Source organism: Artemia sp. Qi Xiang Cuo, chromosome 21, assembly GCF_049724085.1.
Source record: "Artemia sp. Qi Xiang Cuo chromosome 21, ASM4972408v1, whole genome shotgun sequence".
Lineage (NCBI taxonomy): Eukaryota > Metazoa > Arthropoda > Branchiopoda > Anostraca > Artemiidae > Artemia > Artemia sp. Qi Xiang Cuo.
Genome location: NC_142814.1, coordinates 2134390 through 2206478, shown reverse-complemented (window position 1 = coordinate 2206478; position 72089 = coordinate 2134390). Strand labels below are relative to the sequence as shown.

The window sequence follows — 72089 nt, the reverse complement described above, 5'->3', positions numbered from 1 at the left end:
TACCATCTATCCCTATTTCTAACAACCTGGGCGTTAAAATCTCCCAGTAATAACATCATATTTCTACCTGGGACCTTGTCTATGTATAATGTAAGTCACAATAAACAAAAAAGAAGTCATTAATATTTTTTTAACTATTCACTACAAGTTTTTGAAATTGTAACTTATCCTCTCTCCAATAGCTGAAAAGAATTTTAAAGCCTATTAAGTACATTACAAAATGGGAACGCATCCTTCCCATTTAAATAACTTTGTAAAAACAAAAAAAAACAAAAAAACTTGCAGGTGTAATTATGTAAATAATAGAAAAAATTAGTTAAGTCGTATTTCTGATTTCAACAGTCTTTCATTCATATTGGTAAGACTTGTATTTTTTTTTCCATTTTAATTAAAACAAATAAGATCCACTACTCACCACAACGGAATCTGAGCATTACCAATATTAATGCCGTCTTTTCTCTTAGACAGCAAAATGATGTGTTCTAACATTGGAAATTTGTGTCAGACGGGTAGGGCCCATGGAACTTTGGGAACCACTGTATTATATTATGTAGTGAGATACCGTAACTAAAAAAAAAAGAAAAAAAGAAAAAAATAGAGTAGAATTGGACGCCCCCAGAAACAGCCTAAGACGCAGTTACCACGCTGATCTCATAAATCTTAATGCTTCAACACAACTCGAATGGGAGGATGCTGCATGGGCTACAGAAGTGAGATATAACTAGCGTCTCTTTTTGATGCCTTAAATTCCTCTGAAAAAACAGAAGGATCTTGGGTCTAAGGGTCCAAGGTATATCTTCTAGGTTCTTTCAGATTATCCAGTAACTATAATTGACCATACTTGGGGATATTATATTTTTAATTGTCGAAGCTCTGTCCCAAGCCTTTATTTCACAGTGCCTAGGTGATTTTACCAAGTCCTACCCTAGGATTCACCATTTCATTTTTTTTTTTAAATCAGGTATTGAACTTGTTTGAACCCGGATGCTCTACTCCAGCCTAGTGGATGTGAAAAAGTAATTTGTTATTACAATACAGATGGAATCCGGATCTAGCCGTGGAATTTATGGGGAGTAAAAATATAAATTTACTTTAAAAGACTTACTGAAAGTAAAAGTCGTGCCAACTGTCTTTCAGCTTTAAAAAAAGACTTTTTAGGTAGATAGGCACTGTAGTAGATAGGATACTGTAAATAGTGGCGTGGACCTGGATTTAAATATGTCATTTGATATGAACCTTATAGAATTTATATTGAAGGTTAGTCTTTGACTGCTCAATTATTGCTAGATTTCAAATTGAAACGATTTTCAGATATTTTGTCTAAAGAGAAAAGAATTCGAAGCTACTCAGATAAGGAAGAGAAATATACAATTAGGTATAATTATAATAATTATTAGTAACACAGCCAAGGTCAAGGGTGTTTTTTCAACATTGAAAAAAGTTTGGAAGGGCAGGTATATCTGCAAACTAAGATTAGAACATTGGACGCCACGGTAATGCCAGGTAATGCCACGGACGCCACGAGAATTTGGTAATGCCAGTGGTCAAGCATGGCTTTGAAATATGGGTACTTAGAAAGTCAATGGCGATTTTTTAAGTGTTTTCCGGAGAAATTTTGTCTAAGGGCAGTGTTAATCTGGGGTGTAATTTTGTCAAAATCCTGGGGAGAGGGGCAAAGTTGGAGCAAATTTTCCCAAGCTAAGTGAAAATGACCAAATGAAAAATCAGGCATAAAGGGAAAGTTATACAAAAGAAACTGATCTGGTTATGTGGATGCTTGCATTATGTAGGTCTATCTCAGCTTTGACGAGATATTTGAAGATGCTGAATTTCAGGTCGGGGGGGGGGGGGGGGATAACTGAGGTCTTCGAGGGAGTTGCCCCTCTGACCCATAGCTAATTATGTCCCTGGTCTTAGGTACTTGTTTGACCGACCTTACATAAAAAATTAAGTTGTACGACAAATGTGGTTCATCCCACTTCCTAGGGCTGTGATAAATGGAAAGTTAAGATGGCAAGGCCATGTTTTGCAGTTGAAGAAAGATAGACTACCAAATATTGTACTTTTCTGCCATTCTTCAGAGGTAAAACAAAATTCAGGTCGTCCCGGTAGGGTGCGGGACGAGATCATAAGGAAGGATTCACAGGTAATTGGAACTTCATGAGAAGGGGTAAAGAGGGAAGCTTTGAATAGATCGAGGTGAAGTCGGAACGTACGTAGCTGTGTTGGATTTAGGTGGCTTGGTGCTGCAGCAATTTGTTAGTAATGGCAGTGGTATATATATATATATATATATATATTATATATATTTATATATATATATATATATATATATATATATATATATATATATATATATATATATATATATATATATATATATATATATATATATATATATATATATATATATATATATATATATATATATATATATATATATATATATATATATATATATATATATATATATATATATATATATATATATATATATATATATATATATATATATATATATATATATATATATATACTATCTTTATAAGTGAGAATTTTCTTATATGATGTCATGCATACCGTAAATAAGATTATCGAGTTTCCAACGCACCAACTATTTATATAATATAAAGTCTGTTGGAAGGCCCAAAAAACGAATATTTGCAAACGAATATTTGCAGTTGCAGTTACTATAAATGATGATTCTTTGGAACCCACACCTGAATTACCAAAAGTGATAAGATGTGAAAATCAACAACCTAGACCATCAATTGCCACAACACCAATACGGGCAGCTAAAGCAAAGGCCATTGCTAATTTGTCTGAAGCAATCAAAATCCAAAAACGTGTCAAAAATGAAAATGAAGAGCAAAGATATGGGCGGTTAGAAGATATGTAAAAACGACAATTAGAGCGTGTCAAAAAAGAAATGAAGAGCAAAGACACACCCGGTTAGAAGACATGTGACACCGTGCAAGTGAGCGTGTCAAAATGAAAATGAAGAGCAAAGACACGCGCGGTGTGAAAAGCGGAAGGAAAAGCGGTGGCATGTCAAAAAAGAAAATGAAGAACAAAAACGCACAGTTAGAAGACATGCGACACTGAGCATGCGAGCGAATCAAAAATAAAAATGAAGATTAAATACGCACGTGGTTAGAAGAACAGCGGCGGCGTGTCAAATAAGAAAATGTAGAGCAAAGACACACGCGGTTAGAAGGCGTGTGACACCGAGCATGTGAGCAAGTCAAAAATGAAAATGAAGAGCAAAGACACACGCGATTAGAAGACATGCGACACCGAGCATATGAGCGAGTCAAAAATGAAAGTGAAGAGCAAATACACACACGGTTAGAATAAAAGCGTCTGCGTGTCAAAAATAAAAATGAAGAGCAAAGACACACGCGGTTAGAAGAACAATGGTTTCATTTCAAAAATGAAAATGAAGTGCAAAGACGGACGTTGTTAGAAGACAAGTGACACCCAGCATGTGAGCAAGTCAGTGAAAATCAACCTGGACAGCGAGAATCAAACCGTGTCAAAATTGAAAATGATTGCATTGATGATTGGGTTCGGGATTTTCACATGGGTAAGGTCATCAAACCCTACCATACCTTTGTTGTTTTCTTATATGACGTCATGCATAGCATAAATAAGATGGTTGAGTTTCCACCGCATCAATTATTTACATAATATAATGCCTGTTGGAAGGCCAAAAAAATAAAGTTGCAGTTGCAGTTACTATAAATGATGATTCCTTGGAGCCAACACCTGAACTATCAAACGTGATAAGATGCGAAAATCGACAACCTGGACCATCAATTGCGACAAAACCAATACGGATAGCTACAGCAAAAGCCATTGCAAAATTATCTGAAGTAATCAAAATCCAAAAACGTACCAAAAATTAAAATGAAGAGCAAAGATTCGGGCGGTTAGAAGATATGCGAAAATGACAATTAGAGCGTGTCAAAAATGAAATGAAGAGCAAAGACACATACGGTTAGAAGAAAAGCGATGGCGTGTCAAAAATGAAAATGAAGAGCAAAGAAACACACAGTTAGAAGCCATGCGACACTGAACATGTGAGCGAGTCAATGATGAAAATGAAGATTGAATACACACGCGGTTATAAGAACAGCGGTGGCGTGTCAAAAATGAAAATGAAGAGCAAAGATACATGCGGTTAAAATACATGCGACACCAAACATGTGAGTGAGTCAATGATAATCAACCTAGGCAACGAGAATCATAACGTGTCAAAATTGATAATGATAGCAATGACGATAGGGTTTGGGATTTTGACATGCATAAGCTCATCAATGCATACCATATCTTTGTTTAAAAAAAAACAACAAAGGTTCGGCAATATGTATTTCATAATGACGAAAGACAAGCCGAGTGAAAACGAACCAAACGAATTGAAAATAATAGCGATGATTATTAGGGTTTTGATTTTGACATGGATAAGGTCAGGTAAAACAAACCAAACAAATTGAAAATGATAGCGATGATAATTAGGATTTGGATTTTGACATGGATAAGGTTACCTTTGAAAATCAAAAACCTGGACAAGATAAATCGTTGGAAGAAAAAGAAGTTTGTGTCCCACCCCCTGAACAATTAAAAGAAACAAAGGTTTGGCGATATGTCTTTAATAATGACAAAAGACAAGCCGAGGGAAAAGAGGAAGTTTTTGTCCCACCACCTGAACAATTAAAAAAAATAAAGGTTCGGTGATATGTCTTACATAATTACAAAAGACAAGCCGAGACAAAAATAGAAGTTTCTGTCCCACCGCCTGAAAAACTGTTCAATTGTTATTAAAATTTACCGTTATATTATTCTGATTTCACTATATAAAATTAAGTGTTGGAAAATCGTAGTTTGAAGTAAATGAATTGAACAAGGAGGACTTGTCTGTTAAATTCAGAAAAAAATCACTTTCACGATATAAGTTAAATGATTAAAACTGAACCAATTAGCATCGTTTTCAGATTATGTTTTTTTTTTATTGTTTTTACTGTTGGATTGTTAAACTGTTTTCATGTTACAAATGAAAAACAAGTGGAAAGATACCTTTCACCTTCCAATAATATTCATATTAATAAAAATATTAATAAATATTGATATTAAAATTAATTAGAATTGATTATAATTAATTGAAATTAATATTAAACTAAAATTATAATAAATAAAATTTTAATTCGCAAGATACCGTTCGTGATGCTCCTGAACATAAAACGTATCTGAAATAATAACCGATGAACATAAAACTTTTAGGGTCTGATGATTTTGAAACTTAGATCCATAAACCCCTGCGATAAATGTACCATACTTTTCAAAAAAAAGATTATTTGCACGGGCCCCCAAAAAATGGAACCCAAAGAGGATGGTTTTCTTATTGCCTTGGGCATATATTCGTAAGTAATTGGGCCAATGGAATTGAACTCTAACGCACAAGAAAAAATATAAAAAAAAGTTTCAAATGGACAAGGATGGAACCCCAAAAGTGGATCCCAAAACAGGGCAAATTAGTTTCTACCAGAAATTTGAAACTAACACACATAAGTTCCTTGACAGAGGTCACTCTAATGCACAAGAAATTGAGAAGGTCAATTTGCCCTAAAATGGGTCTAAAAAAGGGAAAAATATTGTTTCTTGAACGGCCTGAAAACTAAACCTGTAATTCCCAAAAATGAAGGGAACCCCTTCCCCCGAAGAAATACAAATGGCAATAAAACGGCTTTGAAAAGAGGCCCTTGATGTTGCCCGCAGAAGAAACTAGACGTACCAAACCGGCTTAACTCTAAAACTACTTTCTTAAATGCCCTGCGGTCAGCAATTCTTGTTGTGTAAGTGCTAAATTGTATTTATTATGTTATCTTTTTTTTTCTTTTCTTCTACTCCATCAGTTATGTGGTCCTTGGCATTAAGCCATAAAATAATAAAATTATTAGGCCATTCAATTATACATACACAAGTAAAATTAGAGGCTTTGTTCATAGATTGACTGAAATACATTAAGTTTGAGTTTCTGCTTAGTCGGGGGTATTGATTCCTGGTCGGCTCTTCTTAATTCTGGCCTAAGGTTGCTATTACATACTAAAGAAATCTTGTAGGATTTGTCAAAACTATTCGTGATTTTTGACCTTTATCAAAAAAAAAAAACGATTAACCGTTAAAAAGTGAAGGGTAGTTTGAAGTAGGGGGACCGAGGCAAGCTGCGCCTGGCACCATGGCTGGGGGGTGCCTCAGCTTGAGGGGTGCCACGGCTGGGGCTCTTGGTTATTTTTATTTATGTATGAATCAGGCGGGGGTGTCGTAATTAATTTTCCCCCGGTTGCCACCAACCCGAAGAGCGGCTCTGAAGAAATTTCTTTATATACGTAAGTCTTATAGTTCATGTGTCAAATAGTTCATTCTGAACAAACGTCAAGAGCTAGTTGTGTGCCAATAGCAACCAAAACTCTTAAAAACGAAGTTTAGAAATTTGTCCTCATTCAAAAGAATTTCCATTCATGTGGATTCTAAGTATGCAAGATTTATAATGTTTACAGGGAGCCGCTGAGAGCTATTGGTGGAGGTATAATTGCATAATTTCACAAGATGAGGAAACACCCTCCTAAATTGAAGTACCCTTAATTCAGAATTGAACCGTAGAATTCTAGATCTCCAAGAACCCCTTCACGTAATTTTCAAGTCCTTCACTACGAAAATATAAAATTTCAAAGCTATCAAACAGTGTGTGGTTACGAACTGTAAGTAAGGAGCGACCCGGCTCAATAGTAACCGGAACTGTAAAAAAACAGAATTTTATTACCAATAGAAATATCAAAAGAATTGAATGCTTATGCTGATTCCGAATATATAAGTTTCATTAAGTTTAGTCTTACCCATCAAAGGTTACGAGCCTGAGAAAATTTGCCTGTTGTTTCGAAAAATGGGGAAACTACCCCTAAAAGTCATAGAATCTTAAAGAAAATCATACTATCAGATTCAGCGTATCAGAGAACCCTACTGTAGAGGTTTCAATCTCCTATCTGCAAAAATGCGAAAATTGTGTTTTTTGCCATAAGAAAGATTACGGATGCGTGTTGGTTTTTTTTTCCCCGGGGTGATCGTATTAACCCAGTGGTCCTAGAATATCGAAAGAGGGCTCATTCGAATGAAATTAAAAGTTCTAGTGCCCTTTTTAAGTGACCAAAAAATTGGAGGGCAACTAGGCCGTACCATGGCCTTTTTTCTCAAAATTGTCCGATCAAAGTTTTGGGATAGCCATTTTGTTCAGTATAGTTGAAAGGCCGAATAAATATAACTTTGGAGATTTAACGACCCTCAAAAGCCCCTGGGGAAAGATCTTTAAGTTACAAAATTTGCCCATTGTTTACGTGCAGTATTTGCTATTGCGAAGTATGCATACATTGCTTGGGTGAGGCGAATCTTCCACAGGTGGGATTTTCCATAGCGACAATATGTCGTGGGGGTGGGAGTTTTCAGGGGGGTGAATTTTACAGGGAAAATTTTACACTGGTGAAATTTGCCAGAATTCCTATACGAGATTCTTCTAATGTCTTGCTTTCTCTTTGTCGATTCAATTTTACACGCGGATATGTTAAGGGTAATTGTTCGAGGTAAATTTCCACCAGGATTCAATTGTCTAGAGCAGTGGTTCTCAAACTTATTTAGACACTATACCCCTTTTTACCCCACAAAACATTTTAGGTACCCCTTCTCAGTTACCGGTACTAAGTGAAGTATAGCTAAAATATGAATAAAATTTTCAGTCCTAGATTTAAAGGGTTGTTTTATTTTTTTGTTGGCTGACCGTGCACCCCCTAAAAATTTTTGCGTACCCCCAAAGGATACGCGTACCACAATTTGAGAACCACTGGTGTACAGAATAAATCGGTCAAGAGGAGAGATTTTTCCGTGGAGGTGTAGACAAACTCCCTGGCATTATTTAGATAACGATCAGAAATTAAAAAAACAAGTGTTTCAACTGAAAGCAAGGAGCAATCTTAAAACTTAAAACTAACTGAAATTATTATGTATATGAAGGGGTTTGCCCCCTTGTCAATACCTCGCTCTTTATTCTAAAGTTTTTTTTAATACTTTCATAAGAGCTATTTATTCTAATTAATCCCTTTGTGATTCAGGGGTCATTTTTAAAGAATTGGTACAAAATTCGAACTGTAGCGTAAAGAGCGAGATATTGACGAGGGGGGGGCAACCCCCTCATATACGTAATGAAAATATACGAATATAAAAGTTTTTTACATAAGTTCATTCATAAGTTACGTATATTTATTGCTAATAGAATGTAAACTTCGTAAATAAAATTAAAAGTTCTAGTGCCCTTTTTAAGTAATCAAAAATATTGGAGGGCAACTAGACCCCCTCCCCCACCCCTTTTTTCTCAAAATCGTCCAATAAAAGTTTTGAGAGAGCCATTTACCTAAAAAAAGTAAATTAATATGCAAATTTCGTTTTAATTATTCATGCACGGGGAGCCAAAATTAAAATATTGCGTTAATTCAAAAATGTTCAGAAATTAAATAAAAAACAAGTTTTTTTCAACTGAAAGTAAGGAGCGACATTAAAACTTAAAACGAACAGATAATATTCTGTATATGAAAGGGACCGTCCCTTTCTCAACGCCTCACTCTTTACGCTGAAGTTTGACTCTTTGTCACAGATCTATTAAAAAAAAAAAAAAAAAATCTATTAAAAAAACTTTAGCGTAAAGAGTGAGGCGTTGAGGAGGGGACAGCCCCTTTCATATACGGAATAATTTCTGTTCGTTTTAAGTTTTAATGTCGCTCCTTACTTTCAGATAAAAAAACTTAATTTTTTTATTTAATTGTTTCAAGGGTTCTTGATTTTTCTACTCTTTTTTTCTAGCAGTCGTAGAATTACGGAAGGAAAGTCATTAAAACGAAAATTATGAGTTCTAAAGAGTCTAAATAAAACCGCTTAAGTTAAAAAAGAGGTTGAAAAGAGGTTTAGTGATTTATTGTCCCATCTCTCGCCTTTTTCTACTCCTGGGGCCCATTCCGGTCGAGCAAGCTGTTGTGCTAAACTCTCAAATTAGCAATATTAATCAAAGACAGCAAAAAAAAAAAGAAAAAAAAAAAAAAAAAAAAAAAAAAAAAAAAAAAAAAAAAAAAATATATATATATATATATATATAAAAAAATATATATATATATATATATATATATATATATATATATATATATATATATATATATATATATATATATATATATATATATATATATATATATATATATATATATATATATATATATATATATATATATATATATATATATATATATATATATATATATATATATATATATATATATATATATATATATATATATATATATATATATATATATATATATATATATATATATATATATATATATATATATATATATATATATATATATATATATATATATATATATATATATATATATATATATATATATATATATATATATATATATATATATATATATATATATATATATATGAGTTCAAAGGTAGTATGACCCGCCCAGCCCCCCCTCCAGAGGTGCAGCTGATAGTTATGGAGGATTGCGGATTTTACACAGATGGATGAAGTTTTCAAAAAAAGTTTCTTATGTAGGGCCGAATTCAGGGCCATAATATATCATAATATATCATATTATTTGATAAGGATATTTTGATCAAGGGTATTTTTGGTTTTTCAAAATAAATTTTGAGGAAACGATCCCAGCAAGTGGCAGTTTTTGAATGAAAGTGTTTATCAGTGAATGGAATTAAAAAGGTGAGAGTGGTATAGCTTGTTTGAATTTGGAATGAAAAAATAAAAATATCCGTTGAGTATTGGAAGAGGGGTCTTATGCAAGTAATAACCCCTCCGAAAAATAATATATTTTGATAGAAATAGCTCCCTGAAATAATCTCAATATGATATTAAGCATAAAACAGAAATTAAAGTTGAATATTTTTTTAGGTCAAACTAAATAATGAGATTAAAAACTTAAACGAAAAGGAATAATTCAGTTTATGAGGTTTTCCAAAAAAAGTAAAGTGTATTTTTATTGTGTATTTTTATTGATTAGTTTAATTATTTTATTAATTTAAAGTGTAGTTTTTCAATTCCGCAATTTCGATAAATTTTGAACTTAGCGTAAAAGTGGGAGCTACGGAGAGGGAAGCCCCCTCATAAAATTTCTGTTCGTTTATGAGGTTGTATGCCGTCCGCCCTTATGCTTTGCACTAAAGTTTGAATTCTTTCCACCTGTGCTTCAAAAATGAATCGTCTAAGAAAGAATCATTGTGATAGGAAGTTAATTTATTTTTTTCACATTGTTTCGAGGATGGAGGGGTTTATTTATTCGCTTGAACTTCAAACATTAAAATTTTTAGCTAAAATATTTTTTAGACATCCAGTAAATAAAAAAACGTGCAAGTACCAAATAGCCAGATTTTTGTTGTTCTCTAAATGGCTTAGTTAGGTACTAATTAAACTAAAGCAAAGGGACCTCTGAACCAGGCCCCAAGAAATCTTTATATTTTCCTCTATTTCTTGGCGCTTTTTACTTAAATTAGCCAATACATTTTTATTATCATTGCGTCCCCCCCCCAAAAAAAAGCACACGTGTCTAGTGTAACATATGGTAAGAACAAAGAAAAGTAAGGGAGCTGAGTGGCTATTTTTTTCCAAATTTTAAATGAACGTCTAATAGTTTTTTTTTTTGAAAAAGAAGTATGACAACCGGGAAGATTTAATGCAGTAAGATATAATCTGCCAACTCTCCAGTTTTCTTAGCCAGTTCTTTAAGAGGGTTGGGTTGGGGGTGTACCGTTTTGATTTTCAGTTATTGACGGGAATTTTTTTGCAGGTTACAGCCAAAATTTGCTATAAGAAAAAAAAAATGTACACCAAAACTTACCATGTGTTCACATTATATTCTTCGTAAGTGTTTCCAAAATTCATAGTAATTTAATTTACGATGGACGTGGTGAAAGAATATATTTAAAAAATAAAATTGTAAAAAAAACTTCTATTTTGAATTTCTCTATTTCTAGTCGACTTTTTATGTTTTCTTTTACTAAGATCTTTCTTTTTTGCCAACCCATGACCATAGTTAAGATATTTGAAAAGCAAAAAAAAACTTAAAAAAGACAAAAATAAACCTAAATAAGCTTAAAAAAATCTAATTGAAAATAAAGAAGGAAATAATTGCAAAGAAGATAATAGGAAGGAATAGACTGCTGTGAAAAAAATCTTTTAATAAAATGACAGAGTGGCATAAAGCTGATGCACAACTATGGTAGGGCATAAAGCTGATTCGCATAAAATGGTGTGATCGAACAAAGACACAATAAGAGTTGTGTAAAAAAAATGTACTTGTATATAAATTAAAAATCGAAAAAAAAACTGACAGCTGTTAAAAAGAAAGAGGCCCTTTGTTTTACCCAGTCCCCACCCCTAGGGTTCATCTTGGAATAAAAGCCTCAGTTTAGATGCCTTAAAAAGCTTTTGTTCTTAAATCTATTTGAATTATTTTCTATATACTGGTTTTTATTTTTTCTACAGGTTCCAAAAAAAGAGAAATGGACTTTTGAAATTAAGCGAATGAAGTTTGTATTTTGCAGGTCTAGTTGAAAGCTATCCTGTAATAACTCAGAAATTTTGATTTTTTTTCAAAAACCTTTTTGAGCTATAATTTTTATTTGAGTAGCAAAAAAGATATAATTTATTTTTACATTATAAAATATATAAACTCTACTAACTCTGAAGATAGCAGTCGGAATTTTTTTTTTTTTTCAGTAAAATTTAATTTGTGTCATCTTCAACCAAAATTTAAAATCTCTTGCAGAGATTCTTCTTACCAAAACCTTCGACACCCCTTTCTTAGACATAACTTTTTAGGTTCTGTTTCTTAGAGTAGTCTGTTTTTTTGTTGTTGTTTTTTTTTAGATATTTTACATTTTAAATTTATTTTTTAACTTGAGATTCAAATCTTTTTTTCCTGTTATGCTTAGTTGCCATTTTCAAAGCACTGACAATGCTATTTAATAAAAAGCTGCCTTTTTTAGGTAATACTCACGACAAATTCCCTCCAAGGTGTTATTTGTCAAAATTCATATACTCCAAATTGGCCAGATGGTACTGGCAATCGCGGCCATCTCTTAGAAGACTATCGTAGCATTCACATTCTCAGTCCACAGGAAGAGGAATCAGAAATGACTTTCCTTGATACCTATCAGCCAAATAGGTTATCATTTGAACCTGATATGACATATGGGACTCTGGAAGAGACTGGGCTGACTCAACAGCTTCAGAACCCTTCCCTAAGAGCTGGTGAAGCTGTTGTTCCTGATGTTGCCATTGTAGAAACTAACGGAAAAATCAGAGAGGTCAAAAGTGGACTTCGTCTGTACCAGCCTCGTTTTGGGGAAGTGCCGGTTGAATTTTACACGCCCAAGACCGTTACAGGGAATTTCCTGGCAGTTGCAGGGGATATTATGGTGCCCTTTGTTGTTGTGTTTTATGTAACTTTGTCTAGTATAGCATTTATTTATTTGTTCTGTAATGGGATTAGAAATATGGCTTATCTAAAAGGATTAAATGACATTCCATATCATAACAACAATACGCAGGTTTATCAGAATGGCTGACTTGTCTTAAATTTCATGCTTTTATTTTCAATAAAATGTTGTAAGATTTATTCTTGGAGTTCCATTTTTTTGCTTCTTTTGAAATTTTTTTGCTAAGCTATTTTTGAAAATTGGTGGCAATTGCATAAAATTTAAATCAAACATTTTTCGACCTAAAGAAGGCATTTTAGTGTCTCCATTTTATAACAAATTTCGACTTATTCAACAGAAACAAAAATTTTCTTTCATAGGTTATATTAGATGTAACTTTACCGTTAGATGTAATTACCATTAGGTGTAAATACCATTCGTATCAATTGTAATCACCAATTACCGATCCCAATTACCACTGCAATTACCAATGGTAAATAAAAGTAGGTATATTTTGCCATTAATCAACTTGAATTAAAATCAAGTTGTTATCAATCCATGGCTAATGTAAGAAAAAGCCGAGACAGATAGTCTGAGTGAGAAGCGCAGCTGGAGCTAGCCTTTTTCAGGAATGTATAAAAATGATGCCATTTTCACTTGTTCATAGATAGTCTACCATCCATCCATCCATCCATCTTAGGGCAGAACTAAGGTAAATACTTTTAGAACTTTAGGAATGATCGAGATTTTGGGGTTGACTCAAGACGGACATTGTCGACTGGACTTGTATGCAAAAAGGTGGACCGAAATTGCTTGGACTTACAGGCGAACAAGTGACCTAAGTCTAATAGGCTTGCCTGCTTAGAATCTCAGACAGTGTACCGTGTTTTAGAATTGACGCATGACTGACAAGTCTCATGGACTCGCTGGTGAATTGGGAGACCTATAGTTTTCCAAGTGCTTTTGTGAACGGCATGGGCAAGCGGCGGGAGTAGCTATGACCCTCAGATTGGACAAATACTTGTGTATTAGCTTTTGGAGAGGCACGCCCGCCTAGAATCTCAGGAAGGTTCTCCAGAACGTCGACCTAAAAGTTACACTATCACGTTTTGTCACTAAAAATCGGTACCTCAAAAACTAGAAAATGCAGATACAAGGTTTTTATAGAGGAGACTCGAGTGCTGATAATGTATCCCGTGCAAAATTTGGTGAGTTGAGTCATGTTCAGCTTTCGAGCGCAATTTGTTTGATTCAGCAATCAGAGTAAAGGTTCGGGGCATAATTTTTTGAAATTGGTAAAGATAGAAACCTGGAATATCAATGCGCTTCTAATTATGCAAAGAATCGGGTATTAAGAAAAGAAATATGGTAAAAAAAATGGCCAAAAATTAGCAAAAACATAAAATGAGCGAAGATTTGGCATCAAAAAGCTCAAGAAAGAGTAGCTTTCCTGTGAAAATCTAGTTGTCTTTTGGAATCAACATTGAACTTTTACAGCGAAAAGCATTGCCAAATTTAACCAATTAGTTTTTGCTTATTTATTTCACGGTTTAACGTGGCAACACCGATAAAAATGTGATACTGCTGTACAAACTTCATAATCTTAAAGAAACAGAAAAAAATCTAAAAAATCATGGTTCTCAGTAGTTCAGGTATAAATTAGTTTTAATTGTTTTTTAAGTAATTTTTATTTTTAAATTATCATATTTAAATTGTTTTCTTGTGTTCATGTCCTTAAAATTTTAATGAGACAAAAAGATATTGAAAAGTTTATATATATATATGTATATATATATATATATATATATATATATATATATATATATATATATATATATATATATATATATATATATATATATATATATATATATATATATATATATATATATATATATATATATATTATATATTGTATTTTATATTTTTATAAACCCTTCAAAACCTTCTTGGCATCCAATTACTCTGTGAAGTTTTGTCTACATTTCAAAGTTTTTGATTTTGGATAAAACGGACTTTTTTTTAAATGCTTTTAAAAATTTATTCTTCTTTCAAAAGAAAATTTTTCTTTCAACATTCTCCTGCCCCACTCCCAACATTACTTATTTTTATAACACACAAAGTTTTATGTATTTGGGATTTATGCATTTTACAGGAAATTATCGTGTAAATTAAGTAGCCTATCCTTCCACAGGCGCGGGTACGTTGTACACGTACGGTAGATTCTGCCTGCATGTACAATTGAGCAGCCAAAAGGAATTCAAGACAAATAAAAAGATTGAAGGAAAGAGGGGATTCTGGAATATTCTACTTTTATTCCAAAATACATATAGAAAATATGGTGTAAAATCGAACAGTTTGGTGTAAAAAACTGTAAGTATGGAGTGCCTCAGGACAATAGTAACCAAAACTTCGAAAAAATGGCAATTTGATAACAATTAAATAAAAAGAATTGGCTCTTCATCTTGATTCTAAATATATGAAGTTTATTATGTTTAGTGTTACACATCAAACACTTCGAGACTGAGAAAATTTGCTAGATTATTGAAAATGGAGGGAAACACTCCCTAGAGATAAGGGATTTTAAAGAGAATCACACCACTAGATTCAGCATGTTAGAGAACCTTAATTTGATGGTTTCAAGCTCCTATCTATAAAAATATGGAATTTTGTGTATTTTACCTAAAGAAAAATAAAGGATGTGTGTTTTTCCCCCAATGGTGATTGTACCGAACGGATGCTCCTAAAAGATCGAGAGAGGGCTCATTCAAATGAAAATTAAAATTTTATAGCTTTTTGAAGCTACCAAACACATTGTGCCACAGGATAGTGGCATTTTCTGCCATTTTGTGGCACCAAACTACGACTTCGCACCTTGGAGGACGAAGTTGCTATCCGCTAAAAATAAAAGTCTCGTAGCCCGTACAAGTAAAGGTGCTTCAGACGGGATAACCTTCTGATCTGTGCTTAGTAGACAATACCCAATACCTTTCTGTGAATAGGACTTAATTAATTTTGAAAGCTATTGCTTATTTCGAATAAGGAGCTGTCAATTTGAACTTTGCCTGGTTCTCACATGGAGTTTAACTCCTTGATATTTAAATTAAAGTGGAAATTTACCTTATGATTTGCGCCTAGAGGATCATTTTACATGGCAAGGGGTATCACAGGGGTAAACTGGTATCATGTAATATAATTGTCGGCAGGGGTGTCACGTATGAACAGAAACGGTTCGCTCCTACCCCCAAAAGCCAGTCAAAAAACAAATTCGAGTTGGTAAAATAGTGACGTGATTTTTCTTTATTAGGGTAAAGGGACTGATGGATATACATGACGCATAAATCCAATGAAAGAAAATCAGTCTCGATCGATAAAGAACAAAAATGAAGTAATTTTAATAGCAATATCACCCAAATCAGTCGGTAAGAATGACCAGCCAGTCAATAGAATCCATTGCCCCTCCCCAGCGTGTTAGCTAGTAGCGCCTCTTTTATACTTTATCTTCAAAACTTTTAACTATATCTTGCCCTTCTTTTACGCTTCTTTTACGCAAAACTTAAACTATTTCTTACCCACATTTACGCGAGGAGCAACATGGTTTGCGACCAAAAAGATCTTGCGCCGATCTGATATTCACACTGCGCACCATGCTTGAAGAATCAAACGAGTAGAGACAACGTCTATATTTATTGTTCGTCAACTTTGAGAAAGCGTTCGACTGAATAGACCGCCCAATACTATGAACAATCCTGATCTTCTACGGTATTCCTGAAAAGCTGGTTCGCCTTATCGTAGCAATGTACGAAGACACGAAATGCTGCTTGAGAAACTCCTAAGGAAATACAAGATCTTCCAAAGTGATGACAGGTGTCAAACAAGGATGCTCATTGTCTCCATTTCTCTTTATTCTCATAGTGGACTACATATTCAGACAAATTGATGGATATGGGATCAAAATTGCAGGCAGACTAGTCTAAGATCTCGACTTTGCAGACGGTGTTGGACTGATGGAGAAAGACAAAAGCGAACTTCAAGACTTTTTATACAAGTTAGCCGAAAGAGCCGAGCAGTTTGGGTTAGATATCAACGCCCCCAAAACCAAAGCGATGTCAAACACTAACTCACCGATGAATATCCAGTTGGGGACTGAAAGCAAAGAGCAAGTCACCGACTTCCGATATCTTGGTAGCACCGTCTCGTTTAGTGGTGGTCCGAAAAAGAGCTGAGAACACAAATAGCCATGGCAAGCTCGGAATTTCAATGACTTCGACCAGTCTGAAGATCAGCAAAGTACTCACTCCAGCTAAAACTTTGCCTTTTCAGAAGCAAAGTCCTTTCGATCTTGACCTACGCGATGGAATGTTTAAAAGTTACAGCTGAGCAGGAAAAACGACAGACTACATGTGAAAACAACTGTCGTCGACGAATCATGAATATTAACTGGAAGGATAGGATAACAAACTTGGAATTTCGCCACTACACAAACCAGCCTGATGTCGCTGATGTAGTCAGGCAACGAAGATGGCGCTATCTTGGCCATGTTATCCGTATGCCAGGATCGAGACCACCGAATATGCTTCTTCAGTGGCAACCAGACGACACGCGTCGACGAGGAAGGCCAAAAAACAAGCTTCACAGGACATATGAGCGGGACAGGATAGCCCTTCATGCATCTTTAACCCTAGAGTGGGAGGACATCTATGCCGCAACTCATTTGCGGGATGATTGGAGGCTGTTAACGGACGCCCTGTATGCCTCTGGAGGTATAGGAGGAGCTAAGGTCTAAGAAAAAGGTCTTACCCTTCTATGATAACTCAACCCCCAAAAATATGAAACCAACAATCAAAATAAATAAAAATGTAAAAATGAATACAGTAGGATATTCTTCTCCATACATTCTGCTTAAATTTTGGAGTATAGTTAGAATATTCCATAATTCCTTCTTTTCTTCATTATTTTTATTTGTCACACGTTTTCTTTGGTTGGCAAATCTTGCAAGTGGGGGGAATTTTCAACGAGAAAGGGGGAGAGTGGGCTCTCGGGGGAGGAAATCTTTCTGTGGGTGGAATACACTTAACACCGGCATCGAAATAGCTTCAAAATCAAATGGGGTCAAAACGTTATGAGATCAAACAGATTGTTTTGATATTATTTTCTTTGATGTATACGATATTAATTTTTGTGAAAATTCTCATTTGAGACTGCAAATGCTGTGAGTATGACGAAAATGAAATGATAGAGATTAAACAGGCACATAAAAGCCACCCAAAAATTTTTACAGGGACCAATAATAAAAAAAAAAAATGCGGTACGGAAGAGGAGGTTGTTTTTACTGGTATATTATTTTGTATGGACAATACAAAACACTGCAATTTTTGTTGGTCTTCCAAAAGGGTAAAAATTATCGAAGGGGTGAAGTTTGTCAAATTGGTGAAAATATCGTGAAAAGGGTGAATATTTGTCCGAGTCCATCGGTGGGGCTCGGACAATTATTGCTCGGACAAATGTGGGGCGGCTTTTGTCGTTTCGGTGGCAAGATAGTGAACTCCAGACGAGAATTTGGGTCAACTTCAAAAATCGACTGCTTTTGAAAATTTTGAAGTTCGTCTCGAGTGTCCCACCCTAATGGAGGGATGTGCATTTCCTTAAATATGATGTGAAAATTATGTATAAATCTTGTGGTAAATCAGGAGGTACCCTCATTTTTAACACCTTTCCTCTAAATGTCTAGGACCAATCAAGACAAAAAAAAACTACAACAAATAACCTAGAGCAAAAAAAATGGGATGGCATCCACCCCTCTCCCTTGTATGATCAGAATTATGCCAAAATTGTTATATTGATTTTAAAACAGAAAATCATACAATTTAAGTATTAGGCCTTAATTTCAGTTCTTTGGCTGCACTTAAATTCATTAGGGCAACTTGTGGCCCGCGGAATAGTAATAAATATGATTTTAAAGCTGATGGAACATCAATATAGTGAGACAATATATGTTTAAAATTCTAAAATAATTTAATTAATAAATAAAACAAATAAAAGGCAATCAATAAAATTCACTGAGAGTTTCGAGAATCTTGGCCACACTTTCTAAGCGGTCATAGCCACCAATTTCGTTCACATCTCTCTTATGACGTATAATACCCGCGTCAACCGAATTTAGCGGTGTCTCTGCATTTGCCTTCGCCAATATTGTATGTGGCATTCCTGATGCTTCCATAGCTGCCATCTTTGGAAGGGCGAACAAGTTGATGATAAGCTTTATTACAAAGATAAAACCAAGGGCTGCTAAACTTGATTTCACCAGGGTAGGGAGGAATGATGACTTCAAAGACAAAATAGATTCTAGCAGTCCAAGATTGGGTGGAGAAGCTGGTGGTGGGTAACGAGGTCCTGAAAATTGAAACAGAGATAATAAAAAAAACATATTTGAGAATTTGTATAAAACTTTTGAAAATTAAGAACCTGATTTCGAAATTATACCAGAAATATTACCAATTCATATGATCTGGACATAGCTCCTGAGTATCAAAGACCATACTGGCGTGTAGTATACCATTCGTCTCTAAACTTAGACACGGTTCATAAAAAACCTGACAGTTATTATAGACCGTTTATCCAATCGAACTAACGACTGTAGATTAAAACTTAGTAGCACAGCACCTATTGATGTTGGCATGTAGATTCTCAAATAAGGGAGGGGTACATAAACCTACATCAAGGTCGTATCCAGGGAGAGGGTTAGAGGGTTTGAACCCCCTACCCAGAAAAATAATTTTCTGACTCGTAAAAATGTAACAAAAATGGACATAAACAAATTTTGTATGGGTTTTTTTAGTTTTTTTTTTTAGCAAACCTCCCCCCTAGTTTTTTTTTAGTAGACCCCCCCCCCTCCGAAAAAAAAATCCTGGGTACGACCTTGACCTAAATAAAGTGTTTTCAAAGTTTCCGTGAGAAATACTTTTAAATATATTTAAATACGAGGTTGCCCCTAAAAAGACAGCCATGAGTTAAACTTATTGCCTTCAATGCTTTAAGAAAGACAGTTCAAACATAAGGACATTTGGGATGGGATAAATTATAGGCCATTTTCAATCGCTCAAGAATGGAAGATTTAATTGACATACATTTCCTTCGAAGAATAAAATTTTCAATTAAAATGTTGTAAAAAAGAATATGTACCTAAAACACTTATTATTGCCCATTAACTACATTTATGCACTCGTAGGTGCTTTTAGTAAATCCCTATAACACTTTAGCTTAAAAGTGGGGGCTACAAAAAGAGGGAGAAGCCCCCCTCATATAATTTCTATTCGTTTTAAGTTTTAATGTTGCCGTTTAATTTCATTATAAAGAATAGGTTTGTTTTAAATTTAAGTCTTATGAAGACGGTAGTATATTAACAGAAAAATAATAACACGGAGATTATTAAAGTAGAGGTTTCAAGATCCTATCTACAAAAATGTGGAATTTTCCATGTTTTGCCAGAAGAAATATCACGGATGCGTGTTTATTTGTTTTTTGGTTTTTTTTTGTTTTTTTTTTTCTTTTTACCAGGGGTATCTTATTGACCCAGTGGTCCTAGAATTTCGTAGAAGTGCTCATTGGAACGGAAATTAAAAGTTCTAGTGCCCTTTTTAAGTGACCAAAAAAAATGAAGGGCAACTAGGCCCCCTCCCACGCTCATTTTTTTCTCAAGGTCACCCAATTAAAATTTTGAGATATCCATTTTGTTCAGCATAGTCGAAAATTTAATAAATATGTCTTTTACGATGACTTAATCCCCCACAGTTCCCAGGGGAAGGGCTGCAAGTTATGAACTTTGCCTATTGCTTACATATTGTATTGGTTATTGGGAAGTATACAGACATTTTCAGGAAGGATTTTTTTCTGGTGGGGGGGGGGGAGGGCGGAGGGGGTTCCTCGGTAGAATATTTCCGTGGAGGATGTTTGTTTGGGGTAAGGGACATTTCTATGAAGGGGGCGCCGGATTTCAAAGCATTATTTAAAAAACGATCAGAAATTCAATTAAAAAAAACAAGTTTTTTCAAGTGAAAGTAAGAAGCAACATTAGGACATAAAACGAACAGAAATTATTACGTATATGAGGGGGTTCTCCCCCAAGTCGATACCTCGCTCTTTACGCTACAGTTTTTTTTAGTGCTTTCAAAAGAGCTATCTATTCTAATTAAACGGCCTTTGTGATTCAGGGGTTTGTGAATTTAAAAAAAATTAACTTTTAAAATTAAAAAAAAATTAAATAAAAAAAAACAAGTGATACGGCTCAATAGTAATCGAAACTTTTAAAAACCGAATTTTGATGTCAATAAATGTATCAAAAGAATGGGCTTATAATGCTGATTCTAAATATATAAATTTTATTAAGTTTAGTATTACTCATCAACGGCTACGAGCCTGAGAAAATTTACCTGATTTTTTAAAAAGGGGGGAAACAGCCCCTAAAAGTGAAAGAATTTTAATGAAAATCACACCGTCAGATTCAGCGTATCAGAAAACCCTATTACATTGGTTTCAAGCTCATATCTGCAAAAATCTGCACCTTTGTATTTTTTGCCAGAAGAAAAATATACGAATATAGAAGTTCGTTATGTAAGTTAATTTGTAAATTACGTCAGAACCAAATTTAGAGACAGCCATTTAGCAAAAGAAAAGTAAAACTTTTATATAAATTTTGTTTACTTATTCAATGACGGTGAGCCAAAATCAAAGCTGCATCCATTCAAAAACGATCAGAAATTAAATAAAAAAAACAAGTTTTTTAAACTGAAAGTAAGGAGCGACATTAAAACTTAAAACGAACAGAAACTATTCCGTATATGAAAGGGGATGTCCCCTCCTCAACACCTCGCTCTTCACGCTAAAGTTTGACTCTGTCTCACAACTTTATTTTTTAAAACAATAAAAAACTTTAGCGTAAAGAGCGAGGCGTTGAGGAGGGGACAGCCCCTTTCATATACGGAATAATTTCTGTTCGTTTTAAGTTTTAATGTCGCTCCTTACTTTCAGTTTAAAAACTTGTTTTTTTTTTATTTAATATTTAGTAAGAGCATTCCGCGAGGTTAGCACGGTAGACTTGAAACCCGTTTATTCATTGAGGACAAGGGCTTGCGTCCTGGTGTCACCGCTTATTTGGTTTGGAACAAGGGTCAGTGGCTTAACTCTGCAAGCTAGGTCAAAGTCAACCCAACTGTGAATGGGTACCTGGAGAAATCTGTGGAAGGCAAACAGGAAGGGTATGCGAGAATACAGGATGGCTGGCCCCAATCCCCCATTGCACTTCCTGGCTGAAAGGCCATGAAATGGAGATGTTTTTCTTTCGTTTTTGTGTTTTTTATTCGATGAGACCCTGTAATCAAGACTTTGACAGATTCTCTTATAATGTATCACAATTTATAAGCTTTTTTATTGTTTTTGGACTTTTTCATTGTTTTGTATTTCCCAAACTATATTCCTGAGTTTGTATCTAGTCTGAAGAGTTAGGAATAATTTTCAGTCTAAATTTTGGTGTCTACAATTACGGCGTTCTTCCGCAGCATCCTATTATTATTCTATTCCAAATTTTGTGCGTTCAAAAAAGTTTTCTTACAGAAGCGACATTTGTTTTAGATTAAAGTTTAAACAAATAGTTAAGGCAGTATTCAAGACGAACGAAAAACTAAAAACCGAAAAGGAGAATGAAAAAACAAAGGGACAAAACAACAAACGGGGATATTTTCAACCACTCAATGAGGAATAAGAAACAAAGCAAATATATTTTGCACGTCATCTTCAGGGCTAAAAGATAATATATAGGCCTATATGTATATATATATATATATATATATATATATATATATATATATATATATATATATATATATATATATATATATATATATATATATATATATACTATATATACTATCCTTATAAATGAGCAATAATTGTATATTTATGTATGTATTTTTAATAAAAAACGGCTCCGTTTTTTTTCGGCAAAAATTGGTATCTTGGGATATTCTCGCATAATAGGTGAGCAGCCTGAGAAAATTCGTTAAGAGCCTTAATTTCGGTTTTTGCAAATGACGTCATGTACTATGTTAGTATATATATATATATATATATATATATATATATATATATATATATATATATATATATATATATATATATATATATATATATATATATATATATATATATATATATATATATATATATATATGACTGTTGAGTCATGCATAGAATAAATAAGATTGTTGAGTTTCCAACGCATCAGTTATTTATATAACATAATGTCTGTTGGAAGGCCCAAAAAACGAAACTTGCAGTTGCAGTTACTATAAATGACGATTCATTGGAACCAACACCTAAACTATCAAAGCTGATAAGATGTGAAAATTGACAACCTGGACCATCAATTGCGACAACACCAATGCGGGCAGCTAAAGCAAAAGCCATCGCTAAATTGTCTGAAGTAATCAAAATCCAAAAGCGTGTCAAAAATGAAAATGGACAGCAAAGACACAACCGGTTAGAAGACATGCGAGACCGAACATGTGAGCGAGTCAATGAAAATCAACCTGGACAGCGAGAATCGAAACGTGTCAAAATTGAAAATGATAGCGATGATGATTGGGTCTGGGATTTTGTTAAGGATAAGGTCATCAATGCTTACCATACCTGTGTTACAAAAAACAAAGGTTTGGCGAGACGTACTTCATACGGACGAAAGACAAGCCGAGATAAAACGAACCAAAAAAATTGAAAATGATAGTGATGATGATTAGGTTTTGGATCTTGATATGGATAAGATCATCAATGCCTACCATACCTTCGAAAATAAAAACCTGGACTAGATAGATCGTTGGAAGAAAAAGAAGGTTTCTTCCCACCACCTTAACAATTAAAAGAAACCAAGGCTCGACGATATGTCTCTCATAGTAATTAAGGACAAGCCGAGGCAAAATAAGAAGTTTTTGTCCCACCACCTGAACAATTAAAAGAAACAAAATTTGGGCGATATGTCTTTCGTAATGACAAAAGACAAGCCGAGGCAAAAGTAAAAGGTTCAATAAAAAAAAAAAAATATATAATTTTACAAAGGCACTACCTCTAATTTAAGGTCCATTTGGACGTCATGACATCAAGAAAAGGCTCAAATTGTCTGCGTTTAGATGACAAGCGACAATTAGAAACCATATATAGAAGCCTGCCACATGCCGAGTGCCGTGGTCCGACAGCAAACAGCGAAGCCACTGGGCTCTCGGTACTATATATATATATATATATATATATATATATATATATATATATATATATATATATATATATATATATATATATATATATATATATATATATATATATATATATATATATATATATATATATATATATATATATATATATATATATATATATATATATATATATATATATATATATAAACACACATATATACTATACTTACTCATAAAGCTAGAATAAGCAGGAGAAGGAGCGGCTGCCATCAGCAGAGAAGGAGGGTATGGGGTGACCTGATCCGGTGTTAAGTAGCTTGGCTGTTGATTGCCCATATTTTGCTGATTCAGTGGTGCAGGTGACTCATCTGAAAGTATAATTGAATTTTGGCCTATTTAATAAATTTAATAAAGCTAAAATAAATAAAGTTAAAATCGCACGGCTTACGCACAAAATATCACAGACGGATTCTGATGTTGAATTGGCAACGAAATGAAATATAATCGGCATAAAAACTGATAAAACAGACTTTAGGATGATATAAAATATGATAAATATAAAAAAAACAAGAACTAGGAGATGCATGAACGAATTTATCTAAAGACGGGTAGGATGGGGGTATATTTGTGGCAGGGACTGTGCTGAACTAAGGAGGTGTGAAGTCGAGGCCATGGATAAAATTGCCGATGATCTGGAAGATGCACCTAGACGGTATAATAGTAAAATATTGTACTGACATGTCAATAAATTGAGAGGGAGTAGTTAATCCGGACTTGGCCCAGTTAAAGATAGAAATGGGGCTACAATTAGCGATAAAGAGAGAACCAAAGAGAGATGGGCCGAACATTTTGAGAATTTGCTAGACCGAGATAGAGTTGCAGGAAAAGATGTAGGGGAAAATGAAAAAGTTTGTGATACCTTGGATGTGAAGGAAGATTTGTTTTGTGAGTAAGAATTAGCGACAGTGCTAAAAGGATTAAAAAATAATAAGGCTTTAGGTGCTGATAGGGTGGTAAATGAGTTTCTTAAATACGGCGGCTCTGAGGTTAGAAATAAGTTACTGAAGATTATGAATATGATTTTTGAAAAAGGGGAAGTATCAAATGATTTTAGGAAAAACCTTAATTAAGCCACTTTATAAGAAAGGTTATAAAAGCGAGTGTGGTAATTATCGAGGCATTAGTCTCTGTAAGTAGGAAATTACTTAGTAATATAATACTTTTTAGACTGAGAGATACCGTAGACAAAGTTTTAAGAGAAGAACAGTGCGGTTTTAGAAAAGGTAGAGGATGCGTCGACCAAATTTTCGCTCTTAGGTTAATAATTGAGAAGTGCCTGAGTTGTCAAACACCTTTGGTCCTCAGTTTTATAGATTATGAGCAAGCGTTCGATTCTGTTGATAGAAGAGCTTTAGCAAAGGTTTTATCCTTGCATGGTATACCAGACAAATACATTACTGCGGGTACGAGATTAACACTAAATCAGGAGTTAAGCAGGGTTGTGTTCTATCCATTTATATGGATTATTTTGATGGATTTTGTCTTGAGGAGCACAAAAAAGGCAATGGGAGACCACGGAATCATATGGGGAGGAGAAATTATTCTGGACTTAAATTATGCTGATGATTTAAGCATCCTAGAGGAAAGTATGAGCAAAATGAATGAAGTTTCACAAGTTTTGCGAGTTCAGGGAGCTAGAAAAGTTTTGAAAAATAATGTTAAGAAGACTAAGTCACTAAGGCTAGGAATAAGTGAAGATGAAAAGGTGACGTTGGGTAATGAAAAGATTGATCAAGTGGGCAGTTTCACTTACCTTGGTAGTATTGTTGGTGGAGATGGTGGGAGCAGTGAAGATATTAAAAGTACAATAGCCAAGGCTCAGGGTGTTTTTCCTCAGTTAAAAAAAAGTTTGGAAGAATAGGAAGATAAGTCTACAAACCAAGATTAGAATATTAGAAGCTACAGTGATGACAATTGTCAAATATGGTTCTGAAGCATGGGCGCTTCGAAAAGCGGATGAAGATTTACTAGATATTTTCCAGAGAAATTGCTTAAGGATTGTTCTGGGTACTCTGGGCGTTCTGGGTACGGTCTGACTGACCGTATTTCAAACAATAGGCTGTACGAAAAATGTGGTTCTATCCCGCTTTCTTGACCTAGAATGAAAGAAAGGTTGAGATGGCTAGGGCACGTTCTGTGGATGAAGGATGACAGATTGCCGAAGATTGTTCTTTTTGGCCAACCGTCTAAGGCTAAACGGAAAGCAGGTCGTCCTCGTCTGGGTTGGGAGGAAGTCATAAAGAAAGATTTAAAGGAAATGGGAGCTTTATGGGAGGGTGTAAAAAGGGAGGCTTTGAATAGATTGGGATGGAGAAGTAGCGTGCGTAGCTGTGTTGGCCTGAGGCGGCTTGGTGCTGCAGTGAGTTATTAGTAGTAGTAGTTAGTAGTAGTAGTAGACTGTCTTTAATTGTCAATCAATAAATACAGAGTAAAAGGCAAGTAGAGACAAACTTCTATGAAATAACACAGGTAAATTCTGTAATCGGAAAATCCTGAAAAATTTTGATATTTTGAGGGAGTCACCCCTCTTCTCATTATGTATGAGGAGGGATTGTAAAAAGGGAGGCTAATGGTCAAGGCCGTATTCAGGGGAGGTGATACCATATTTGAATCCATTCCCCCTGAAATCTTTGTCTGATTCGCAAAAACGTAAAAAATACATATAAACACATTTTGTTGCTTTTTTAAGGTTCTTGTAGCCCCCATCCCCCGCCGAACAAAAATCCTGGATATGCCCTTACTCATGGTATCAGTAATGTTACTTATGTGCAGGAAGTAATTGACGATTAATTATTTTTAAACCGCCTGAATTTCGCCTGAATTTTTAAACGTATATTCCATAGAGATTATTACAATTAATTATCGTAGGTTTGTTGGTTGGAAAGATTTTTGATTGGTCGAAAGTAATGTCATATGAGCTCTATCATCCAATCAGAGGCCTTTTCCACTAACAAACACACGGAAAAAAATACAATAAGCTCTATTGAACGCAAGGATAGTTTATACATTGGATACTAGGGTTTATCTTGCTACCTACCCTTGTAAAAAAAGACCCAAAAAACTGAAATGTTGACAAATGTTAACGAACTATGTGCCATTCATTGCTCTGGAGAATCTGAATCTTTTATGCTTAATTCTGCTAGAAGATTGCTGATCGTTGTATTGACCGCTGGATGAAGCTTCGTGACAAATATTGCAGGAAACAAGTCCCCCGGTGAGGATAAATCTTAAATATTAGCAAAAAATGTGAGAGTTAAAAAATTAGAGGAAAAAAAAAATCTGGAAATAGAACAGAAAATGCAAACGAAAAGAGTCTTAAGCTTGCATGGCACAACCAGAGAGGAAGGGGATCAAGGAGACTCCACAGCAAAATCAGTCCACTAGCATTTCGGTAACCACGAGGTGTATATTTGGTGCAGGCATATAACATACTTAGGATTTTTTTGGGGGAAGAGGGAGTGGTAATTCAAAATAGAATTCCTCCCAGAAAAACATAAAATTTTAGGGGGTGAGGCTCTAGCCGCCACCCCTCCGTAGGTGTCACTTGAACAGTCACTTGAGAACTGAGAGGGGAGCTAAGAAATGTGCTACAGCCAAATTAAGGAAAACGACGATTTTGAAGTATTTTCTCTCTTTTTGGTGCAAATTTGAAGGATCCAAAACATTTGGGGAACGGTTTGCTGCCCTAAAACTATGTCCAGGCCGTTGATATTAATCCACTATAAGATAAATACCACTACCACTAGGCTACTACTATCAACAACTCACCTCAGCACCAAGCCGCTTGAGGCCAACACAGCTACGCACGCTCCTCCTCCATCATAATCTATTAAAAACCCCCTTCTTTACACCCTCCCAGGAAGTCCGAATTTCCCCTAAATTTTCTTTATGACATCCTCCCACCCCAACCACAGACGACCTGCTTTCCGTTTAGCCCTTGGCCGAAAAGGGCAATTTTCAACAACGAATTAACAGCGGACTTTTATCAGTGAAACATAATACACAAATATGTGGCTATTTACTTATTACTGGTCATTTCCTTTTTCGAAGATTAGAAGTGTTTTTTCTTAAGAGCAAAGGGCTATAGCCTTCCCGTGATATCAGGAATACTCTTTTCATAGGCAGCGCAATATCGCTGCCTAAGTAAAGAGCGATGTTGGCACAATGTATTATTTATTTATTTTTATTTTATTTTTTTTCTTTTTAGACCAGGACACTTCGTATCGAAGGAGTTGTCGTAGAAACTTCGAAAAGGGCTCTCTCGATTGGAAATTGGAGAGGCTTGCGCCCTTTTAATAGTCGAAAGTGACTGGAAGGCAACTAACATCCCTTCTACGCCCACCATTTCCCCAAACACATCCAATCAAAACTTTGAGATAGCCATTTTGTTCAGCGTAGTTGATTTCTAGATAGAAATTATATTTTTGAGGAGGACAGTCCCCCAAAACCCTCAGTGTATGGGTTGTAAGTTATGCCCTGGGGGCATATAAGATTTTTATAGAAAGTGTTGTCGTAAAAACTCCAAAAATAGCTCATTCGATTGGAAATTCATTGGGCCGGTGCCCTTTTTAATAGTCGAAAGTGACTGGAGGGCAACTAACCCCCCTCTCATGCCTACCTTTTCCCCAAACACATCCAATCAAAATTCTGAGATACCCATATTGTTCAACGTAGTTGAAAGTTCTGAAAATTAGGTCTTTGAGGAGGACAATACCCCCCCCCCCCCACAGCCCTCAGGGCAAGGGGTATAAGTTATGTCCGGGGGGCATATGAGGTTTTTGTAGAAAGTATTGTCGTAGAAACTTCAAAATGGGCTCATTCGATTGGAATTTAAAATGGCTAGTGCCGTTTTTAATAGTCGAAAGTGATTGGAAGGCAACTAACACCCCTTCCACGCCACCATTTCCCCTAACACATCCAATCAAAATTTTGAAATTAAAAATTCTTTTAAATGTTTTCAACTTTATAACTTTAAGAAATAAAAAAAATAATTAGGATTTTAAGGGATAAATATCAGCATATGTATATTAAACTGACAATGCAAATTTTTTTCAGTAAAGTACAAATTATATTCTGGCTCTAATAAATCATAGGGTTTAGAACCCTACTCAGATTAATTTCTGCTCGTTTTGAGTTTGACTTATTTTAATTTCTGTTTGTTTTGGGTTTCATTTATTCATTAGTACTGATATGTTGTAGTTGTATGCTTGGTAGATTAAATAATTCTGTTTTTGTTCATTTTTGGTTTAATGGAGTTCTTTACTTTTTTTTTTGAAAAACTCATTTTGTGCAAAAAGTTTTTTGATCAATAAAGGGAAAATAATGAATCCTCCAGGGTTATTGATGAAACATAGGGCGTCAAATCGATGTTTCATTTGCTGAGTCTTTTTATAGGGACGGGTTGCAGGTTTGTTGCCAAACCTTGCGGCAGGGGGAATCGAGGCCTGGGACCAGGAACAATCTTTAAAGTATTATTTTTTTTTCTTTTATGCGTCAATTCTATTTCACATTATAAACACTCATGGCTGAATAGCTAATGGCTAATAAGGCTAATTTAGTTTTTGAGACCCTCCCCCCTGGGGTGAAGCTAGGGTTTTGAGTTTGGGGAGGGGGAGAATAGTTCCAAGGGGGGAATAGCTCCAAGGGGGAGAATATCCAAGGCATTGGCACTGCGTACCAATGCCTTGGAATTTATTTAGGTGTGGGGGGAGTCACTACTCCCCCTACCTCCCCCTGGTACTTATTCTTTACTACGTATTTCTTTATAATTTCGAGCTGAAGTTTTTGTTCCTTCAATTACCTAGTTTAGCCATTATTTCCTTTTCTCTTCCTTTATTTGGTTGTTTTGTTCTCTCCCTTTTTCAATTCTGGCTTTTCTCACGTAAATATATCTTGTTGTATAACCCAATCGTCTTATCCATGCTCTTTCTTGGGACTGCGTTTAAAAATCATTTTGTAATCCTCAAGTGACTAAAATTTCAAGGTCAATAGAAATAAAACCCAGTTGAAAAAAGTTGCCTAGACTGGACCTTACCTGCCAATTCTTCATCAAAAGAGGGGGCTTGATTCCCCATAAACTGATACGGGCTACCACCTGGTCGCCTGTATGGCTGATTTGGACCATAACTGTTTGGAGGTTGGCCAAGAGCGAATCCAAGCAAAACAGCAGAAAACACAAGGAGCAAAGATATGACGGAGGAAATTTGCTGAAAATGAATTAATATATTCTAAATGTAATATAAATAATTTGGTGTTAGGTATCCATTGTAAAACAATTCGACCTGAAAATTTTACTGCAGAAAAAACATATTTGTGAACAGTTCAACATTTTCGAACATTTTATATGTTCGCGAACATTTTCTTAACAACAACACTTGCATCATAGTAAGTCAAGCTTAAAACTTGAAAGTTAAGGGTAGGGCTGCCAGTAAGAGTTTGTCCCACTTGAAAAAAAGAGGAAAATCCGAATACAGTGTATAATAATCACGTAAATGCATAGCATCCTTTTTGAGGGTAATGTTTAGCACATATCCCAAGGTCAGGATTGAATTCCAGAAGCCTCGGGAAAATCAAGCAGTGGCAACACTGGTTTAGGGACCATTCATTGTCAAACAACGGTTACTATTCAACAATTTTTTTTCTAAAAAAAATCAAGACTATCGAATCTGAATCTTACTTAAGCTATCATATTTGATAATGAAGTATTCGCTTTAACCGTCGATATTTGACTATCGATGTTTATCAATATGAATTATTTGCCCATTTTTTCTCCACGACAACCAAATGCAGAGTGAAATATCTACAATATTATGTTTTTTGTGAAACTGGACAGTATTATTGATTTCAAAGGCGTAATGAAAAAAGGGGGGGGGGGAGCACCCACACATTGCATGGTTATTCATAGTATCACTAAACAGATTACAACATCAAGACATTCTTTATACCCTGTCAAAAAAAAGTACCTCAGCATGTCCCAGAGGATAGACAGGATGGCTTAAGTAATATTATATATATATATATATATATATATATATATATATATATATATATATATATATATATATATATATATATATATATATATATACATGATATTTATTTATCTTTCCAAGAGGTATAAACTTTTGATAACAGCTAGGTAAATAAGTAAAAGCACACTTTTACATTTTTTATTATAATGATTTATGTTTGATAAATGCTTGAAACTAACAGGAAAGGGTGAGGGCCGACTGAACATCACCTTGTTAAATTTAATACAGAACAGCTGTTGAACTAAGGGCTAGGGCAAATTTATGTTATACCGCATATTATGTCCACTCCCCCGGTTTTTGTGAAATTGGCATGCCTGAAACGATTGTAATTCAATTAAAAAAAAAAAAAAAATAGAGTAAATTTCGCTTACCATTTTAGATGTAGAATCGAGAGCCGCACAAAAAATACTAACAAATTTAGATTTCTTGAAATTTGTTTGAACTATTTCAACTTCCGTGTTTCAAGGTCAGGATTCCAAAATATAAGACATTAACCTATTATAACTTCTTGGTAAAAAGCGAAAGGACAAGGGAGGAGCTAAGGAAGGCAGTAGAATAGGAAGTTCATGATAAATTTTCTGTTCAAATTAGTTCAGTTTTAAGAGTGAAAGCCATTGGTTAAAATGAAAGTTTTTTGTACAGGTAAGGTTATGCCAAAAACTTTCCTAGATTTTGTGTTTGATTATTTGCAAAGTCTAATATTTGAATATTTTCCATAAAATTTATTTTCCGATACTTAATAAAAGCTAAATGACTTGTCTTTAAATTATTTCGATAAAAATACGAATTAACATTTTATTAACGCCGAAGAATCACCTGAATTTTAAGGTTTATGTTATTTGCGAAAAGTACTGTATTGGGACAGGCAAAATCTGAAACTTGCATCAAAAAGACAACATATATATATATATATATATATATATATATATATATATATATATATATATATATATATATATATATATATATATATATATATATATATATATATATATATATATATATATATATATATATATATATATATATATATATATATATATATATATATATATATATATATATATATATATATATATATATATACTTGTTTCTCCCACTCCTCCCACTTGTTTCTGCCTTAGCGGATTAGTTTGTTATCGTCAATCACTGAGAAATAGTTACCAAGTGCATTATTCGTAATAGCGGGTTTCCACTTGTTTCGTGTCCAAGAGAAATCTGACTTGTCTACCCGCGAAAAGATCTGATAACGCCTATGTTTCTATCTGCAAAAACGTTCTCCGGAGCACTCGCACCCCTGTCCGGGTTTTTATAATGGGAGAGATAGAGAATGATCATACTGCTAATTCTATAAACTGTGGTTGAAACGTTAAAGATATAGGACGGCAGAAAAATGGTCAAAAACTTACACAAGGAACACAGACCTCAAAGTACCAAGGACGGTGAAAATGAAATATGATTATTTGAATCCGTTAAGTGTTAACTCACACATCCATATATGTCTTTAAAAATTAGCAAAATCAGGAATATAATTTTAATAAAAGAAAGACATCCATATGTACTTATGTAGTTTTGGTAGCAAACTAAACAAATAGTTGAAAAATCAGCAGCAAAAAAATGTTACTAAGCTTAAGAAGTTGTTGCTTTCTAATAATAATAATAGTTTACTTTTAACCCGCATCATATAAAAAAATGATAATTGTGGAGTATAACAAAAAATAGTAGATAATGCACTACATACATGAGTGCGTAAAACTTAAAAACTTCACAAGAGCAGAGTAACCAAAGAAAAGAAAAATATTCAAGATACAAAACACGAGAAAAGAAAGAAAAAAGAACAAAACTACAGCAAACGAGTAAGGCCACTATGGGCCGGCAGATACTTAATATGTAGACTGGAGTAGTTTGCCGGCAAGTTCCGTAAGTCTTGACCCAATATCCGGATGACCGTAAACAGATTTGAGATTCCGATTTCTGTACCATGGAGGCAGATGCAATAGAAAGCGGGAAAACCCGAAATAATATGAATGAACTGATCTGATGTCTTTTTGGTGTAAAAGAGGGTAAATTCCAGACAGAAACAAAACCGAGTGATCTGTAAAAACTGAAAATAATTTAGCAAGAGACTTTCTATTGTATCTACCTCGATTTGCAACAATCTTAGAATAACTTAACTGAATTTTCTTGTTGCAATCAGCGACGACGAGCGTTCGGAAAGATTTTAGTGTTTTACTAGCATTGATACCCAGCCATCGGAAAGAAGGAACCGACGAGACAGAAAAGGATCCGCAAACTAGAGGGGTCGTATTATTGCTATAAAATGAGATATATTCACACTTTGAAAGGTTAAGAGAAAGTCCAATGATATGAAGTTTAGATGCAATTGCTGAAACAAACAGGAAAAGCCCCTTTTTAGTCCTGCTGATCAAAAAGATATCATCTGCATAAGCAATATAAGAAAGCAGCTTTAACAGAAAGCAGCTTTCTGTTGCATTCTGTCGAAGTTATTATTGTCTTTGGGAATTAATAAATTGTTACTGTTTAAATTTTTATAAACGAACAGCATTAATAAACTTTGGTAATTAGTTTTGCATATTTTTTCACGATGTGGCAAGGTAAAATTCAACTTTAGCTACTTATGGCTATCATGGAAAGGGGTTAGGTTAGGGAAATGAAACTTTCAGGAATAGGTCTACAGGCTAAAGTAAGTCTCAAGAAGTTATTTTGAAGTACCTACCTCCACCCCTTCTATGTCTAGAGGGTTCTGAACTTTGATGACATTTAAAAATCTGTGTTATGAAAGTGAAACCTTCCAAAATAGATCTTCTGCTTAAACGAAGACAACAATTGTTTTCAGCTTCACAACTTTCCTCAATACCAATTTATAAGGTTTTAAAGATATGAAAATACATTTCCTAAATCAAACAGTTCGTGGTAACGAACTGTAAGTAAGGAGCGACCCGACTCAATGGTAACCGAAACTCTAGAAAAAGGGATTACCAATAGATACATCAAAAGAATCAGCTTTTAATGCTGATTTGAAATATATAAGTTTCATCAAATTTAGTCCGACCCATCAAAAGTTACACGCCTGAGAAAATTTTGGCTGATTTTCGAAAAAAGAGGGAAAGACACCCTAAAAACTATAGAATATTAATGAAAATCACACCATCATATTCAGCGTATTAGAGAACCTTACTGTAGAGGTTTCAAGCTCCTATCTAAAAAAATGTGGAATTATGTATTTTTTGCCTGAAGAAAGATCACGGAGGCGTGTTTGTTTTTTTTTTTCCCAGGGGTGATCGTATCGACCCAGTGGTCCTAGGATATCGTGGGATGGCTCATTGTAACTGAAATTAAAAATTCTAGTGCTGTTTTTAAGTGACCAAAAAATGGAGGGCAACTAGGCCCCCTCCCACGCTCATTTTTATCCCAAAGTCACCCGATCAAAATTTGAGATAGCCATTTTGTTCAGCATGGTCGAAAATAAAATAAATATGACTTTTAGGATGACTTAATCCCCCAAGGTCCCCGGGGGAAGGGCTGAAAGTTATGAACTTTACCCAATGTTAACATTAGTATTGGTGATTGGGAAGTATACAGACGTTGTCAGGGGGGATTTTTTCTGGCAGTGGGGGGGTCGGGGGTTATGTGGGAGGGTCTTTCCATGAAGGAAGTTTTCATGGAGGAAGGGTCATTGCTATGAAGAGGGCACCAGATTTCCCAGCATTATTTAAAAAAAAATCAGAAATTAAATAAAAAAAAAACAAGTTTTTCAACTGATAGTAAGGAGCAACATCAAAACTTAAAACGAACAGAAAATATTACGTATATGATTGGGTTCACCCCCTAGTCAATACCTTGCTCTTTAAGCCAAAGATTTTTTAGTACTTTCATAAGTGCTATTTATTCTAATTAACGGTCTTTGTGATTAAGGGGTCATTTTTAAAGAATTGGAACAAACTACAGATTTTAGCTTAAAGAGCAGGGTATTGACTAGGGGGCGAACCCCCCTAATATACGTATTAAAAATATGTGAATATAGAAGTTCGTTACGTAAGTTAATTCGTAAGTTACGTATATTTATTATTAATAAAAACGTTCGTAAATAAAATTAAACAAGTTTCGAGAAAGCCATTTAACCATATAAAATTAAAATTAATATGCAAATTTTGTTGTAATTATTCATGTACGGTGAGCTAAAATCAAAACCTGTATTAATTCAAAAATGTTCAAATATTAAATAAAAAAAACAATTTTTTTTAACTGAAAGTAAGGAACGACGTTAAAACTTAAAACGAACAGAAATTATTCCTTATATGAAAGGGGCTGTCCCCTCCTCAACGCCTTGCTCTTTACGCTAAAGTTTGACTTCCTTACAAATTTTTATAAACAATAAAAAATTTGTCTTCTATACTTATTCTTTGTATTTTGAAATTTTATCATTTCGTATCCTCATAATTTGATTGGATTTTTTTTTAACTTCATTAAAGTAATGTCAAAAAATGCTTCGAAAGGTAGAGTTTTAGGTCAAATCTGTACTATTTCCTTATGGCCATATTAAAAAATTTCTATCAAGGTCAAATTAGTTCAGAATCACGAATTTTGCCCTTCCCACGTGAAGAGCCATATGCCTGATATGTAAAATTTTTATCCCGGCCGCTTTCTCTGGAATGAGCGGCGTGAAATGTCCTGAGGACAAAGTTGATTGAAATTCAAGATTGAAATTTGAGATAGCCATCTTGCTCGAAATAGTCGAAAAGACCAATAAACATGCCTTTGGGGATGGCAGGGCTCCAAGAGCCCCGGATGTAAGGGCCATAAATAATTCAATTACCAATTGTCTACGCATGGCTTTTATGATAGAAAAGGGGGAGGGGCTTATTTAATGCTCGTCGAAAGGAGCAAACGATTTGTCTTAATAGGACAGAGGCATGGTAGGGGGCCCGGGAATGGCCCCAAAAAGCTTCCGTATCAGTTTTAAACTTAGAGCCATAAGTCCTTGCGCCAAGAGTAACCCAACACACAAAATTGTTTCAGGGCAACATCTGCACCCAAAAAAGGACAAAAGTGATTGGACCATTGTTGTACCTATTGTTCACAAAAAGGTTTCAGTAGAAAAGGAGGTCCTTTTTGTATTGGTTTTCCAATCAGTTAGGACCTCTTAGGGATCTTTCGTAAGGCCAAGGCTCCTAGCTTCTCTATGATAAAGTAAAGTTATAAAGTTGCTGCTCTGGAAAGACATGCGTGCCTGAATAAATCAAAATATGATATGTGCACCCAAGGTTTCAAATTATCCGCAATAATTTGGGAACACTTGGGGGGATCGAACTCAATATTTTGGATTTTTTTTTTTGGGGGGGGGGGAATAATCAATTAGATCAGAAATTTTAACTTGGGGGGGGGAGATATATTGAAACATAGCCTACTATGCGTATTCAGGTAATCGAAATAGCCTATCTGAAATATCTCGGCAACAGCTTGAGGCATGAAGCTGCAACTTTCAGGTATTGTTGTGGGAAGTAGGGAGATGGGCACGGAAAGTGGACTTCAAATTTCGTCGAGTGTGGAAACGGGTTTAAACATTTTTGTCTCGGATACATCATGAGGCTTTTAACCCATAAGGTGCTATGGGACCTACAAAATCTATTCAGTCAAGTATCGAGACAAACAAAAACCACCTCGGTAACAGCTTGCGTAACACAGTTGAAATTTTCGGGTAGCGCATTAGGAAAAAGTGGGAGGGGCAGTAGGACTCCAAATTTTGTGTTGTGGCTTGCCTAAAAATCTTATGTTTCAGAATCACCCAAAGTTTCTTCCAGAATAATTCACTATGAGAGTTGGAATCTATTCACGTTTAAGTAGTCAAGTATGTCAAAATACATTAAATGATACCATTAAATGATACCAAAATACATTAAATGATACTCAAGTATGATGTTCACGGAAAAAGATGAGAGTGCGAAACAAATTTTGTCTCCTAAATATTGGCTTGTTCACAAAAGGACTGACAATTTTTGAAACTTATTTATGTAAACCATTGTTTAAACTCCTATAAGAAAAACTTAATTATCCTAAAAAATTGACTATTCTGATTTGACTTCTCATTGGAAAGAAATTTTCCTGTCTAAGCTAATTTGTTTTATATTAGATCTTAATTTAGGGGAATAGAGAGCCCTCCCTCCCCCTCTCCATCCAAAAGCTGTCAAAAAATGAAATAATTGAAAACTTTCGATCTAAAAATAGTTTTTGGGAATTGGAGCCCCCATCTCTAGAAACTACCTTCAGTTCCTCTGTAATTGCCCAAACAACCATTTTGTAATTAAAATTGAATTTAGAATTTTGTTCTTCAAATCAGAAAATAGAATTAACCCTCACTTTTTATTAAAAGAAACTTTGGTATCTTAAGCTTTATGTATAAGAGCTTATAAGCTTTGTTTTACTTTTGTTAAAAATACACAAAAAAATTGCTCCTTCTATTATGTGGATATGGAAGGGGGCTCTATACGTGTATTAACTTCTTATTAGAATTATTGAAACGGCATTGTTTTTATTCAAGAGAAAAGAAAACAAACTATTTTTGTAATTTACTAAGTGAGAGACTCATGGACACTGGATTTTTATTACCTACCACTGTTACTTCTCATTCAGAATACCTTTTAAAACAAATGACAAAAGCAAACAAATTGAATTAACGCAGAACAAATCGAGTCATGTTGATTTCTTAGCCTAGTTCTAACTAAGTGGGAATCCCCTCCTAGTAATTCATTTAAGGAATATTCTTGATATAATTAGACATTTGTATTTCGATAAAAATGCTTTTTTTAATTATATTCTATATTTTCAACACCAAATAAGGATTGATTTAAACAAATATCTATTCCAGCCTCCACCTTCATTCTACTGGTTCTTGGCGTCACATCATCACCACAAGGTGAGGAAAGAACTCCACGTCAAAATGATGAAGTATCAAAGCGGAAGGTGCACGTAGAAGCACTGCCAGCTTCAGTTGTCCAGCAAGGCAGTCGTCCTATGTCAAGACAAAATCCAAACTTCCAGAGAATTGGTCAACCAAATGTGCAGCTCGTGGAAATCCCTCAGCAGGATGATCAAGGCAACGTTGCGGTTGTTAGGATGTCTCCTGGAGAAAGTCAAGCTCAACATTCTGGAGTAGCTGTGGTAAGAATGCCACAAGGAAAGAGCTCTGATGAAGACCATGAAGAAAAACGTAGAGGCGGTACTATTGTCGTCATTCAAAAGCCAGAACAGACAGAGGAGCCACAGGAAGACGAGTACTGGCAAGAGTCAAGACCAGAACCCAGACCTCAAAGACCTCAACGCCCACAACCTGTATTCCAGAGGCGACCTCAGCAATATCAGCCTCAACAGCCTCAGTTTCCCCATCAGCAATCTCAATTTCCTTCTCAGCAACCTCAGTACTCCCCAAAGCGACCACAATATCCTCCACAGCAACAGCAACAACAGCAATATCCTCAGCCCTTTCAAAATCAGCAAATGAATGTCCCTGTTGCAGCACCGGCATCTTTACCAAGCTTCGGAAATTTCGGGATTCTTCAACCTTTTAAGAACGCTTTCGCAAACGCCCCCTTTATTCCATCAGCACCTTTACCTATCTCACGTGGGTTCTTCGCTTACCAGCCTTCAACCCCTCTTGGAGAAATGTATGCAAAAAAGGGCGACCTGTTACCATCTATATTCTTCACTGGATTAACTATCGCAGGAATGATATTTTTGTTTCAACTACTAGCAGGTATCTTCGTCATGAAAAAGGGCATCATAGCTTCTTTATTATCAAACCATGAACAGAATATGGTCCCCCCTCCACTTCCGATTACCACGACTACTCTATATACGCAGCCATTAAGTGCTCCAACGGTCACTGCCTACAGTCAAGCTACTGCTAAGGAAGGAGGTCAGACAGAGGAAAAGGTAAAATAATCATTATAATTATATGTAAAATGTACAGTAAATAGATAAATTGTATAAGATGTATTATACTTGATGCGTAAGATGCATAATAATTATAACATTTGAATAGTAAATTCCAAAGATTAAATTTGAGTTGCGACGATGGAGCCATTCAAGCGCTCCTATATCAAAATCTGAACCCAGCTAATTAAAACTTAGAGCTAGTTCCTGTTAAGATAATAGCCGAAAACCTGTAGAACCGTAGCGGTAATGCGGACTTACCAATCCTAAACCAAAATTTCAGCTGGCGATAAAGAAAGTGTTGAGAAAAATGTATCTCTCGCCTTCACAGCAAACAATTCTGGGCCAGTCTAGCGTGTCTTCTAGGCTACTGCTGAAAAGACAAAAATAACTTTGAAAGTCTTCACGGAGAAATCAGTATTTTTACACGGGGCTTTCTTCGCATAAGTATAAGAGTAGGTGTTATAACTTCAAAATACAAGAGTCACTGTATATAAAATCAATTTGTTCAAATTGGTTAGGTGGAAAGTTACTAAACTATACATATTAGAAAAAAAAACTTCTAAAAAATTCGGGAATTAAATTTTTAATGAAAATATGCAGCACCTATATATATTTTGCAATTTTTGGCAGGGTGCGACATTAACAAAAAAAAGAAACGCGGATGAAAAATCATAGAAAAATGACAGCCTTTATAAAATTTAATTACAAACATTTTTAATTATTTACTTTCAGGGTTGAACTCGGCAATACTGAAAAATTGTTGTACTGTCTTAAGAGCTATGTAATTTCAAAATAACAAAATAAAAATGTTAGAAAAACTGTAGTAATAAGGCATGAATGGCCCTATGATGGGTCCAGGAGAGGGGGAGATGGGTCCAAGGAGGATGCCTTTGGTACTTCAATTTGGTAATATTACATCTAATTCCAATGTATAAGACTCTTATGTCATCATAAGAAATTCAAGGAAAGAACAAATTGGTCTCAGTAGAACGTGTAAGATGTAAATGCAGTTCTAATAAATAAAAGCAACAAGAAACAATTGGACACTCATGCAAATAACAGATTTTCCTTGTTGTTCAAGCAAGGTAGTATCCAGGATTTTAGTTTGGGGAGAAGGTTACTTTTGTTCGGAGGAGGGGGGAGGGTAAAAAAATCCTTTAAAATGCCTCAAAAGTTTGTTTATATGTATTTTTTTACATTTTTATGAGTTGGTCAAACATTCAGGGGGGGGGGGAAACCTTTCAACCCTCCTACTGGATAAGGCAAAAAATGTTTTCTGTATAGGGTCTGGTGTGGTTTTCGTTTCGATTCGACGTCGTTTATTTGGGATTTCAGGAAATTTCTGGAAAGTTTTATTAATTTGTAATCAAAATGACATTTTACTGTTAAGACTAATCGGAATAATAATTACCATTCTTGAATTTCTCCCCCTGATTCAGTTTCTTTTTGCACTCTGATTCAGTGGGACTTCTGCAGTAACTGATATGCTGTTTGTAATTTCTCGAGTTGAATATTATACGGCTTTTAAGCATAAAATTTCTGATTGACCAATCAGTCAAGAGTTATAGTTTTTTGAAAAAAAAAAGATGGACCAGTTTTCCTATCTGTAACAGGAATATGAGAAAAGATACAAAGAAATAATATTAGTGAATAACGCCTGGAAAAAAATTAGTCGTGATACAAGCTTTTCAAAAAAAAACTGCCACTTGAATTTTAAATGTGGCCTTGGTACATGGTAAGTCACATCTGGAATTCCAGCTCAAGCAAGAGTTACCACTCCACTTGAAGTATATTTATCACCTTACTAGCCAAAAGTACTATCACAGAAAAAGTATTCTTCTGAAAAGTTAATTTTTTTTTATGGAATACTAATTTTTTGTGTGTGTGAAGACTGAACATATTTTTCATAAGATATTACTCCTTTGGCACAGCCATGTCATGTCTGAAATGGACATTGAATGGACAGATTATTTAAACGTTTAATGGCTCCAATATGTCGAAAAAGTGTCATTTAGATAGTAAAGCTGACGAGGTGACATCCCTGAAGCTCCTCCTCACAAAACTATTAGGAATTAAATAAAATAAGTGATTTTTCCTTTTAATAGATAGAACACCTAAAAATATTTCAGTTTAAAACCTACTTAACCCCAATTTGAAATATACGATATAGTCATGCTCTACGTGGTCAAATTAATTGGTTGCAAAACTTCTAACTAATTTTAATTTTATAAATCAAATTCCACAAAGAGATATTGAAGCTTATTAAACATGTTTCTTTCTCAATTAGTAGATCAAAATTTTTAGAATTTCCAGGTTAATGCTTGGATTTCAATTCTTAAGTGATCCACCATTGGTGCTCCAAATAGGTAGAAGAGGGGGAGGGAGGAAAGGAGGCGTTTTGGCACCGGAAATTTTGTACATTCACAGTAATCAAATTTCAAGGGAGAAATCACACTTCAGGAGGCCTTTCTTGTCAAAACCATCACAAAGGTGCTAAATTATACAGAAATATCTGAAAAATATGAAGATCACGGTGCAGCCAAGTTCCAAAAGGACTCTCCTTAAGAATCTGCTGTAACTTAAAATAATGTACATGAAATCTGTATCTTATTGGCATTTTTGGAAATTTTTTCATTGGAATTTTTCTCTCACTGACCCCTTTGTTTCTTTTTTCAAATATTGTCGTTATTCAAATCAAGTCTAAATCGAGATTAAACCTAATCAAATTTGGTCCAAATTCAAATTAAATCATGATTCAAATAGGCATATTCTAAAATAAGTCTTTCTTTCTCAGAAGAAAAGTTAATAGCGGCTTTACAAATCTAGAAATTAACTAAGTGATAAAAATTACAGGCTGGAAGACAAAGACGAAGTGCTTCACAAAAGGCTGCACAACCATTATTTAGCAGCAATACTCGAACTGTTGAATCAATTATGAACGCTTTGCAAGCTGAACAGTGCGTGGAAAGGCTGCTTTGTGAGCTTGGACAATTTGTTAAAAGTCAAGAGAACAGTAACCGAATTCTCAGGTACGTGTTCGTTCGAAATTGTGGAAGTTATGAGGAGTATGAACAGGCTATCCCAAAATGAGGCGGGAACAGGTCATAGGAAAGGATTTAAAGAAGATTGGGACTTCTAGGGAGGGTGTAAAGAGGTGAGGTTTTAATAGATTAAGATGGAGGAAGAACGTAAACAGCTGTGTTGGTCTCTGGGGGCTTGGTACTGCAGTGAGTTAGTAGAAGTAGTAGTAGATAACTATATTTAAATATACGGATCTTGTGATGAGTTGACGTCACTGCCATCTAGTATTTATAGGTAGTGAGTGACAAAAGAAATTAGATATACTATTTCTTTACACGAGCAATAATTGTGTATGTATGTATTTATTTATGTATGTATTTTTTCTCGAAAACTACTCCATATTTTTTTGAGGAAAATGAGTAGCCTGGGCTTTTCTAGCCTAAAAAACGATCTATATAGGTCCGAAGTTTGAGAAAATTCCTTAAGAGCCTTAATTTTGGAAAAAAGACGTCATGTGAGTGATGTCATATTTATGAATACATTCAAAAAGTGTACTTGCGTCATATTTGCCTCAGTAGTGGTTGTATCATTTTTAGTGTTTTTGATGCAGGCAAAATTACACAAGAAACTTATTAATGAAAAGAAAAATCGTATGATTGACGTCATATTTATGAAAATATTTCAAGAAAATAAATTCCATCCTTTCTCCCCCCCCCCACTTAGTAGTGAAAATATCGTTTTTATATCTATGGCGCATGCAAAATTACAAAAGGAACATAGCAAAGAATACAATTCTAAGTGTAATTAGTCTATTTACAAAAGGCGTGCAACAGCAAAAATCAGAACGAGTCAAAATGAAATTAAAGAAAAAGAAATATTCCGTTGGAAGAACAACATCATCAAAGTCTTCGACGTCAACAAAATGTGGCTCAAAACCTTTTACAAACTTAAAAAATACCATAAACTACGGAACTGTTGATTACAAGTCACTGAGATCCTTTAACTTCATATGTATTACTTGGGGAGCCCTCCATTTTCCCGAGGAAACAGTAGCAATCAAAGATGACTCATTTGGAGGTTCCTACTTCCAACGAAAATCAATATATACAAGCCTACCACATGCGGAGTGTCGAGGCCCGATTTCGAACTTGACTACATAGTGTTTTTTCTTAACTAGCACATTGGCATTTCTGGTCACTAAAACGATCTAAAAAGGTCACAACTTTAAGGAAAAATTTGTATTTCTCCCAGGGTGATTAAATCGAACCTGTTGTGACGTCATGACATGAAGAGGCTCATATTGTCAGCGGTTAGAAGACAAGCGACAATGATAATCCATATATACAAGCCTGTTGCGCAGCCGTGCCTAGGCGGGCTCCCAGTACTGCCAATTTACATGCTGAATAGAAAAATACTGAATTATTCTGAAATATACCGAATAGAAACTTAGTATTTCTATTTATATATACTAGTGATGGAAAATAAATTCTTTCTCAGTAAATTAGTAATCTAAGGTAACCTTTGGTGACTGGCTAATCTAGCTGGTCTCGCTGAAGATCCTTAATTACTTAAAATGAAAAAAAACAACAAATTTAATGAAAAAAGATCATATTAGGGTACTAACGCATTGTCTCTCTGGTGACGTAAAATCCACGTTACGTCAGCAGTTGGCTGAAATAATTTCAAAGGCGTTATGGGAAATTTTTAGTCAATCTTGATTGCCTAGCCGGAGGTCATGTTTGGAGCTTAACGCGTCATCTGCTTTGTTTGGAGCTTAAAGGTGTAGCGTGCTTTATATAGAACTTAAAGGGTATATGTGGAGCTTAAAGAAATAAAGGCCTTATGTATAGTTAGAGGGATCTGTGACGTTTTTAGTCAAACCAATATTCCTAGTCTGAATTCTTACACTTAAAGCTTAAATGTGTTATTATTGTTGTTATTTATGGAAGAACTCGTTATGCAGTAACACTGCAAAAAACGGAGGGAAAGAGAAACAATCAAGGCCGTATCCAGGGGGGGTGCTTACCCGGTTTGAACCTCCCCCGAAATTTTTGACCGAGTCGAAAATTAGTAAAATCTTAGTAAAAATTAGTAAAATTAGTCAAAAACCGAGTCGAAAATTAGTAACCCCCCCCCCGAACAAAAATCCTGGATCCGCTCTTGGAAATAATAAGATAAAAAAGGAAATAAATTGATATCAAATAATTGCATGGAAGTCCTTCAAAGAGAACACTCTTGCGGCAGCAACTGATGTTGTTGGAATGAGGCAACGGAAGAAAAAGGACTGGATCAGTAATCACTCCCTTGACATCATAGAGCTCAGGCGAGAAGCACGTCTTGGTGGGGACATGGCTACATACAGACTGCTAAACAAAGAGCGCAATTCCATGCTGCATAAAGACCGCAAGGCTTTTATTGACAGCAAGGCATCCGAACTGCAAGAGGCCGCCAAGAAAAAGGACAGTGGAGCCACCTACAAGATTCTTCGTGAGCTGTCAGGTCAGCACACTCAAACTACGCCATACCTTCGAAGCACTAGCGGTGAGAATATCTACGACCAATCACAATGCCTCCGCCAGTGGGAGGATCACTTTGAGAAACTGCTCAACTCAGATCCACAAGACCAGACAGACCATGAGCTAGCAGCTGCTGCGGCTACTACCATAACTGCTCCTGTTGGTTCTGAATTTACAGTGGAGGAGATAAAAGCTGCCACCCGCAAGCTAAAGAATAACAAAGTGCCAGGACTATGTGGTCTAACATCGGAATTCATTAAAAATGGGGGTCCAGCCATAATCCTCTGACTACAAATGCTGTTTAACCTTGTGTGACACTCTGAAAAAATCCCTTCAGACTGGAAGAAGGGCCTACTTGTGCCAATCTACAAGAGGAAGGGGAGCAAAGCAGAATGTATCAATTATCGTGGCATAACTTTACTCTCAGTTACTGGAAAGCTCTTCGCTATGCTGCTTCTCAAACGGGCAACAAGATACCTCCATGCCCTGCGTCGCCCCCAGCAAGCTGGCTTCATGCCAGGCAGGTCCACCACCGAGCAAATCCATACGATTAGACAGCTAGTAGAGAAAACTCTTGAATATAAGAGGAAGGCGTACATTGCCTTTGTCGATTTTCGATCTGCCTTCGACACTGTCGATAGGCAGTCACTATGGCCAATCCTCCAGTCTGCTGGCGTACCCACGAAAATCGTCCGTCTCCTCAAAGAGCTGTATAATAACACTGAAAGTGCGGTGATCGTAAATGGACGGCCTTCTGGATATTTCAAAATTAAAAATGGTGTCCGACAAGGATGTGCCGCTGCACCTGATCTCTTTAACTGTGTAATAGACCACATACTGAATAAAACACAGCAGGTGCAGCCGTTTGGCATAGGCTTTGCTGGAAGAGTTCTTTCAGACGTCGACTTTGCCGACGACGTGTCGCTAATATGCGAAAACATTAGTGACCTCAAAACTACACTGGAAACACTGGCCTCTGCCGCTGAGAAATTCGGTCTGAAAATAAATTGGTCGAAGACCAAGATAATGCCCGTTGAGAAAACGCCGTCCAACCCCCTGTCATCTGTCGAAATTTGTGGCCAGACTGTAGAGCTAGTCAAGCAGTTTACCTACCTTGGTTCAATTGTCTGCTCAAACGGAAGCCTAGATGCCGAAATATCAGCAAGAGCGGAAAAAGCAAACTCTGTCTTCGGTCGCCTTCTAGAAGCAGTCTTCCATAAACCCCAGATCAGCCGTCTCACCAAAGCACGAATATGCTCTGCTTCGGTTGCCACCATCATGCTCTATTCTGCCGAGACTTGGTCGCTGACTCAGACACAAACGCTGAAGGTAGATGCCATCCAAACGAAACACCTCCGAAAAATCGAACGCTCCCGATGGTCCGACAGGGTATGAAATTCGGAAATCCTCAGGTCCTTCAAACTCCCACCCCTGTCCAAGCAGCTTGAATCTCGCTCGCTGCGTTGGTATGGTCATCTGCTCCGTCTGCCTGCCCAAACACCCGCCTGGCTCATCTTCGATTTCGACCCAGCTGCAAACGGCTGGAGGCGTCCTAGGGGAAGACCACGCACCAGATGGGCGGGCGTCATCCGTGATCGGCTCGCCTCCAGAAACATCAACCCGGCTGAAGTGACAACCCTCGCCCTGAACCGACCACTCTGGAGAAGACTGACGGCGCTGACGACTGGTTCCCTCTACGCTGGCGACGCTGCCGATCAAGAGCTTTAAGTAAGTAAGTAAGTAAGTAAATAATTGCGCACTGCGCTAACATAAACAATAGAAAATAAGAAAGCAATAGATACATTACATATACACATTTTTAAACTGCACACGACGCATTTGTAGCGGGTACCAATTATAGTTAGCTTTCCGCGGGGGGGTATTTTTCGCAGGGGGTATTTTCCGGGGGGGTATTTTTCGGGGGGGGGGGGTAAATGCCAGCCACCGAATTTAAGAAAGATGCCTGAATGTAACGGTTGAAGCGCAATATATGATTACTTTGAGCTTATTGGCGTCGTGTAGATCTTAAAGGTGCTCTTGGAGCTGAATGTGTTGATATTTTTGGTCAAACCGAGATAACTAGCCTGAACTTATAGATTAAAGGCACTATGTGCTCATGTGAAGCTTAATGTCGATATGCGGATAATAAGGGCGCTTTGGAGCAAAGGGTTCTATGTGATATTTTTGGTAAACCGAGGTATCTAGTCTGAATTTATAGGTTTGGAACTTAAGAGTCCTCAATGCAATTTTCTAATGGCTCTTTTGGCTTTTAAGATACTTTGAAATCTAATTTGTTTTTTCAAATTTGTAATACCAGTTTTCTTACTAGCAGCAATCTCGTTTATCTGAAAATTTAGTTCAACCATATCCTGTAAAGTTTAGGGTTTTTACCATTACGTATTTTGAGGTACAATTATGATGTCTTAGAAGATTTGTGAATAGAAAATATTGGATCGGAATATGTTGGGAAATGTTGGAAAACGTTGGAATAGAAAATGGGTTGGACCACTTTTTTAAGTTCTTGCTAAAACCCAATTTTTTTTTCAGTATTACCAGAGCCATCTTGCCCAGTCACCTTAAGTCACCCATGGCTTCTTTTGAGTCTACTATCAAATCAATGGATAAGTGTCATCATCTTTCCTGTGGAAAACTTCCGTACAAGGAAAAGGAACTTTGAAGTTGATCATTTGCTATTTATTTTTATTTATCCCACTATTTATATATCGTAGCAGTTTTAATAAAGCAGAACCCAAGCCCAATTTATGACTCGAGTAAGCTTTAAACGTGTTCAAGTTTATTTTTCTGCTTTCTGAGCATATTGGAAACTATAAGTCACAATCGGAGGAGCTTATTTCAGAGGAAGGGTGGGGGAGAATAAAAATGCTAACAGTCTAGCTTAGGGAAGCAGTTACAGCAACAACCTTAATTACTGTGGTACCAGATATAAGAGTAAGGGGTAAGGCATGAATCCCCTGCGTGCGTAACTTTACCTACATACGTAGTGATTGATATTTGTGTCACAAAACTCAGTAGTCCCTTTTTGCAGGAATTATATAACGTTTCTAGTGTAACGTTTTAACGCCAAACGTCAAAATGCAATATGTGACCTTCGTCCATAATGCAATTAGTGTTTGAAGCACTTTTGTTTTGAAATTTTGTTAAAGATACGTAAATCAAAGTGATTGGTTTCTTATAGTATTAAATAAAAAAAACAAGTTTTTTAAACTGAAAGTAAGGAGCGACATTAAAACTTAAAACGAACAGAAATTATTCCGTATATGAAAGGGGCTGTCCCCTCCTCAACGCCTCGCTATTTATGCTAAAGTTTTTTATTTTTTTAATAAATAAATTTGTTATACAGAGTCAAAATTTATCGTAAATATCCATTGGTTGTGGAGGGTACAGCCCCTGTAAAATAAGGACTAATTGATTTTAGGTTTAATTTTTAATGTCGCTCCTTACTTTCAGTTTAAAAAACTTGTTTTTTTATTTAATTTCTGATCGTTTTTTAGTTAATGCAGCTTTTATTTGTATAAAAATTTTACTTTTCTTTTGCTAAATGGATGTCTTTACAAATTAACTTACGTAACTAACTTCTATATTCGTATATTTTTCTTCTGGCAAAAAATACAAAGTTGCAGATTTTTGCAGATATGAGCTTGAAACCTATGTAATAGGGTTTTCTGATACGCTGAATCTGACGGTGTGATTTTCATTAAAATTCTTTCACTTGTAGGGGATGTTTCCCCCTCTTTAAAAAATCGAGTAAATTTTCTCAGGCTCGTAGCCTTTGATGAGTAATACTAAACTTAATAAAATTTATATATTTAGGATCAGCATTATAAACACATTCTTTTGATACATTTATTGACATCAAAATTTCGTTTTTAAAAGTTTCGATTACTATTGAGCCGTATCGCTTGTTTTTTTATTGTTTTTTTATTACGTATATGTTATTACTTATATGAAGGGGTTCTCCCCTTAGTCAATACCACGCTCTTTACGTTAAAATTTAAAAAAAATTTTGATTCAGAAACCCTGAATCACAAAGGCCGTTTAATTAGAATAGAGAGCTCTTTTGAAAGCACTAAAAAAAAAAACTGTAGCGTAAAGAGTGAGGTATTGACATGGGGGAGAACCCCCTCACATACGTTATAATTTCTGTTCGTTTTAAGTTCTAATATTCCTTCTAACATTTCAGTTGAAAAAACTTGTTTTTTTTTATTTAATTTCTGATCGTTTTTTAAATAATGCTTGGAAATCCAGCGCCCCCTTCATAGAAGTATCTCTTACCCCAAAGAAACATCCTCCACGGAAATATTCTCCAGAGTAACCCCCTGCTCTAGCCCCCCCCCTCCAGAAAAAATCCTTCCTGAAAATGGTTGTATACTTCCCAATATCCAATAAATAATGCTGGCAAGTCCGGCGCCCCCTTCATGGCAATGTCCATTCCCCCATTAAAACTTCCTTCATGAACAGATCCTCCAGCATAACCACTGACCCACCCTTCCCTCCCACTACCAGAAAAAAAACCTCCTGAAAACTTCTGTATACTTCCCAATAACCAATACTATATGTTAACATTGGGTAAAGTTCATAACTTTTAGCCCTCCCTCTGGGAACTTCGGGAGATTAAGTCATCCTAAAAGACATATTTATCATATTTTCGACCATGTTGAACAAAATGGCTTTCTCAAAATTTTGATCAAGCGATTTTGAGGAAAAAATAAGCTTGGGAGGGGGCTTAGTTGCCCTCCATTTTTTTTGGTCACATAAATATGGAACTAGAACTTTTGATTTCCGTCCAATGAGCCCTCCCATGATATTCTAGGACCACTGGGTCGAAACCATCACCCCTGGGAAAAAAAAACAACAAAAAAACAAACAAACAAACAAACAAACAAATAAACACGCATCCGTGATCTTTCTTCTGGTAACAAATGTAAAATTCCACATTTTTGTAGATAGGAGCTTGAAACCTCTACAGTAGGGTTCTCTGATACGCTGAATATGATGGTGCGATTTTCATTAAGGTTCTATAACTTTTAGAGGGTCTTACCCCCTTTTTTTGAAAATCAGCCAAATTTTCTCAGGCGCGTAACTTTTGATGGGTACCACTAAACTTGATGAAAGTTATATATTTGAAATCAGCATTGAAATATGATTCTTTTGATATATCTATTGGTATCAATAACCCGTTTTCTAGAGTTTCGGTTACCATTGAGCCGGGTCGCTCCTTACTTACAGTTCGTTACCACGAACTGTTTGATTTTCAAATACGTAAATTCAATAAATTTTGAAAGCGATTAATCGAAAGTTAAAAACTTGATCAAATCTGTCTAGCTGTAAATAAGCAGCAGAACATTCCCGGGTGCTTTGTATGATAAACGCTCTACGGCTCAAGTTGTTCATTCATTGACGTATTATAGAACCGTTTTTTTATTATTAATTTCTTTCAGCTTAGCGTGAGACAAGACAAAGCGAAGTGACAAAATAGATTGATTGGGCTATATATTTGCACATTAGGGGGGGGGGGGTAAGGTATTTGGACAGTATGAAATTAGAAAACAATTCTTACTACATAATATGCAGAATAATTGTGCCTAACACACTAGGCATGCAGACCCGCTATACTTTACCCCCCTCCCCCCTAATGTACAAATATATAGGCCAAATTTACTTCTAAAATATTACATTTTTGTTTAACTTTGGTATATTTTATTAGCATCACAGTTTATATAATTAGCAGTATGATTTTTCCCTATCTCACCCATTATAAAAACTCGGACCGAGGTGCAAGTGCTCCAGAGAACCTACAAACATAAGCGACATTAGATCTTTTCACGGGTAGACAAGTCAGATCTCTCTTGAACACGAAACTTGGCTTCAACGTTGGAACATTAAATTTTGAAGAAACTAATTTTAAATTAATTTATTCCAATACATACATGAAAATCGGTAATTAGTAGTGCAATATTATTGTTAGATGTTTTTAGGAGTTAAAAGTAGGTTTCGAAGTCTCAGGTTGGTTTCAAAGGCATTTTGAGAAAGTTTCTGCCAAAATACGTGTTCCAGGGTAATTGGACCGCTGATGGCAGATCAAATGAGAGGAGCTGTTTGTACGCGCCGATATAAATATAAATATATATATATATATATATATATATATATATATATATATATATATATATATATATATATATATATATATATATATATATATATATATATATATATATATATATATATATATATATATATATATATATATATATATATATATATAGATATATATATATATATATATATATATATATATATATATATATATATATATATATATATATATATATATATATATATATATATATATATATATATATATATATATATATATATATATATATATATATATATATATATATATATATATATATATATATATATATATATATATATATATATATATATATATATATATATATATATATATATATATATATATATATATATATATATATATATATATATATATATATATATATATATATATATATATATATATATATATATATATATATATATATATATATATATATATATATATATATATATATATATATATATGTATATAAATATCGATAAGGGTTCAATCAGGAACCCTTATCGCTCGCCAATCAGTCGAGTCCACTGTATATAAATAATAGATTTTCATAATTTGTATATAAATTAAGTCATACCTGTGAGATGGGACAGTTGCAAACCACTTGGCCGGCTCACAAAGTTTTTTTCTGCTTTCGCAATTACAAATAATGCACTTTCTAACCATTTCTCATTGATTGACGCAAACACACTAATCCATAAGTGCAGAAATAAATGGGAGGAGCTTTTTGTTCGCACCGAGAATGAAGAGCCAGAAATCATCTGCGGTAAACTTACTGCTAATTATATAAACTGTGATTAGCATTGAGCGTCAGGGAAACATATCAGAAGAACATTATATAGGGCGTATATCATACAAGTACCCATTCCCGAAAGTCAAATGATTCAATAGAAACTACACAATTAAATTCAATATATTAAAATTATCTTAAACAACTTTCAACCCCTGTCTATGTGAATGTGACTTTTTGTATAAAAAAACTTAAAAACGTATAAAAGATTGTTTATATGCATTTTTGTTACATTTTTACGAGCAGGACAGAAATTTCGGGGGAGGGGTTAAAATCCCATAGGACCCCTGGATACGGTCTTGCTCCACATGCAGTGCTATTTGAAAAGTGGCCACATTCAAGTATATGGTATAATAATATTAAAGCAGCGAAAACGCACCTGACTTCGAATCATAAACCGTTTCAGATGATAACAATCATCCTCTTGAGGAGGATGATTGTTTTTTTTCCTGGGGGAGTTATATCAATTAAGTGATCCTAAAATATAAGGAGAGGACTCATTCAAACAGAAATTTGAATTTCTCGCAGCTATAGGGAGCAGTCCAGTGTAGCCAAAAGGGTCAAAGACAGCATCTTCCTCCATTTTGTGGCCAACCGACTTATAATTATCAAAAAGACATATTTTCAGCTTACTAGTTTCAGAAGGTAGGATTGTTTATAAATAAATAGACAGCTGTACCGATTCACGATTTTTGTTGGGGGGGAGGGGAGTAAAATGTATTGTTCAAAATTTAAGGAGAAGTAACTTTTTCCAAGTTTTTCAATGAAAATACCCAAATACGGTATTTAAGAAATCCCCGAGGGGTAGTTATCTAGGAGCCAAATGCTATCTGCTCCCCCTCCCTCAACTTATGCCACTGGATAAATGACGTCTATGTAAAATAAACGATGTGGGAATTAAACTTCAAATTGGAAATTATTATTAAGCTTCATTTAAATGTCTATCATTTGAGTTATTACAAATTATCTTCAGCATCATACAATTGTGCATCAGATATCGAAACCGTTGCAGTGGATCCTTCTCAGAAAATGTCCGATAAAGCCTTTTAGATTATTTCAACTGAGTGCTGACGTAAGTAGTAACCGTACAATTCGTTTAAAGTACACGTTCAGATATACGCCTGAGGCATAGATATGTGTTTGTATTTTAAACGAATTGGGGTTACCATGGTCATTTGCAAAGAGGTACCATTTCTATAGAAGGTATAGTAATTTGAAATATCATATGGAATTTGCTTGAAGGTCTATACTTTGCGTACGTGCCCGTACCAAACAGGTTGGTTATAATCTATTCTGGTTCAAGTTTTTTCTGGCACAATTAACTGAATTTCTATTTCATTATATACAAGTTTTTTTTAGATTAGATCAGTGTCGGAAAAACCGGTGTATCTTTAAAAAACTTGTATATCTTTTTAGTTTTCTTTACAATTCATATTAGTAAGAGAATTGAATTCAAAGGGAATAGTTTTTATTTGCAAGGATATTAGTAGAGGAAAAAAATGAGTGGTGCATTTACATTATTGGAGATTAATGATGGAGCTATCAACAGTGATGTAATTACTTCTTTAGTTTACGAGATTTGCGAATTTTTTGCGAAGAGGTATTAGCGTAAAGGTATTGTGATGGTTAAGAATGTAAGGTATGAAATTTGCCCATTGTTAGCATTGGAAAGTATAGCCTACGGATTTTTTTTTGTTGTGGGCGGGAGATTTTCCGCAGGGGCGATATTTCACAGGAAGAACTTTCCGTAGGGAGGGAAGTTCCCGGGGGTAAACATTCCAGAGGACATTTTACACAGGGGATTTTGCCAGATTTCATTGTACTTTCCAGGATTTGTCGAACTTTCTCTTTGGCGACTCAATTTTACACGTGGAGATCTCCCAGTGGAATTGTACGGGGAAATCTTCCGCAGGGTTGGCATCGTCTGGGGGTTTTTCTGTGGGAGATGGGGTATTTTCTGCAGAAGAAATTCTCCGGGGGAGAATGTTTCTTGGGAGAATATTTCGGTTGGGAGGGTCACAGTGCCACCAAAAACTGTCCGGGGAGGGGGGATTTCGGGAATGATTTGAAAAACAATCACATACTAATATAAAAAACAAACCTTTCTCAAGTGAAAGTAGGCTTAGGAGAATATTCCAGGCCTAATTGTGCGCCTGAAATTTTCCTGGGGAAAATTTAAGTGAAACTAGACTTTTTGTCCGGGGAATGTCCGGGGGGTGGTGAACGTTCACCGGGCTCCCCGGTCCAGGGCGGTCTTGGTTGTCGCATTAAATGTCAGGGACGAGGGGGGGGATTTCTCGACATTATCTGAAAAACTATCTGAAATCTAATAAAAAGTTTTTTCAACTGGTAGTACAGAGAAAGATTAAAGACTAATACGAACAGAAATCATTCCGTATATGAGGGGGCTACCCCCTCCTCAATACCTAGCTTTTTACGCTAAAGTGTGACACCCCAATTCATTAAGAACGACTCGCCTGAAATTAGATTAACAAGCATTTTCGAACTACGAATGTTGCTCCTTAATTTTAGTTGAAAAAATTGCTCTATATTTAATAGATTAAAGGTTAACCAAAATATTCTAATTATGATGATAATTAAAAATTGTTTTCTTTTCAGTTTTTGCCAAAAACTTTTGCATTTTTCTGTTAACCAAATGGAAAAGCAGGAAAAAATCCGTTGTCAAAATAATATAAAGAGAGCGTACATACATACATAGAGTTCGATGGGACTTTAGGTTTTAATTGACAATAGCTGAATTAGTGTCGACTTAGTGTTTTACCCTCGGCAGTAGGGTTGCCACCACAACAAAATAAAAATCACCAGTATTTCACTAAGAAAATCACCAAAAATCACCATTTTTTCACCAAGAAAATCACCGAAAATCACCAATATGTCATCAAAATCACTCAAAAATCACCGAAAATCAGTGGTCAACAATAATAGGCTTCACAGCAAAAAGAAACTTTGGTCATCCTGAGCTAAAACGTTATATTTTTCAAAAGCAACTGCTCAAGAAGGAATAGAATTTATAACAACAACCAGAATTCTAGCCAAAACTGAAACTGTGACCTTAAAATTCGGTTTCTGGACATAAAGAACCTTTTTATTTATTTAATTACTACTATACTTTTCTTTGTCTTTACTTTGCAAAATCTTTTCTTTTTCTTTTTACTAGGTTTCCATTCAAAAGAATAATCACAATAATCCTCTTTTGTCATCAAATCGAATTTCATTTATTTCTGAGCGTTTTTAATTCCCCCTGCCATAGTTGGTCTCATTAACGGTAAACTTTAGCTCTGGAAAATACCACTTTTTGGTCTTCGAATAGGGTGGTGCCAACCCTGCTCGACAGTCATAGCTACTCTGATCGTTTTATGTTTGAACTCTAGTCGACTTTTTGTAATTCCCTTCACTGAGTGAGTACCCAGAGCTTAGTCTGTCAAGAATTTTACAGGTTATGACTTTGGTGGTCTTCTCCATTAAAGTAAAAAAAAAAAAAACACTTTTTTTTTTTTATGCTTACAAAAAGTGCTTACTTCTGCTTACTGCTTACTTCTGCTTACAAAGCAGAAGCAATTCTTGCAAAATACAAAAAGTTGTAAGAAAATCAAAAATAGTTCTTAAACAAAAAAAAATATTCTTAAAAATAGAAAAAATCCTTTACACAAATCCAAAATAGTTCTAACAGAGTTAAGAATATCTTCTGAAAAATATGAAATAAGTGTCACAAAGCACTGAAATTCTAACAACACCGAAAGTAGTTCTTACAGGATACAAAAAGTTCAAACAAAATCCGAAAATAGTTCTTAAAAAACAAAAATTATTCTTACGAAATAAAAAAATATTTTAGAAAAATCCAAAATAGTACTAACAGAATAAAAAATAGTTGTTGCAAAATTCGAAATACTTGTTACAAAACAAAAAGATTTCTAAAAACATCAAAAATAGTTCTTACAGAATATAAAAAGTTCAAACAAAATCTAAATTGTTCTTACGAAACAGAAATAATTCTTAAAAAATATAGAAAGTTGTAAGAAATCCAAATTATTTCTTGCAAAACAATAAATTATTCTTAAAAAATAAAAAATAGTTAACACAAATCCAAAATAGTTCTAACAGAATAAAAAATACTTGGTGCAAAGTACAAAATACTTGCTTCAAAACATTAAATTTCTAACAACATCCCAAAAACTCTTGGATACACACAATACGGAAATTTCATTCAAGAAATTATAAAAAATATTTGTAAGTAAGTAACAAGCTCTTTATTGATTTCACCTCTTGAATATACAGTACAGATACTTCATTCAAGAAACGTGATTAAACACGTTTTGAAACTACATACTATGTTTATGCCTGTCCTTGGCACCTGTCCAAACGAGCGGGGATTCCCCACTGGTTCCTACACAGTACAAAAAATGGATCAGTACGAGAACACCACGTTCTCAATCAGATTGGTTTTTTAGGGAGCAATCGGGAGAGATATGTGAAGTCGACATACCTTTATTTCATTTTTTTAAGGTTCATTTAGACGAGGTTACGTGCGCGCACGTAACCTCGTCTAAATGAACCTTAAAAAAATGAATTTCTTAGAACTATTTTGGATTTCTTGTAACTTTTTTATATTTTTTAAGAATTATTTATGTTTCGTAATAACAATTTTGATTTTGTTTGAACTTTTTATGTTCACTAGGAAATATTTTTGATGTTTTAAGAAATATTTTTGTTTTGTAACAGGTACTTATAGTTTTGCAACAACTATTTTTTTTATTCTGCTAGTACTATTTTGGATTTGTCTAAAATATTTTTGTATTTCGTAAGAATGATTTTTGTTTTTTAAGAACTATTTTTGGAATTTGTGAATTTTCGTGCTTTGTGACAAGTATTTCATATTTTGCAGAAGCTATTTTTAATTCTGTTAAAACTATTTTGTATTTGTGTACAGGATTTTTTCGATTTTTAAGAACAGTTTTTGTTGTTTAATAACTATTTTTGATTTTCTTACAACTTTTTTTATTTTGCAAGAATTGTTTATGCTTTGTAAGAATTATTTTTTTAATAAGTTTGAATTTTTTGTATGCTATAATAACTATTTGGGATGTTGTTAGAAATTTAGTGTCTTGAAGCAAGTATTTGGTACTTTGCACCAAGTATTTTATATTCTGTTAGAACTATTGTGGATTTGTGTAAAGTATTTTCGTATTTATTACGAATAATTTTTGTTTTCTAAGAGCTATTTTGGATTTCTTAAAACTTTTTGTATTTTTTAAGAATTATTTCTGTTTTGTAAGAACTGCTTTGGATTTTGTTTGAACTTTTATATTCTGTAAGAACTATTTTAAATGCTGTTAGAAATTTTTGGTTTTGTAACAAGTAATTTTTATTTTGCAAGAACTATTTTTTATTCTGTTAGGACTATTTTGGATTTGTCTAAAGTATTTTTATATTTTGTAAGAACTATTTACGGATTTTTCTGAACTTTTTGTATTCTGCAAGAACTGTTTTCGATTTTTTTAGAATTTTTGCTATTTTTGAAAAGCATTTTATATTTTGTAGTAACTATTTTTTATTCTGCTAGAACTATTTTGGATTCGTTTAAAATATTTTTTTATTTTGTAAGAATAATTTTTGTTTTGTAAGAACTATTTTAGAACTTTTTGTATTTTGTAAGAATTATTTATGTTCAGTAAAAATTATTTTTAGAATATGTTTGAACTTTTGTATTCAATTAGAACTATTTGGGATGTTGTTAGAATTTTAATATTTTGAAGCAAGTTTTTTGTATTATGTAGCAAATTTTTTTTAATCTGTTAGAACTATTTCGGGTTTTTATAAAGTAGTTTTTTACTTTGTAAGAATAACTTTGGTATTGCAAGAACTATTTTGGATTTTTTTTTAACTTTTGCAAATTCCACTGACTTCCTCCTGGCCATTTCTCAGTTCCTGACCAGTATTATTAAGTGGTGTAATCACTCTATCATAGAATCCCAGTCTGTTTATATAACGTAATGTAGTACTCCACAAGCTTTTATCATACTCAAACAGTTTACAGTTCACTAACCAATAACCATTTAGGGTTAACTTACCTTTTTAGGGGGTGACCATTTAGGGTTTTCCTACATGCTGAATATGAAAGTGTGTTCCCTGGCATGCTGGATCTGAAAGTGTACTTTCTACTCATGATTTTATGGATGATTTATCATCTGTTGAAAATCTACTATTGTTACAATTGCTTAAAGTTAAATTTGAGTCTTCTATTAAACGTTTCTAACTTTTTCAAAATTTAATATCCTTTAATTTATATATCACAATGTAAAGAAACATTAAAAAAAAAAAAAAAAAAATATATTTGGTAGCTTAAGCATTTTAGGGTTTTGTAATGATTATCATAACGATATAACGGGGTATAACGATATCACAGGGTATTTCATTGCGTGATTTAATAGACTAAAGCGTCTCACATCTCTACCATTATACAGAAGGCTATGTTTGTCCTTTTTCTGTGTTTTTACAAGTTTCCTTAACTGTTTATCAAATTTTGTTCCAATTCTTTAAAAATGACCCCTGAATCAAAAAGGTCGCTTAATTAGAATAAATAGCTCTTTTGAAAGCAATAAACAAACTTTAGCCTAAAGAGTGAGGTATTGACGAAGGGGCGAACCCCCTCATATACGAGGCGAACTCCCTCATATACGTAATAAAAACATACGAATATAGAAATTCGTTACATAAGTTAATTCATAAGGTACATCTGAACAAAATTTCGAGAAAGCCATTTAGCAAAAAAAAATTAGTATACGAATTTCGTTTTAATTATTAATGTACGGTGAACCAAAATCACAGCTTCATTAATTCAAAAACGAAACGTTCATAAATTAAATAAAAAAAACAAAAAAGTTTTTTTAACTGAAAGTAAGGAGCGACATTAAAACTTAAAACGAACAGAAATTATTCTGTATATGAAAGGGGCTGTCCCCTCCTTAACGCCTCGCTCTTTACGCAAAAATTTGACTCTGTCTCACGACTTTATTTTTTTTAAAACAATAAAAAACTTTAGCGTAAAGAGCGAGGCGTTGCGGAGGGGACAGTCCCTTTCATATACAGAATAATTTCTGTTCATTTTAAGTTTTAATGTTGCTCCTTACTTTCATTTAAAAAAAACTTGTTGTTTCAATTAATCAATACAAAGATTGCAAAAAAAGCTTCACTTATTTCAAACCCATGAAATAAAATATGATCGTTTCCAATTTGACTGCAAAGAAATGCTAAGGCTCGTTCAATTTGTTAGCTCTGTCGACGTGATAGAAAAAATGTGCGTTAAAGCCTATTTGGATTCATTTTGACTCGAAGTTCTAATTAGTCTTTGTCGACAGTATGTCAACATCTATTATTTTGCTCAGACCCTGAATCCGGTAGTCGATCTCTCTCTGCGCTTACTGTAGTTCTGACAAGGTCCAAAAATCTTCTGAGTAACTTAAACGGTGTTTTTTTTTTTTACTTTAATGGAGAAGACCACCAAAGTCATAACCTGTAAAATTCTTGACAGACTAAGCTCTGGGTACTCACTCAGTGAAGGGAATTACAAAAAGTCGACTAGAGTTCAAACATAAAAAGATCAGAGTAGCTGTGACTGTTGAGCAGGGTTGGCACCACCCTACTCGAAGACCAAAAAGTGGTATTTTCCAGAGCTAAAGTTTACCTTTAATGAGACCAACTATGGCAGGGGGACTTAAAAACGCTCAGAAATAAATGAAATTCGATTTGATGACAAAAGAGGATTATTGTGATTATTCTTTTGAATGGAAACCTAGTAAAAAGAAAAAGAAAAGATTTTGCAAAGTAAAGACAAAGAAAAGTATAGTAGTAATTAAATAAATAAAAAGGTTCTTTATGTCCAGAAACCGAATTTTAAGGTCACAGTTTCAGTTTTGGCTAGAATTCTGGTTGTTGGTATAAATTCTATTCCTTCTTGAGCAGTTGCCTTTGAAAAATATAACGTTTTAGCTCAGGATGACCGACGCGTCTTTTTGCTGTGAAGCCTATTATTGTTGACCACTGATTTTCGGTGATTTTTGAGTGATTTTGATGACATATTGGTGATTTTCGGTGATTTTCTTGGTGAAAAAATGGTGATTTTTGGTGATTTTCTTAGTGAAATACTGGTGATTTTTATTTTGTTGTGGTGGCAACCCTACTGCCGAGGGTAAAACACTAAGTCGACACTAATTCAGCTATTGTAAATTAAAACCTAAAGTCCCATCGAACTCTATGTATGTATGTACGCTCTATTTATATTATTTTGACGACGGATTTTTTCCTCCTTTTCAATTTGGTTAACAGAAAAATGCAAAAGTTTTTGGCAAAAACTGAAAAGAAAACAATTTTTAATTATCATCATAATTAGAATATTTTGGTTAACCTTTAATCTATTAAATATAGAGCAATTTTTTCAACTAAAATTAAGGAGCAACATTCGTAGTTCGAAAATGCTTGTTAATCTAATTTCAGGCGAGTCGTTCTTAATGAATTGGGGTGTCACACTTTAGCGTAAAAAGCTAGGTATTGAGGAGGGGGTAGCCCCCTCATACACGGAATGATTTATGTTCTTTTTATGCTTTAATAGGTCTATTTACTCACAATTTAAAAAAATTTTTTTTAGTTTTCATTTTGTTTTTCATTTACAGCCGTTAAATCCCCCCCCCCTCTTCCATGAAAAATACTTCCACGAAAAATACCTCCATGGTAATTTCCTCCCTTTGAAAGTCCCCGCCCCCGGAAATTCCCCTTAAAAAAATTCTATTTTCACTTAAAATTTCCCCAGGAAAATTTCAGGCGCACAATTAGGCCTGGGATATTCTCCTAAGCCTACTGTCACTTGAGAAAGGTTTGTTTTTTATATTAGTATGTGATTGTTTTTCAAATCATTCCCGAAATCCCCCCGCCACGGAAAATTTTTCCTGGACATCTGCCCCACCCAACAGAACTATTCTCCCCGGAAAAATTCTCCCACGGAGAATTTCTTCTGCAGAAAATACCCCCTCTCCCACAGAAAAACCCCCAGACGATGCCAACCCTGCGGAAGATTTCCCCGTACAATTCCACTGGGAGATCTCCACGTGTAAAATTGAGTCGCCAAAGAGAAAGTTCGACAAATCCTGGAAAGTACAATGAAATCTGGCAAAATCCCCTGTGTAAAATGTCCTCTGGAAGGTTTACCCCCGGGAACTTCCCTCCCTACGGAAAGTCCTTCCTGTGAAATATCGCCCCTGCGGAAAATCTCCCGCCCCCAACAAAAAAAAATCCGTAGGCTATACTTTCCAATGCTAACAATGGGCAAATTTCATACCTTACATTCTTAACCATCGCAATACGTTTACGCTAATACCTCTTCTCAAAAAATTCGCAAATCTCGTAAACTAAAGAAGTAATTACATCACTGTTGATAGCTCCATCATTAATCTCCAATCATGTAAATGCACCACTCATTTTTTCCCTCTACTAATATCCTTGCAAATAAAAACTATTCCCTTTGAATTCAATTCTCTTACTAATATGAATTGTAAAGAAAACTAAAAAGATATACAAGTTTTTTAAAGATACACCGGTTTTTCCGACACTGATCTAATCTAAAAAAAACTTGTATATCATGAAATAGAAATTCAGTTAATTGTGCCAGAAAAAACTTGAACCAGAATTGATTATAACCAACCTGTTTGGTACGGGCACGTACGCAAAGTATATACCTTCAAGCAAATTCCATATGATATTTCAAATTACTTTACCTTCTATAGAAATGGTACCTCTTTGCAAATGACCCTGGTAACCCCAATTCGTTTAAAGTACACACACATATCTATGCCTCAGGCGTATATCTGAATGTGTACTTTAAACGAATTGTACGGTTACTACTGACGTAAACTGTACTTATTTATCCCCAGAAATTTCTTTTTCTAGATTTTTCTCCCTATGCTCTTCTCAATCTCCTTCTTAATTCCTCTCCTCCTATTACTCCCCGCAAACTCCCTTTCCATCTCTCCTTTTTCTTCTTCTTTTCTAGTTAGGCTAAAACTGGTCTTCATGGAGAAATTTGTATTTAGACAAGGGGCTTTCTTCGCATATGTGTAAGAGTAGGGGTTATAACTTCAAAATACAATGAACTGCAATTATAAATAAAACTTGAAATTTAGTTACTTCAAATTCGTTACTTTTATTTAAATTAAATAAAAAAAAAAGTTTTTAACTGAAAGTAAAGAGCAACATTAAATCTCAAAATGAAAAAAAATTATTCCGTATATTAAATTATTCCTTTTCAATACCTTCATCTTTACGCTAAAGCTTTTAGCACTTTAAAAAAAGCTAATTAACGGCCCTTGTGTTTCAGGAGCCGTTCTTAAAAAAATTGGACAAACAGTCAAACTTTAGTGTAAAGAGCAAGTTAAAAGGGAGGGGGACAGCCCCTTCATATAAGGAATAATTTCTGTTCGTTTTGAGTTTTACATTGAAGCGTTTTAGCTCGAGGGCGAGCATTGATTTAGCTCCAGGAAAGTTGAGTGTGAGTACATTCCAGGTGGCAAGTCGTAATCCACCTTGGTCAATAAGGTTCATTCGATGGTCTGAAACCGGTCCAGGGAAAATGCTGGGGTCGTGGAAGATAAAAGGGGGGTAGGTCATCCGAGGCAGTATCATCGTTTTTCGTTGCGGTAAAATTTTCGGGTAGAGGGTTGCAGGCCCAACCGACCCTAGGCCTGGAATCTGATTAGAGATAGGACTTGCCTAAATACTGAGAGTCCCTTGGGTGGGATCCACCCACCTCATCGGGTTGAGACTGCCCATTAAAATAGAGCGTTTAGTTATGGGAAACCCCATATCCAGAGGCACGTGGTCAGCAGACACAGTCTGCCTCATTCCGGACGAACTCCATCCACCTCCTAACTTTAAAACGACTTCTGAAAAAAATATAACACGTTAAAAATGAATTATCAATCAAAAATTTTTTGCTTTTTGGGAATTTCCTGCCCCTTTCAATCGGTAGAGATAAGTAAACTTTCAAGTTTTCTTAGGAGATACATTTGCCACTTTTACTTGAAATTCATAAAACTTTTAGACTCAGTAGACTCAGGAAATTCACCTTCCGATAAGACCTCTTGGGATAAAGTCTTGGCAGGTTTGGACTGGGACCACGAATTACATCTTCTAAAAGAAGAAAATTAAAAGAAAAAGGGAAAGAGAAATCAAGTATTATCAGATCAATAGTGAGCAATCAATATTACACTTCTTTAGTTGAGTGTCATTGAATGCTCAGCGTCATACAATCGTCGAAAAAAGTGTACATTAAGTCTCAAATTTGCCCTGCGCAGTTGAGTCAAGGGGAGCAAATAAGAGCAATGGAATGGTGCTCCCAACCATTAATTCATTGCAAAAATCAAATTAAGGCTAGAAAAATAAGCAGAAATGTTCCAATGATTTAGATATTGATTAAACAGTCAGAAAAATCTGTTTCATTTGTTCATCATGAAACATGTTGAAGCCTGCATCACACAATATAAAGAATAAATCTTTAAGTCAATTAAATTATGTATATAACAAAATTTTGCAGCAGGTGAGAAGGAATTACACTGCTTATCTCTGGACCATGGGTGTATATAGACCATGAGCATTTTAGCTTCATATCCGGAAGCCTTTATCGATATCTTTTCCAAGATATCAGGACTTTTATTGTTATTTTTGTACTATTTTAATTTTTTAATGGTCACATTAAAATTTTGATCTATTTTCATACATTTTCATTAGAATTGTTAATGGAAAGGTGCTAAGAATTCTTATAAAAATTGTATTAAATTATATTATGAAATTATATATAAATAATAAATTAAATTATAAAAATTATATTATGAAATATTATAAAAAGTATTTAATATCAATTATCATTTATCAAATGATTATAAAAAATATCAAATAAAATAGTGCCCCAAACAGTAAATTTTTAAGCCAAAATCTTCAAATTTCTAAGAATGGTCCTTAAGACTAATACAGAGGGCAGGGGAGTTTGCCTCATAAACTTCCTTAATGCCAACGTCTTTTTTTACTTAATATACAATGTGAGAGCTTAATGGATATTAAGCATTCTTTCCATACTGAAAATTTTGGCGATTAGATTGCGATTTAGCTTCGGACAGCTGTTTTTCTGTGCGTATGGATCTGGTAAGATACAGAAAGACAGTATTGTCAGTTAATACTTGAATACAAATTAGCATTGATATAGACAATTCCAACCAAATTTTTTGCCCTTTTGATTTTCCGCTTCTGTAGTACAGATGGGACGCTAAGATGAAAGAAAAACATATGCCATTAACAAATCTGTTTTTTTTTTATAAAAAAGGTGAGACTATGTTGCGGCACGGGTATTAAATACAGGAGCATGAACTGGGCATAGATACAGCCCATACAGACGGTATAACCTGGGCATTAGATAAAGGGGTAGGAGCTGGAAATTAGATAGAGGGGCATAAACTGGGTACAGAGACAGGGGCATGAGCTAAGCATAGATACAAGGGCATGAGCTGGGCATAGATTCAGGGGCATGAGCTAGACATTGGATACAGGGGTATGAGTTGAGTACAGGCTCATGCCATGCAGGGGCCTGAGCTGGGAAAAGATACAGAGGCAAGAGGTGGGCATAGGTACATGGACATGAGCTGGACATTGGATACAGGGGTATGAGTTGAGTATAGATACAAGGGCATGAGCTGGGCATAGATATGGGAGCATGAGCTGGGCATAGATACAGGGACATCAGCTGGACATTGGATACAGGGGTATGAGTTGAGTTTAGATACAGGGGCATGAGCTGGACATTGGATACAGGGGTATGAGTTGAGCATAGATACAGGGGCATGAGCTGGGCGAAGATACAAGGGCATGAGGTGGGCTTAGGTACAGGGAAATGAGCTGTAAATTGGATACGGGGGTATAAGTTGAGTTTAGATACAGGGGCATGAGCTGGGCATAGATACATGGGCATGAGCTGGGCATAGATACAGAAACATGAGCTGGGCATTGAATATAGGGGTATGAGTTGAGTGTAGATACAAGGGCATGAGCTGGAAATAGATACAGCAGCATGATCTGGGCATAGGTACAGGGACATGGGCTTGGCATTGGGCATATATACATGGACATGAGCTGTGCATAAATACAGGGGCATGACCTGGACATAGATACAGGGGCACTAGGGCATGAGCTTGAATGCCCAATATATTCAAGAGCTTGTAAACTCGTTTTTGAATCTTGCTTTGAGGCTTGTAGAATAAATTGAATTGTTGTATTTTAGTTGGGTTTTGTATTTTTATTTTATTTGGGTTTTTTAAAGTGACTAAATCTAAAAAAAATATTTAATTTCCTTGTAAGGAGTTTAGGGAGCAGGAGGTATTAGGAGGTAATTAGGGTTCGTATGGGTTGCTGTTCAGCACCAGAAACCCATACGGAATGCGTTGTTAGAGGTTCCTTCAGAAGACACAAGAGGGGGGGGGGAGCCAAAAACACGAAAATTATACCTTGGCCACTATTACAACTGAGTGCCCTACCCTGTGAAAAAATTACATTCTTTTGCTCATCTCTGGTTAATGAAATATCTAATTAGCCATTTCCTTCGGAAGGGCAAATGTATTATTTATGCTTTAACTATAACATACAGTAGAATATTTATTAATGATCGTGTAAAACCAAACATTTTTTTTCTAACTTTCATTCTGTGAAATTCATTCTTTCATAAGCATAATTTAGCTTGTTAAGATTTGAAAAATTACCTACTAGCTGATTCCAAGAGTTTTAGCTTATGTTTGCATGAAGCCCATACGGTTGGATATTTTGATGAAGATTCCCTTCACTCGGTTTTATCTGTATCTGTGTTGGGCCTCTTGTAAATAGAGCTATTGCTGCTGGTCTATAAATGGGGGGGGGGGCTCTTTTTTGGGACGTTTTTTTAAGCTGAGGCTGTAAGCACGAATGAAAATTCGTGCTTAATTCGAAATTAAAATTATCTTAAAAATCACAGGACTACTATGATTAATATGATTCCTACTAGTGGGGTATAAATAATTGCAAATTCACTTCACTATTCGTAATTTTCCTTTTTTTTGTCATAAGATATTATAGAACAATAGTAAAACTTATAATTTTTAGTTATTTTTTAATTTCTCTAGTAATTTCAACGATTTTCTTCTAATGACCATGATGGAACAAAGACGACCTCAATAAAAAGCGACAAGGCAAAAAATTTTTAACTCGAAATTCCTTTTCGCCACTTGGAGCAGTTAAGGAAATGTTTAAAATATTAATAAAAGAATAACAGTCCAGCCAAAATCCGCCAGGGACTTAGGGAGACCCTCGGACTTTCAAAATGTCAAGATTTTCTGGGCTGGGCTGGGCGAGATTGGGCTGGTTTGAATTCCTCTCCCCCTACCCGAAATTTTTGTCCAACTCGTACAAAAGTAACAAAATTACATGTGAACAAATTTTGAACACAGAAACCTTGATAATCGCTATTTCATTGTAGAACTTTCCCCCACCCCTGAACACGGGGTTTATTTATAACTTTCCGTCGTTTGGTAAGATTTTTATGCCTTTTTATTCGTTTTGAGTGAAGTATTTAGCTTTTTTTGCAAATTAGGATCTAAGTTTGCTTAAAAAGTAAAAAATTGACAAAATGTGACAAAAATTGACTAAAAAGTCAGTTAAATCCCTTCCACCCCTAAGCCACAATTTGAGGTCCAAAACATGAAACTCCCTGAACAATAGACTTAATCTCGCCATCCATCAACCCCCAAAGCTGTTATTCAAATATATCATCTTTTAAAAATTCATGTGTGGTATATTACCATGCTGGTGGATGTGTTGCCAGAAAAAAAAATTATGTGAAAAAACAGTATCTTAATTCAATCCATTATTTTTGATCCCCTAAAAAGGACAGCAGAGCTTTTCATTTCCAAATAAATTATTCCTTTTATAAGTTTCCTAAGTTAACTGTTTTTATTTCTTAATTTAAATAATATACGCCTTAACTAAGGAAAACTATTTTATTTTTGGCAATTTTACTAAATGGTTATTTTACCCAAGGATATTGGGAATTTTAGGCTCGTAGATATACAAAGCCCATGAAAAACTCAAACATTTAAAGTAAATTATTTTTAAAATAATTGACGAAAACAAATGTTCAACTCGGAATACTGGTAAATTCACCTTTGTAGGTAAATATGTCAGTGTTCAGTTCTGCATGTTAATGTACCAGTGTTCAGTTTATGCAAAGCCAGTAAAAACTGGCTTTCCACGTCAAGCTTACACGTGACTAAAAAAACTCAATGAAATGAAAAAAGATGTAAAGCTCATTCTTCAAAACCATTTTTGTCAAAATTGCAAAGCCAAACGAATTAAAATTTATTCACTGGCTGTGTAGCGGTGAAAGGAATTTATTGTTATCCTACCGGCTGCGCCATTTGTAGCGGTGAAAGAATTATATTTGCGGCTATAAAGGGGAATGTTGGGGTGAAAGAAAAAGACTGGGCTAATTGTGGTCATAAATATTGACCGCGTCAAATCTAATATCGTACCTTGAAGCTGTGAACTTACACCTAATAAGTTCTCCGATAGCGCCGCTTATAGCGCCAAAGATTGTGCCATCGAGCCCTGCGCTACAACAATGGGGAGTGAAGTAGATTTATAACCGAGCCACCCTCAATTATTGAGAGAAGATAACATGTGTAACCATATAAATGTGACCTCTTTTCTTCGAGCGATCTGGAGATCTGATTCCCTGGGAGCGTCCTTGGAGATTTGCGAACTAATTAGCTATCATTAGGCTAGATACGGATATATAAAATGAAGTAAACACAGGTAAAAAGCAATGGATTTATTGAGACTTACATATTTAGGTGAACAGCAGTGAGTCACTTCAAACGACAACAATGGTGACTGAGATACAATAATCAAAGAATTGCCCAGATCGTAAGCCGAGTAATTCTGTCTGAGCGGTCCTGATTCTCAAATACGAATCTCTTCAAAAAGCACTTTTTCCCCACTATCAAACATATTTTTTTTTGTCCTGCGCTGTGAGAACTGGCTCACAATTGGCTCAAGTGGCCCAAGGATACGAAACCTTCGCCCAATGATCTGTCTTAATTTTTTCTGATGATTCAAACCTTCACACAGCTCTTATAGTTTAAACTTCCTTAGAAATATTGTGCGTAGCATCTTTTTTGTTACTAATTATCTTAGCGAAATTGAAACCGACTAGCGTCGTTGTTTGACTGAAGCTAGAATGCAATTTCTCTTTTTTCTGATTAAGAATTTAGACTCTTGGAAGCGGTATTTTGAACTCAATTAGGGGACGTTTTAATTTCTGTCAGAATCATCTTTAAAAGGAAAGAATCTTTGTATTTTAAATATATCGCATTTTGCTCACGGTGCATATTACCCTTCCCATTAATTAATGACGTCCCGTCAATATGACTTGCTTGCCCCTGGGCTTTTGAAATGTTCACATTTTATTAACTATTTCTGTTCTATAATTCTTTTATATTTTTGTTAAGGTTTGATCAGGAATACTAAAAATTTTCTCTATTACTTTTCTTATTTTACTCTACACCTCTATCCAAAATTCATCAATCAAACTAAGATTATTCTTGGCTCTAGTCTAGCTACTGTACTAAAGATATATTTTTTTCTACATCTAACACTGATTACCTTTACATTTCCAACAAGGTTGGGGCTATTCTACCTTCACATATGATTTTTTGAATTTACTTTTTACAAGGCTTTTTTTTTTATTTTGCTGTCTATATGGCACACTACTTTCCCTCTATGCTACATTAAATGAATAGCTGGACAACGCTACACATAACTCTATCTGGACATCTAACACTACATACAAGAACGATTTAAAACACACAATATTTGGTTTACCATGTTCACTGGTAACATTAAAACACTTTCACTGGAGATGTTCGCTACGCAACGTTAATGATAGGATATTGGGATTTTTGATTTATCAAAGTTGTTAAGAAGTAACATATATAAATTCACATCTATTTTATCACCATTCAAGTCTTTAGTGTACTCAATCCCTCTGTTGTAGATTATTGTCCTTCCTCTTTTCGTCTTGGCAAAATTTCTCAAAGCACTTACGTTATGGTTTCTTCATGGGACAGTTCAAGCACGATTGTGTTCACACGATGAGCTTTCTCTAATTGTCAACTGGGAAATGATGCTTCCAACTACAGGTGTTGGAATATGCTATCAGGGTTCATTCTCACCTGCTTTTTGATAGTTCATAGGGTGCCTTATCATTAAGGGGTCGAACACTGGGAGTGCGTTTATTTTCTTCTCAGAATATCATTTTTGGGATATTTTGAGGCACATAGAGAATGTATTATCGCATAAAATTGTTCATTAGTGTCTCTTATAAAATTGTTAGCTCATGGCTTGCGTCTATTAACCTTTGCGGTATTTCCTAGGTTAATCATGGGGGAATTGAAGTTTGGGTTTGGAACAGGTCGACATCAAACTATAGTGACTCCTTCAACATATTGTCTTTAACTTGTGGGAGGGGTATATGTTCACTGAGGGGTTGGTCACTGGGGTTAATTTTGGTTTCCAGGTCCATTGTTCAGAAATTATATCGTAGCATTTATGGGATAACAGAGATATGAACTTTCCACACCGAGGAGGTAGGATGGATTCCGAGAGATGGTCGAAAGGGATTCGACGTGTAAGTCTGTGACACATAAATAGTTTTTGGGGTCATCAAATATCAATCACTATACAGTCAAATGGTTCTTGGGTCCATATTGATTATCAAAGGCGATATTTCTGTATTTATATCTTGTACTGATCGATGGGGTTCTCAGAATTTATGTGATTATATAGTTCGATAATGTGCTGGATACTGAGATTCAAATATAATGTTACCTGATACGTAATATGGTTCATGGTCGAAGAAACAATGATCGAAGGTAACTGTTGTTTTCGTTGACGAAGCTGGGATGAAAATTGCCTGGAGTGTATGGTGAGTACTCTTCGTTGGTTGAGGTATGATGAAAATAGATGCTACTAAGTTGTATCTGCACTGGGCAACTCATGGTAATGCTCGATACCCAATTTTGTCAATCCACTTCCTGTAATAAAAAATAACGAGGCAGAATCACACGTTCTTTAAGGTACATACTTATAGTACAAATAAGTCACGTATTGATCGGGTACATGAATTTTACGCTATGAGACAGAGTTAAATAAATACACTAATATTAGTACATAAAACTAAATTTTTATCGTTTTGGTTATAATAAAACGACACTATTCTCCTTGGGAAATTCAATTCATAGACGTTTTTTCTAAGTTGTTATAGCCTAACGACTATATATAATACTAATTATTAAACTTTAATCGCGGTCTGGTATGATACTTTCTAATATACACTACAACGAACACTTTATTTCAACTTCTTTCAACACTTAATTCATTTTGCAATAAATTGAAAATATTAATTCAAACAGGGTAAATGCTACATGGTTAATTTGAGGTCTCATTTTACAACATATTTCATGCCTGCATTGTTCACGCACGTCCGTGCTGTTTAAGAAACGCATGTTGCAGCGTCATAACCACACGGTTTTACGTAAACGGTACTAAAATGAGGGAAAAAGACATAACGAGTATGGGTGGAAACCTCAATTCCCGTTTGTTTTCTCACGTCGTTCCTTTTTTTTGGCTTAAACCTTCTCAGTGTGCTATGTCCTCAAATTTTTCATTTCAGTTGTTTCACTATGGTCTCCTATTAGTTTTCGTTTTTGACGTTTTCTGTAATTACAAGTAGGATTTTTCCGTAATTAACGGCCAGTAGCATGTTCCACCAGAAATTGGTCGATTCTTTGAGTTCATTCTTGTTTCTTTCTAGCCTTGTTACCTTTTGAAACAAGATTTTGAAGGGTTTGGGGTCCAATTTCATAAGAATCTTCCATGCGTCATGGCTGGCTAGCAGTGAATTTTCATGGTTGAAGATTACTCAGTGTTTTAAAATACCCTGGGCAGCTACGTGAACAACAAGGATTATGATGATATTTTTAAGCCTCATCTTTTATTTTGTGTCTAGAATCAATTTATCATTAATTTTACCCGTTTTTTTCAAAATTTGTTTGTTCACTACTTTGTTATTATTATATTTTTTCAAGAGCACTTTAATTTTTAACTTAGGTTATTTTTTTATTATATAACCATTTTGTGGCATTGGCCAAAGAAAACTGATCTGTAGGGGTAAAACAGAATAAATAATTTAGGATTAGATGGGTTAGGGAAGTAAAGTTAGGACCTCCGAGCTTTATTTTGGTCGTGATATACATCTATGACTGGTTTAGATATAACTTTAAAGCGTAGTTAATAATCGCAATACAATTTAATTTTGCACTATATTTCTCGAGTAAAAAGCACATGAATAATCAAGCGTGCAGCACGTAAATTTCACTGGTATCCTATTTTATGTGTAGACATAAAATAATTCTAATATGCAGTATGACAAAATATTTTGTATACATGGGATTAATTTCTTGTTTTGGATAATATCCATCTTGGTTAGGACATGGGTCGCTTTTTCATAGAAAATCCGAGGGGACCGCCAAAACTCAACAAATTAAACGCTGCCTTGGTTTTGGGTTTCTCCCCAGGCTTCCCACAAATTTGTCTGTACATTAATTAGGGATATTTCCATCTGTCAGGTTTTTTAACCGTTCTGCCTGACTGTGTCATTATTTTCTCCTCGACTTCTTGCGGTTTTTTCTTTTTCGGTTTTCCTAGCGAAATAAGGTCAAACTTTTTGTATTGTTTTTTCAAAAATTCTTGCCCTTTTAATTTCGTTTGTTTCGCGTGTGCGGCTGCTGAAGTCGGCCTTGATTTCTCTATTTTTTTCAACTGCTATACGGTCTGATTCGCCATCAGACTCTTCAGAACTGGTTTCCGACAAATCCGGATTAGAACTTTTAGAAGTGGCACTTTTTGAGGTATCGCCTGCCCTTATTTCGTAAATTTCCACTCCTTTGGAAGTAGAAGGTTTATTCTCTAAGTCCTCGCTTTGAGTTTTCAACTCGGGGGATTTGAAAGATTCTTGAGAGCTTTGGGAGGAATCAATAGTTTTTGCGGGGTTCCTCCACTGTTTGAATGCCATGTCCTCAGGGGGATGGGGCATTTTCTGCACTAAGGTTTCCCTCCATGAAGTCCACTGTTTAGGCTTGACCTTTGACACAGTTATATCATGATATTGTCTTTGCTGGTCATCCTTGGGAGTTTTATTCTCGGGCAATGTACTTTGACTCGTTTTTATGGGAAAATTTATTAAATCCATAGCTTCTCGCAGGTTTGTTTTAGTTAAATCTTTGGGAGGAGTTTTCTTTGCATTAATACCTGGGGTTTCTACAGCTCTGTTTAATTTCTCCTGTAAAGACAGGGGCCGTTCTATCGGTGTTGCTGGGGAAACCATTTCGTCTGGAATTATTTTGGGGGGACAAGGGGTCGAAATTCTATCGGGGGAAAATTGGGTTTTTGGAGATATTGTATAATCTAATTCTCCCACGCTCTCTGGTGATGAACTTTTTGAGCTTTTTGGCGTTTTTATTCTTACTGGTATTAGGGATTTTTTCTTTGGAATAACTAGATTTTTCATAGCTAAAAACTCTTCAAAATTTTCCTCATCACTGTCATTCTCGAAATAGTCTTGCTTGAAATTAAAGG

The 72089-nt window shown here is 34.9% G+C and overlaps 4 protein-coding genes across 4 annotated transcripts in view; 3 read left to right on the top strand and 1 right to left on the bottom strand.

Moving 5' to 3' along the window:
* The window catches only part of LOC148939145 (uncharacterized), a 16738-nt gene extending 4048 nt beyond the window's left edge, over positions 1 to 12690 (top strand). Inside the window, exon 2 of the mRNA XM_089107245.1 lies at positions 12109 to 12690. Within this exon, the coding sequence (XP_088963371.1) occupies positions 12109 to 12690 (582 nt within the window). The remainder of the gene's footprint in view (positions 1 to 12108) is intronic.
* Positions 12691 to 16894: 4204 nt separating this feature from the next.
* Positions 16895 to 17326, top strand: LOC148939144 (uncharacterized). Its single transcript, XM_089107244.1, has one exon. The coding sequence runs from the start codon at positions 16895 to 16897 to the stop codon at positions 17324 to 17326; it is 432 nt and encodes a 143-aa protein (XP_088963370.1).
* Positions 17327 to 18586: 1260 nt separating this feature from the next.
* LOC148939143 (uncharacterized) lies at positions 18587 to 31080 on the bottom strand. Its single transcript, XM_089107243.1, has 4 exons — positions 31054 to 31080; positions 29878 to 30049; positions 24014 to 24151; positions 18587 to 18933 (listed from the first exon to the last, which is right to left on the bottom strand). Exons 1-4 carry the CDS (start codon positions 31078 to 31080, stop codon positions 18587 to 18589), a joined length of 684 nt encoding a protein of 227 aa, XP_088963369.1.
* Positions 31081 to 31494: 414 nt separating this feature from the next.
* LOC148939142 (uncharacterized) lies at positions 31495 to 47041 on the top strand. The gene is made up of 4 exons (XM_089106969.1): positions 31495 to 31516; positions 37761 to 38824; positions 41681 to 41856; positions 46912 to 47041. The coding sequence occupies exons 1-4, from the start codon at positions 31498 to 31500 to the stop codon at positions 47039 to 47041; spliced, it is 1389 nt and encodes a 462-aa protein (XP_088963095.1). The 5' UTR covers positions 31495 to 31497.
* The last annotated feature ends 25048 nt before the right edge of the window (positions 47042 to 72089 follow it).

What these genes read in the sequence shown, in the direction of transcription:
- LOC148939142 (XM_089106969.1), top strand. An exon ending in GAGGTCAGACAGAGGAAAAG is followed by an intron (nt 38,825 to 41,680) that starts GTAAAATAATCA and finishes TAAAAATTACAG; the next exon opens with GCTGGAAGACAAAGACGAAG. An exon ending in AACAGTAACCGAATTCTCAG is followed by an intron (nt 41,857 to 46,911) that starts GTACGTGTTCGT and finishes TTTTTTTTTCAG; the next exon opens with TATTACCAGAGCCATCTTGC.
- LOC148939144 (XM_089107244.1), top strand. Translation starts at nt 16,895, where the DNA reads ATGGAATGTTTAAAAGTTACAGCTGAGCAGGAAAAACGACAGACTACA.
- LOC148939143 (XM_089107243.1), bottom strand. Translation starts at nt 31,080, where the DNA reads ATGTTCAGTCGGCCCTCACCCTTTCCT. An exon ending in GTCGGCCCTCACCCTTTCCT is followed by an intron (nt 30,050 to 31,053) that starts GTTAGTTTCAAG and finishes ATTCATTTTCAG; the next exon opens with CAAATTTCCTCCGTCATATC. An exon ending in TGCTTATTCTAGCTTTATGA is followed by an intron (nt 18,934 to 24,013) that starts GTAAGTATAGTA and finishes TTCAATTTTCAG; the next exon opens with GACCTCGTTACCCACCACCA.